At 45.4% G+C, this 72,089-nt stretch overlaps 1 protein-coding gene across 1 annotated transcript; it reads right to left on the reverse strand.

Annotated features, from left to right (window-relative positions):
• Positions 1 to 17,396: 17,396 nt before the first annotated feature.
• ubtd2 (ubiquitin domain containing 2) lies at positions 17,397 to 43,817 on the reverse strand. Its single transcript, XM_084320684.1, has 3 exons — positions 43,690 to 43,817; positions 32,275 to 32,511; positions 17,397 to 19,637 (listed from the first exon to the last, which is right to left on the reverse strand). Exons 1-3 carry the CDS (start codon positions 43,757 to 43,759, stop codon positions 19,117 to 19,119), a joined length of 828 nt encoding a protein of 275 aa, XP_084176810.1. The 5' UTR covers positions 43,760 to 43,817; the 3' UTR covers positions 17,397 to 19,116.
• Positions 43,818 to 72,089: the final 28,272 nt, after the last annotated feature.

A 72,089-nucleotide genomic window follows, 5' to 3' on the forward strand; every position in this document is an offset into this window, starting at 1 on the left:
CACTGTGACCTCATTTTCTTCTTCTAAATTCATGCTATATTATGTTATTATGTTATTTGATACTATCTTGTCTAGCACAGTCTCTGGAGCGTAACAGTAAGAAGCATTTTGTATGAAAGTATTCTGTACTTCTGTATGACAACTATTAAAGAACTTGAACTTGAAGTAGGTAAAACAAATTAAAAAGTTTTCTTTGCCCTATAGGAAAAAAACGTTTTCTTCGCCCTATTTTTTTATTTATTTTTTTAAACCTACTGTAGAGGGCCTAAACTTAACCAGTTGGAAACCAAGCGTACAGTAATAAAATTAGCAATCAATCAATCAATCAACTCAATAGGCCATGCTCACTTAGAACAGCGCAGCACCCAGCTCTCTCTCAGTCTGACCCGTGTTGCAGACAGGAGTGTGTGTGTGTGTGTGTGTGTGTGTGTGGGGGGGGGGGGGGGGCGGTGGGTGGAGACTAGAGCTAGCGCTGACAGTCAGAGAGAAGGAAAAAAAATTGAAAATAAAATGCAAATTAATCAATCAATCAAATCGCGATTTTTCTTTTGTTCTAGAATGACTCAAGACCCATCAATTACATCATCCAACATTGTTTAAAGGACTAACACATTCGCAGTGACAGAATCGCTTCATATTTAGTCGTTAGGGCGCTATCAACATATCCATTTGTTGTCCGCGATCTTGTTTTCTCCCGGAGTGAGCCGGCGGAGTGATATGTGATTCGGTTGTGGGCGGGTCCTGAGCCCAGGACCGTGGATTGTTGCCAATAAAGACGTGTAAATGGACTGTTTCAGCCAATCAGAATCGAGAAATTTGCATGCCGTTGTATAATGGTGTCTCAATCATCACTCTAGACTCACTGCTAGTGTGTGATGGTGTCTCAATCATCACTCAAGACTCACTGCTAGTGTGTGATGGTGTCTCAATCATCACTTAAGACTCACTGCTAGTGTGTGATGGTGTCTCAATCATCACTTAAGACTCACTGCTAGTGTGTGATGGTGTCTCAATCATCACTCAAGACTTACTGCTAGTGTGTGATGGTGTCTTAATCATCACTCAAGACTCACTGCTAGTGTGTGATGGTGTCTCAATCATCACTTAAGACTCACTGCTAGTGTGTGATGGTGTCTCAATCATCACTTAAGACTCACTGCTAGTGTGTGATGGTGTCTCAATAATCACTTAAGACTCACTGCTAGTGTATGATGGTGTCTCAATCATCACTTAAGACATCACCTTAAGACAGGGGACATTTCTGGGTGGCAACCTTTGGGCAGAGAGTGCTTGTTATAAGTAATTTACATATTTGAATTTATTGTACAATATACAATACATTGTAAATATATTACTTATTCAGCGTTTCAAAAATAAATCGGTGGCTCGCTTGCTTGTCAACTTCCTCTATTTCTGCCCAAAGTTAAACCTAAAATATGTTTCTGACACGTTTTTACAGTTTAGATTGATATTATGTTGCTAGATCTTGAGTCATATTTCATCTGCAATGCCTAGTTCTAAAGTGTTATCAGTCAACGTCAAACAATGACATTTCAATATACATACAGATATTGTTTTGGTGGTGCTCTAGTGATATCTAGAGGCTGAAACTAGGCAATAGATCTTTCAAGGATAAATCTCATCAACTGTGTGCATCCATCCACCCATATATATCTTAGGAGAGGAGCCTGCACTGTCTGCTTGTCTTCAAGCAGAGCAGAGCCTGGGGTCGTACAAGCGTGTCCAATCTAGCCGGTTGAGTGATGCAAACGTCTTTCGAGGAGGACGTGTCACTCAAATGAACAATGGAAAGTGATGAGGCATGGAGGAGGGTGTAATATTCATGCCTTGAATATGTCATTTACGACAGGCGCGCTAGGCGCACCCTTCTGTTTAACTACCCGCACACGGGGTCCTGATGGCCAGTTGGCTGCTAGCCTAGGATAGAGTCACACTCATGTTGCTGACGTGATTATTTATCTAAAGCATAAATACGACATGGTGTCAGAGTAGAGGATTCAACATGGACTTCAACGGACTTCAACGGAGTTCCATCGCCACGGATGAATTGGGACTCGCTGGACTTGCCGGGAGAATGGAAGAAGTTCAGACAGCACGCGGAGCTAATGTTTTCGGGGCCGTTAAAAAAGAAAGGAGAGGATGAACAATGTAGCTACCTGTTACTGTGGAGTGGAGAAAAAGGGAGAGACATTTTCAACACATGGACTCTCAGTACAGAGGAAGCAAAGGTATTGAAAAGCTACTATGACAATTTCAAAGCATACGTACTTCCAAAAAGGAACACGATTTTCGCTAGGTACAAATTCCATGGAAAAACCCAGCAACCTAGCGAGTCGTTTGAACAATTTGTCACTGCATTGAAACTGCTCGTGAAGGACTGTGCATATGCGAACAATGATGAGATGGTTAGAGACTGTATAGTGTTTGGCATACACTCAGCAAAAGTAAGAGAGAAACTTTTAAATGTCGGATCAGAGTTGTCGTTAGACAAAGCAATAGACGGACGACTCAGCCCTGCTGGTCTCTGACAAGAACAAGTTACAGGTTGAAAAAACCCTCAGCTCAGAACTAGGCAAAATCTGCATATGGCTCGCCGATAACAAACTATCATTACACATGGGCAAACAGAGTCCATTCTCTTCGGTTCAAATAACAAACTCAGCAAGACCGACGGCTTCTCAGTTACAGTGGGTGACAATATGGTCACAAGGAAAGATGAAATTACCTACCTGGGTTCCATCCTAGAGGCTAATCTTTCCTGTGACAAAATGGCATCCAATGTAATAAAAAAAGTCAACCAACAAACTCGATTCTTGTACCGGATCTCCTCTCTGGTAAACAAGAATACCCTGAAGACTGGCAGGAGCACTCATTCAAGGGTACTACGACTATGCTTGCACCTCATGGTACCAAAGCACCTCAAAGGCACTAAAAACCAAATTACAAACATCTCAAAACAAACTAGTCAGACTACTGCTTGACCTGACTCCTAGAACCCACCTCACCCCAGCCCACTTTGACAACCTAGGATGGCTTAGAGTAGACGACAGAGTACAGCAACTTGCAATGGGCCTGGTCTACAAGATACACTACACGACCAAGGTACCCATGTACATGTCAAAATACTTCCCAAAGGTCAGTGAATACCACGATCACAACACCAGAGGGAGCTCCACAAATCATGTAAAACCCAGATTCGGCTCAAACAAGGGACTAAACACGTTTCGCAATTATGCCACATCAATGTGGAACGCCCTACCCAAAGCTGTAAAGGAATGTGAATCACTACCCACTTTCAAAAACACTCTCAAAGAACACCTACGGGAGACTGCAATTCTAAACTGGCCCCTACAAATGTCCTAACCCAGTTGTACAGTAAATGACCAAGTATGGCTTTGTCAGTATTCCAATGTACAGTGTACAGTGTCCCCCACCCACCCACCCCCTACCCAACCCCCCCCCCCCCCCCCACCTCCAATGTACAGTCCCACCCCCCCACCCCCCCAACCCCACCCCACCTACCCAACCTCCTCCAATGTACAGTTTCTACGTCAAATGTATATACACTCTTTTCTGGACACTTTTTGTATCACAAACAGTACTGTATTTGCAAATCTGGTATGTCATAAATGTATAGATGTAGCAGTACTGTCTATCTGTATGTCGTGTGTGTCATATATGTTATGATGAATTGAAAATGGGGGACCCTGATGTAAACAAGACGAAAGTCTTTCTCTGGTCTGCATCCCCTTAACAATTGTATGTATTGAGCTGTACTGTACTGTACCCATTCTGCAATCTGTTAATAAACTTTTCAATCAATCAATCAATCAATCAATCAGAGCTCACGAGCTGGCACAATCTCAGATAAAAAGTTTTATTGGCGCCACGAGCAGTGCACATGAGCAGCTAGTGCACGAGGTGCACAGACATGAGCAGAAGAATGCCGCTCAGAGGTATCGCCCCAGAACAGAGTGGACAGAGAGAGCGCACAGAGCAAGTGACAGAGACACACGAAGGAACTGTGGATACTGTGGGAACAGAGCACACAAGGAAGGCGAGAACTGTTCGGCAAGAGGAAAACAATGCACGAAATGCGGAAAATGGAACCACTTTGCTAAAGTTTGCAGGGCAGGTAGCTTCCAGAAAAAGTCAGTGCACGAGGTGAGCATGCGCCCTGAGTCAGGCGAAGAGTCAGACGAACTATATGTCGACACCGTAACAGACAGACGGTTTGCTGAAACAGAACAAGCTTTTGCAGACATACAAATAGGAAAACAGGGCACAGAGCTTAAATTTAAACTAGACACAGGTGCACAGGCAAATGTAATTCCCTTGAGAGAGTATCACAGCTTGCAAGATAAATGCAAAATCCAGCCTACTTCACGCAGACTGACAGGATATGGTGGAGTGAAGCTCGCAGTAAAGGGCACATGCACGTTGAATTGTAAATACAAAGAGTGTGACATGTTATTGGACTTTTACATTGTAGACACTCAGGCACCCCCAGTTCTAGGCTTACAAGCATGCCTGAATATGGACCTTATTAAACTAGTGTTGTCAGTCACTGCATACACAGACAAACAAACCATCATGGAAGAATATCACGATGTGTTTAAAGGAATTGGACTGTTCCCGGGAGAGTGTCACATCCATATAGACCCAGATGCCATGCCAGTGGTCTGCCCACTGAGAAGGACACCGATCGCCCTGCGCAGCCGCCTGAAAAAGGAGCTACAACATATGGAAGACACACAGATCATCACCAAGGTCATTGAACCAACGGAGTGGGTCAGTACACTAGTTATCGTTGAGAAACTATGCACAGGCAAGCTCAGAATATGCTTGGACCCAAGGGAGCTAAACAAGGCTATCAAGCACGGTGGTGTAGTGGTTAACACTGTCGCCTCACAGCAAGAAGGTCCAGGGTTCGATTCCCGCTTGGGGACCAGGTTTCCATGATGCCAGTTACCCAGGTGGGGTATCTAAATTATTATTATTAAGCGCCCGCATTACCCTTTGCCGACACTAGAGGACATCACACCCAGACTAACAGGTGCACGCTATTTAAGCGTACTGGATGCAAGATCAGGATACTGGTCCATCAAGCTCTCTCAAGAATCATCAAAGCTGATGACGTTCAACACACCATTCGGACGGTACAGGTTCCTACGCTTACCGTTTGGACTTGCCTCTGCTCAGGATGAATTCCAACGGAAAATCGACGAGACATACAAGGGTTTAAATGGAGTAGCAGCTATAGTAGACGACATCCTCGTCTATGGCGCGACTAGAGAGGAGCACAACAAGAATCTCCATGCAATGCTAGAGAGATCACGGGAGAGAGGCGTCCGGCTCAATGCAGACAAATGCACCATCGGAGCCACAGAAGTGAGTTACTTCAGGCACGTTCTTTCAGCTGACGGCGTGAAGCCGGACCCAGGCAAGATAGCTGCCATCAAGGAGATGGAGGCGCCAAAGAGCCGTGCAGAGCTGGAGACCGTGCTAGGTATGGTCAACTACCTGGCCAAGTTCGCCCCGAGCCTCTCCGAGATCAACGCACCCATGAGACAGCTGCTGAAACAATCAAATGAGTTCCTGTGGGACGCACAGCACAACGCTGCATTCCAGAAAATGAAAGACATACTCACCAGTGAACCGGGGCCAGTTCTCATCTATTTTTACGCTGAAAAGGAGCTCAGCTTGCAGGTAGACGCATCGAAGTATGGGCTGGGTGCTGTGCTGATGCAGGAAGGAAGGCCCATTAGCTACGCATCCAGATCACTCACAGACAGCGAGGTCAACTACGCACAAATCGAGAAGGAGATGTACGCAGTCCTATATGGATTCAAACATTTCCATCAATATGCCTACGGTCGCCATGTTATGGTGCAATCTGACCACAAGCCCCTTGAGTCGATCATGAAGAAGCCTATCGCCGCAGCCCCACCAAGGCTACAGAGAATGATACTACAGCTACACAAGTACAACTTCACAATCGTGCATCGCCTTGGGAAGGATATCCCAGTTGCCGACACGCTATCCAGGAAATCACTCGCCTCTCACGACGACAGACTCAGTGAAGGGATGGACCTTCAGGTACACATGGTGTACAACAGCCTACCTGTACACGACGCCAGACTACAGGAGATCAGAGAAACAACAGACAATGACACACAGCTCAAGCTGCTTAGCCAGGCTATCATGGAGGGATGGCCTGAGGAAAGAAAACAATGCCCCCAGACCATCACTGAATACTGGAACCACCGAGATGAACTATCCAAAACAAATGGAATCATCTTCAAAGGGGAGAAAATAGTCATCCCTACCATCCTCAGAGGAGAGATGCTGATCAAGATCCATGCAGGCCACATGGGCATGGAAAAATGCAAACTGAGAGCACGAGACATCATGTTCTGGCCTGGAATGGATAAGCATATAGAGCAAATCGTGGAAAAGTGCTCAATATGTCAGGAGCGCCGCCCATCAAACACCAAGGAGCCCATGATGCCTCATCGCATCCCAGACCGTCCCTGGCAGGTTGTAGGGACAGACCTCTTCAACTGGAACAACCAGGACTACATTGTGACCGTCGACTACTACAGCAGGTTCTTTGAACTAGACAAACTCCACAGCACCACATCAAGCTAAAGGCAGCCTGTGCCAGGCATGGTGTCCCGGAGACAATGGACCACAATATAAGTCTAAGGAGTTCGAGGCATTCGCCAAGTCGTGGGAGTTTACACACGTCACGTCAAGCCCACATTATCCTCAGAGCAACGGACTAGCGGAGAGAACCGTAAAGACAGCAAAATCACTCATGGACAAGGCTAAAGCAGACGGAAGAGACCCTTACCTAAGTCTCCTTGAATATCGTAACACCCCAGTCGACAACTTCAAATCGCCGGCACAGCTGTTGATGACCCACAGGCTGCGCTCAACCCTCCCAAGCACCAACCAACAGCTGCAGCCAGGGGTAGTCAGCCCCAAAGAGGGACATGACAAGCGAGTGCAGAGACAACAGCACCAAAAGAGATACTATGACAAGTCAGCTAGACCACTGCCCCCACTACACAGTGGAGAGTCTGTCAGACTCCAAGAGTATGGACGCTGGAGGCCAGCAGTAGTCATCCAGCCAGCCGACACTGCGCGTTCGCACCCAAGATGGACACGAGTACCGCCATAACCGCAAGCACCTAAGAGACACAAAAGAAGAACACTTTCTGGCAAGCGACGGTCTGCCAAGCACAGAAGGCGTCGATCACTCACCTGATACCAACACCCCTGAACTGTCAGATGACTCAGAAGCGAACTCAGCTTCATACTACACCAGGTCAGGCCAAGCAGTAAAGCCTCGGGATATACTAGACCAGTGAATGTACAGGGTGTAGGCGGATCGCTGCCCTATATATATATATAAAAAAAAAAAGAAAAAAAAATGTAACTGAATACTAATGTCTACTGAAATGGATGACTTACTAATGTTTACTGAAATGGCTGACTTACTTACCTTGTTTACCTTGTTGAATATGTTCCAATATTAAGCAGGTTGTTCTGTGAATAAGATTTGCATACGGTAAGAACTGTACTATCACTGGGACAGAGTATACATTAAGCTTTGATTACATACCTTATTCACTTGTTGAAATGTTCAAATATTCAAGCAGGCTGTTCCATAATAAGAGTGCACACGGTACGAACTGTAATACCTTTGATACAAGAGTATATATTTTTTTTATGTCTAACATATTAATGCTTACCTGTTTACATTGCCTGGCCCTGACATAGTGTTAGCACACATGGTTAATGTTTACAAAGAATGTCTTACAGAGTAATGCATAATATTTTCTTTACTTTCAGTCTCTGTTAATAGCTCATAATGTTTTCTTTAAAAGAAGGAGGATGTAATATTCATGCCTTGAATATGTAATTTACGACAGGCGCGCTAGGCGCACCCTTCTGTTTAACTACCCGCACACGGGGTCCTGATGGCCAGTTGGCTGCTAGCCTAGGATAGAGTCACACTCATGTTGCTGACGTCGCAACGTACTCTCCTTGTCCCGAATGATTATTTATCTAAAGCATAAATACGACAGAGGGCACACACACACCAACATTGGCAAACACACTAAGTTGAGTATAGGTAACAGAGTTCAAAGTTCGTACAGTATGGGTAAAGGAGCCTAGGTTGTAGGCAATGGAGTCAGTTTATATGGGGGGGGGGGGGGGGGGGGGGGGGTTATTGTGGTAGAGTTCAGGGAGATGACAGCTGAGGTAAATGGAAGACAATCATTAACCCATTCCCTGCCACCACTTTGATCATCTTATACCATTCTCTGCCAGTACTGTAAGTCTATGGAGATGTTCACCTTCTTTGCAGGGCTATAACTTTTTAAATTGTATAGCTAAATTGACATTACTATGGCCCATTCAACATCGATTATCTATCGTTAAGGTTGTAGGAACGTTTTACTTTTTCATTCACACATTCATACGAAAATACCGTCTAGAGTATAAATATGTTTTTATCGTTTTCTGCAGTATTTCCTAGAACGTGAGATATAGACATAAATGCATATATTAGATTATCAAATGCCGTTTGATACCGATACACGCTATATTAAAAATTTCAACTGTACATGGTCCTAAACGTTATGACTGATCATGCGCGGGTGAACGGAGGGGGGGGGGGGGGGGGTCGTTTATAATTCCGTGACCGACGTTAAATGATTTATGTAGTATGGGTGATATATTGATCAGAGCAGTTTGTATCGAAAATGATAAACAAAAACGCTGAAACTCACGTCAGTCTCCTCGTACCGTTGGGCGATGAGAGTGGAGCAAACAGATCCCAGTTATGTGGTGGGGATCGAAGCGATCCATTTCCGGTTTGTATATTACTAATACACGCCCAAATCATGTAGATTATTGAGTTATGGCAAAGATCCATATCCACGGTGTGTGTATTGAGTCCCGCGACGATAAACGAGTGGCCGGACGGAATAGGGAGATGCACCGGGATCACAAGAGATCCACTTCCGGTTGCAACTCGCAGATCAGCCACCAGGTGGCAGTATTGAAGCGTTGCAGAGTTGTGCTGGCTCACACAGCATCCGACAAGGCTCCGTGAGTGAAATATGAATACCATGGCGAAAATATGAAATTATGATCAGAATCACGTCATACGCCGTTATTGGCAGAATTCGCATGAACTTGAAACCCGTCGTATGGCGTTATTGCCGGAGAAAGGGTTAAGAAGGTATGGTAGAAGATTAAAGGGCCATACCAATCTTTTTGACACATGGCTTCAAAGTAATTTTTGCCTTGATCAAGGTGCCCTTTTATTTTCGGATACAGGGGGAGCCCATGGCAATTGTGAATCTGCAAGAAACAACAACCAACATTTCATTAACGGTAAATGGTTATGTTAATGTTAATAATTAGCGGTTGACATCATGACAGGTGGAAACAATCAGTAATTAGCATAGGATATAGGTAAATGGTTTTGGGGGGAGGGGCATATAACAAAATTTTGTTTCACACTGTTGATAATAGTCTTACTGGTAAATAACATGGCACTGGCAGGCTTCATTGAAGCTGTCATGGCCAACTGTGTCCTGTAGGGGGAGCCAGAGGCTGCTGGTTGATTCAGTGGCTCTTTGGTTTAGTTATTAGTAGGTATTTTATGCACTGAAGGTTTTTTTTTCAGTATCATTTGTCCCCTTAGCACACAGGCCTGGTGAGGTTACTGTGGTCATTTTGTTTGGTTTGCCGTAGACAGTGGTTGTGTTAATACCCCCTAATTGATACATTGATAAGATCTTGTCCCTGGGATCCCCATCTGAGATTTTCATTAATTTAATCCACAATTCTATAACTGTATCAAGGCAAGAATGACATGTCAAAAAGAATGGTATGGTCCTTTAACTAAAACCAGGAAGAGGAGACAGTAGCGTCATGGAGGGGCGGGGCTTAACAACTTCTTTTTTCACCTAGCAATGGGCCTGGTCTACAAGATACACTACACCACTAAGATACCCATGTACATGTCAAATTACTTCCCAAAGGTCAGTGAATGCCACATCAATGTGGAACGCCCTACACAAGTACACACACACACGCACGCACGCACACACACACACACACACACACACACACACACACACACACACACACACACACACACACACACACACACACACACACACACACACACACACACACAGCAGCGCAGCAAAGTTACTTGAAAGGATGATGAACTGAAAGATGGCTGGAGAAGGTATGTGAGGAGGAGAGCAAGAACAAAGAGAGAGAAAGAGAGAGAGAGAGGGAGCAAGCAAGAGAGAAAAAAGACAAACAAGCTATGCACAGACCTCAAGAAGACACAGAATTCCAAAGATTGTTGCTAAGAGAAAGAGAGCGAAAATTAGATGGAGAGAGGAAGAGAGAGAGGCGGGGGGTGGGATTAAATGGTAGCATGTTGTTCTAGTGCCTATATCACTGTACTGGTAGAGAGCTGGATAAAAGAGCATGAACACAGCATGCAGCACACAAGTGTATGTTTGTATGTATGTATGTATGTATGTATGTATGTATGTATGTATGTATGTATGTATGTATGTATGTATGTATGTATGTATGTATGTATGTATGTATGTATGTATGTGTATGTATGTGTGTATGTATGTATGTATGTATGTATGTATGTATGTATGTATGTATGTATGTATGTATGTATGTATGTATGTATGTATGTATGTATGTATGTATGTATGTATGTATGTATGTATGTATGTATGTATGTATGTATGTTTTTGTCTGTGCATGTGTGTGGGTGGGTTTGCACGTGCATGCCTTGATATAATCCAATCATATTTTTGTGTGCAGTTGTAACGGAGGTACCGCGTGTCTATCCACAGTCACGATGGACAGTGTAGTGAACTAGAAAGAAACAGACTAAGAAATGACGTAAACTCCATGATAAAAACTGCAAAAAAGAATTTCATCAATGACAAAACTGAGGAAAACAAAAATAAACCACGCAAACTTTGGAAATTACTCAATAATCAACTAGGCTGCAGTAAAAAACTTAAAACCAGGTTCTCAAACATAAACATAAAGACGGACAACACGCTCATCACAGACAAACTGGATGTAGCCAATTACTTAAACACTTTCTTCACAAACATAGCCACAACACTGGTAAACAAACTACCCTCCCACTCAGGGCAGTATGGGGTAGAACACATAGTAGCATACTCCAAGAACCTAGGCGTCCACAAAGACGATTTCAAACTGAAAATGGTAACCACAGATGAGGTACTCAATAAACTGAGCGCCCTCCAACCGAACAAGGCCACTGGCCATGACAACATCCCCTCCAAATTCCTCAGAGACTCAGCAGCCGCCATCACCCCAGTCATCACACACATAATAAACCTCTCCATAAAACAGGGACACGTCCCCAAGGCGTGTTGCTTTCTAACAGCGGAGGAGTGCAAGAATGTGACAATTTGACCATGTGACCGCGGCAACGCGGGAGAGCGGCAGTGCGGAAATAGGCTGTCTATTGCCATTCTCTAAGACAAACGCTAACCTTAACCAGCTCCTTAACAGCGCCTAAACTTAACCGTTCTAACCTTAACCAACTCCGAAACAATGCCTAACCTTAACCTTAACCTTAACCTTAACCATGCCTAACCTTAACCTTAACCATAGAAAGAATATTGCCATTCTCTAAGACAAACTCTAACCTTAACCAGCTCCTTAACAGCGCCTAAACTTAACCGTTCTAACCTTAACCAACTCCGAAACAATGCCTAACCTTAACCTTAACCATGCCTAACCTTAACCGGCGAAAGAATACACGTTAAAAAAAAATTTGATGGGATTCGAACTTGTCAACAACGGACCGCAGGACCGCAGGACCGCTGCGCTGCCAGGTGAGCTGAGCTTCGAATGAAAATCATGGCGGATTAGGGCGGTTACATAATGCCGCAAGCTCTGCCGCTCCGCCGCGGGGCGTGTCGCAGCCAATCAGGGAAAACGCGGAAGCAACGGCAGCACTGCTCCGCTGTTATTAAGCAATAGGTGTCCCCAAGGACTTCAAAATAGCGAGAGTAACACCCCTGCACAAAAAGGGCAGCAAATTAGACCCAGGCAACTACCGCCCTGTTTCCATCCTTACATCCATCTCAAAAGTCATGGAAAAAATTGTATACGAACAGGTAGAAAAGTACCTCGCGGATAAAAATCGAATCTACGAATTCCAATCTGGCTTCAGAACATCCCACTCCACTGACACATGCCTTCTCTATTTAAACGACCACATCAAGCAAGAGGTGGACGTGGGCAAATACTGCGGCATGGTCATGCTAGACCTACAAAAGGCCTTCGACACTGTCAATCACACCATTCTGATTGACAAGCTAAAAGCAATTGGTTTTGATAGTTTATCAGTGAGCTGGATACAATCCTACCTGGAGGGGAGAGAACAGATGGTGGAGGTAAACGGTACCCTATCCCCCCCGCTCACAGTGAACTGTGGTGTTCCACAAGGAAGCATACTAGGACCACTACTGTTCCTAATTTATGCAAATGACATGTCGTCAGCTTGTGACTGCAACTTGTTCCTGTTTGCGGACGACTCAGCCCTGCTGGTCTCTGACAAGAACAAGTTACAGGTTGAAAAAACCCTCAGCTCGGAACTAGGTAAAATCTGCATATGGCTCGCTGACAACAAACTATCATTACACATGGGCAAAACAGAGTCCATTCTCTTCGGTTCAAATAACAAACTCAGCAAGACCGACGGCTTCTCAGTTACAGTGGGTGACAATATTGTCACAAGGAAAGATGAAATTACCTACCTGGGTTCCATCCTAGAGGCTAATCTTTCCTGTGACAAAATGGCATCCAATGTAATAAAAAAAGTCAACCAACGAACTCGATTCTTGTACCGGATCTCCTCTCTGGTAAACAAGAATACCCTGAAGACTCTGGCAGGAGCACTCATTCAAGGGTACTACGACTATGCTTGCACCTCATGGTACCAAAGCACCTCAAAGGCACTAAAAACCAAATTACAAACATCTCAAAACAAACTAGTCAGACTACTGCTTGACCTGACTCCTAGAACCCACCTCACCCCTGCACACTTTGACAACCTAGGATGGCTTAGAGTAGACGACAGAGTACAGCAACTTGCAATGGGCCTGGTCTACAAGATACACTACACGACCAAGGTACCCATGTACATGTCAAAATACTTCCCAAAGGTCAGTGAATACCACGATCACAACACCAGAGGGAGCTCCACAAATCATGTAAAACCCAGATTCGGCTCAAACAAGGGACTAAACACGTTTCGCAATTATGCCACATCAATGTGGAACGCCCTACCCAAAACTGTAAAGGAATGTGAATCACTACCCACCTTCAAAAACACTCTCAAAGAACACCTACGGGAGACTGCAATTCGAAACTGGCCCCTACAAATGTCCTAACCCAGTTGTACAATAAAGACCAAGCATGGCTTTGTCAGTATTCCAATGTACAGTGCCCCCCCCCTACCCAACCCCCCCCCCCCCCCCCAACTCCAATGTACAACCCCACCCCACCTACCCAACCTCCTCCAATGTACAGTTTCTATGTCAAATGTATGTCAGTATTCCAATGTACAGTGTGTGTCCCCCTACCCAACCACCCCCCCACCCCACCTCCAATGTACAGCCCCACCCCACCTACCCAACCTCCTCCAATGCACAGTTTCTATGTCAAATGTATATACACTCTTTTTCTGGATTTGTTTAGTATCACAAACAGTACTGTATTTGCAAATCTGGTATGTCATAAATGTATAGATGTAGCAGTACTGTCTATCTGTATGTCGTGTGTGTCATATGATGAATTGAAAATGGGGGACCCTGATGGAAACAAGATGAAAGTCTTTCTCAGGTCTGTATCCTCTTAACAATTGTATGTATTGAGTTGTACTGTACTGTACCCATTCTGCAATCTGTCAATAAACTTTTCAATCAATCAATCAATCAATCAATCAAAGTGGCTGTGGATGTTAAGCGGTACTGCAAGTAAACTCACTCCCCAGAAGCATCCTGACACATTACCAAGAAGTGAATTCACCTCTTGGTATAGTGGTCTGTGATGCCGCCCGCGGCATGGGAGACCGGGGTTCAACTCGCACTCAGGGCGATCCCTTAACAGGGGTCGAATCGAAACACAACGCAGAGCAATACGACACCGGTTACACAGTGCATTGTGTGTGTATTTGTGTGTGTGCATGCTTATGCATTTGGTAATGTATGCAAATTACATTTTATTTCAGTGAAATTGGGTGTCAGTCAGCATGCGTGTACTGTATGTGTGTCTGTGCGTCTGTACGTGTGCATGCACTTGTGTATGTGTGTAGCAGAGCGTTAGAAGCAGCCTGTGTGGTGTGTGACGTGAGTCTGCCCTCAGGCCAACCCTCTGGGCTCACTGTGGCAGACTGACTGCCTGGCAAGGCGTACCGTTGGACAAGAGTGTCTTATTGGCCCCCCAACCAGCAAAGAGAATACTGCCTGGTGATGAAATGCAGTATGTTTGTTGTATGAGAGAAAGTGGGTAGAGAGATAGATAGAGATAGAGAGAGTGATAGAGAGGGTAGATAGATATAGTGAGATAGATGGTAGAGAGAGGGGGAGGAGAGATGGACATAGACAGGAGAAAAAGAGGGGTTAGAGAAGGAGGGATATAGACAGATACATAGACAGACAGACAGATACAGGTGAGAATAGAGTCAGTGTTGAGAATACTCCATCCAACCATCCACCCACCCACTCATTCACACCCACTCATCCATCCACCAATCCATCCATCCATCCATCCGTACAGGAGATGGCGGAGGAGAGATGGTGGTGGAGAGAGTAAGGGAGGAGTTATTAGATGAATCACAGATAGTCTAACAATGGTGTAGATTTGTAGACAGTAAATTAATATAAGTGATGGGAAATGGACTGGTGTCTGTGGCAGTGCAACCACAAGTGGCTTTTCCAGGGTTTTCTGACACATGGACAGGGGCAGAGAAACACAGACTTTATTGAAGAGGGTGGCAAGATGTTACAAGCCAGGGCAGATGTTGTATGTGGTCTAGAGTAGACAGAGCTCTTCTCAGGTCCAGTCCACACGTACAGTATATGGATATTTTTGAAAATCTTGGATTTTCTGTGTTTTGGGGTTGTGAAATCATCAGCTTTGATTGGTCTACTTTTGTGGGGCCAGACGGACAGAAAAACAGACAGACAGATGGACGGAGGAATGGACGGAACCAACACTGTTTCAGGCCCTTGGACAATGGACCTCATTCTCGAAGTGCCTTCTTAAAATCTTCTTACGAACTTCGTAAGACCAAACCTAAGAAAGATCCCCAGTGGATTCATGAATGCGTGAATCTGATGGAATCCGCTCTTGACTGTTGTTGTTCAGTATATGGGAATTGGATGTATTGTGTGGCCAGTTGTATGAGTCCATCCATGAGTCGTTGGAGGCCGTGGCTGATGGATGGCTGTGATATGCCCACCCTGTCTTTTAGCTCCCTCTGGAATGTCCCAGACAATGGCTAAAAAGCCCAAGGTGGACAGTACCTGGACGTGTGGTGGCACAGGGTTTGAGCGTCTGGTCCGGCTCCTCAGTGCTCGCTCCAGGGTGTTGCACAGCTCCACTAGGACAGGTCTTGGTAGCCTGAAGCGTCCCACTAGGTACTCATCGCTCTCGGCTCCCTCCTCAGTGCACGATCACAGATATCTTCCAGCAGCAGTAGATGTGTGTGTAGGGTGCAGACTTGGCCCTTTTAAATAGCACGATTGATCACTGATTATTGGATGGTATGGTTCAATTTACATGATTGATGTTCAAGTCCATGTGCAAGTTCAAGGTTTTATTTGTCACACGCAAATCATACCAGTATGAGCAGTGGAATGTTTCTCCACTGGCTCTTACATTGTGCACACTAAGCAATGTAAAAAAATAAAGAAAACCAACAATAAAAAATAACAATAGAGAACAAGACGGTATGTGGACTATTAATAAAAGATTACAAATATATAGCATACATGAATGGATTGGGATGTGCTGAGAGCAGAATGTAGATGTGTCCATTCTATACCACTATAGCTATATCTGCACAATTGAGTTTAGTGCTTATTTATTTATTCACTGCCATTTTCAGTTTTTGTGTAGTGCTTTTATTTATTTTAGGACCTCACAATGCCTCGTATAATCACGACTATAAATGTAAAACGTAATTGTTAATACAAATATTGTTGTATTTATTATTATTATTATTATTATTATTATTATTATTATTATTATTATTATTATTATTATTATTATTATTATTATTATTATTATTATTATTATTATTATTATTATTATTATTATTATTATTATTATTATTATTATTATAATAATAATTTAAATCCGAGGATGTCTGTAGAATCGATGTGAACGAATCCCAGATGAGAAACCGTTCAGTAAGAAGAAATGTCTTCGTAACCTTTTGGTAAGTGCGTTCGTGAATGAGGTCCATTGTTCCTAGCATAACCATTTCAGGTGAAATTTGAATTTTAACAACTGAACATTCTAATTATGTCATCGCAACGGCTAACTGGGTTCTAGAATTCTGACAAAACACCTTGAAAGCGTTACAAGGTCTCATATTATACTCCTTTTCAAGTTACTATAGGTCTCTGAGGTCCCTGAAACATGTATGGTTTATTTAGCTGAAAATACCACTCAGATTATGTTCTCGACAGGCTGTTTCTGTATCTGTAGCTTGAAATGCAGATGAGCTGCTGCTTCCCAACGCCACGCTCCAGAACGGCGTGCGAACTCCCACGTGCCCGACTCAAAATTCAGATCAAACTGTCAAACTAGGCGTTCAAAATATGAATTGAGATCCAGTAATTGCATATCCTAAAATGTTGTCAGAAACATATTTTAGTGAACCATTTAGGTGGAAAAAGAGAAGAGAGTTTATGAGCAAGCCACCATTTTGTACATGCATATTTCACACACACACACACACACACACACACACACACACACACACACACACACACACACACACACACACACACACACACACACACACACACACACACACACACACACACACACACACACACACACACACACACACACACACACACACACACACACACACACACACACACACACACACACACACACACAGGTCAAGGACCAGCCATTGTCTATGAGCCCCCACTTGACATAGAGAGAGGCTCATCTGAATGGCTTGTTGAATCACATCACACACACTGACCTGGGCAGCCCAGAAAAATCTGACTGGGTAGTCAGTTTATCCTAGTCAGAAACCTTTGCATGAAAATAACAGGTGTTGCTTATGTGAGAGGCATTCATGGGTTCAAACATGTCCACAATGTCAAGGTTTTCTAGGAAATAAAGTGGCAGGCAGAGATCCAAGAGTATAAATGTTGGTCAATTTAATTAAAAACATTCTATTTCATCAAAATATGCAACTGTGTTTCTGAAATCCATCCGTTTGTCCCATGAATAAGTGTTGATGTGCACAATCCCATTCGCTCTAATGTGCGCACGCACGCATGCACACACACACACACACAAGCTGATTAACTACTGTAAAATAGATGATTGTTCTGATGATGTTAAGTTGAGAGAGCCATGTCTATATCCAAAAATCCAAAGAGGCTCTCTGACTATAACAAGGTTGAAACCTTGCAATGGTCGCCCCCTTGGTGTGAAGTGAACTCACTCCTTACATACTTCACCACCTGAATGGGATTCTTTGCATGTGGCTGAATGGGTAAGACCGCGGTGTTTACCACACGTGGTCACATGGTGCTGGTGAGCGGAGGGTTCCGAGGCCGTCAGAGGCCAGGTGCCTGCTAGTACCTATAGTGACCACCGTTACACAATCAGCGTCCCACTCCACGGTCCATCCAGGTCCATGACAAGGTGAAGGTTAAATCTGCTGGCTGACTAGCAAGGCCATTCTCTATATCTGTTAGCATGCTGAGCAATTCCCAAAATCAATTCTCGGGACTTTGGAGGTGGGGGTGGGCGGTGCAGCGGTGTGATTGATATATATTTTGTATTGACATGGCAAATATGAAACGTACCTTGTTGTTACATGTACGGTTCAGACATGGCCTCTGGCTGCCGCCCGTTCTCTTTAGCTCTGCCGTGTTTCATCATCTCTACTGAGGCAATGCAGGAGGGGAATATACATTTATCCAAACTAGAACATTAAAACTAGAAAATGACCCGAGTCCTATAATAATAATAATAATAATAATAATAATAATAATAATAATAATAATAATAATAAAGAAAAATGTTTGTGATTGTTGAACTACAACTGTAAGTTCCCCTCTTTCTGAATTGTCTGAATTGAACATGGAAGCGATATCAGCTCATAGCCACATCCATACAACCCTGCCGACCCAGTCCTGCCAGACAACAGCCCATGAAGAAGACCGAAACACAGAAACATTAAAAACACAAACGTCGCTAATAAAACCCTTTCCTTTTCCTTCGTCACACTCCCGACAAAGTTCTATTACCCTTTTTGCTGTTTGGTTTCCATAGAAACAGTTTTAAAAAGACATCAAAAAGGTCAAAATGTCATTGTGTAAAACCAGGGGAGAGGGTCTCGTCTCTGTCCCAGAGTCCTTTGCTCCGGCAGACAAACCCCTGCACCCCTACCAAACATGCTTTGCAAAACAATGACTTGGAGAAGAAAAGAGAAGAGAAGAATAGAGAAGAGAAGAGAGAGAAGTATTTGATTTGGACAGAACAGAGTGGAGTAGAACAAAGCAAAACAACAGAGATAAAGTCCCCTTCTCTTTCCTCCCTCACTCCATCATCTCGCTCTAACAATTTACAATTTTGTCATTTAGCTGAACGCTTTCATCCAAAGCGACTTACAGATTGTGAACAACAAGTCACCAGGAGGGGGCACATCTCTGGCAGCTGAGGGTCAGTGGCCTGTTACACCAGTCAACGTGCCTGTTCTCTAGGCCGGGGAACAACAAGCTAGTCCTCCACTGGTGTGGACTCCTGTGGCAGCGCAGGCACACCTTCCTCTGCCACGGCTTCAGTGGCCCCTGGTCCCTGTGTGGCCCCTGGTCCCTGTGTGTCTGCGGGCTGCTGCAGCGGCGGCTGGCTGAGGATGACCTGCACCACGTAGTCCCTGGAGATGTTGAGCTGGTCCAGACGCAGCCGGTCCGTCAGCGGCCGCCCGGAGAAGAACCAGCGCTGGGTCGCCGCCGCCACGCCCTCCTGACCCTGCAGCCTCCGCTTCATCATCCCCACCGTGTCCGAGGAGCGCACGGCCAGCCGGAGGTCGCGGCCCGTGGAGAGCCGCAGGCGGAGCTGACACTCGCCCCCGGAGCAGCCGCCGTCACTGCCGGCGGACGGGTCGGCGGGCCCGGAGTCCGGGTCGGAGCCGTCGGGCTCGTCGGAGCGCTCCTCTATCATGTTGACGGGAGGAGACAGGCAGTAGACCGGCAGCTGGTAGCGGTTCCCCAGCTCGTCGTAGCACTCCGTCAAGGCTCCTGGAGGGGGAGGAAGTGACACCGTTAGAAGCTTTAAGTGCATTTCTTACCATATAATCACAGATCTGCTCCAAGACCAATACCAACTCACGGAGGATAATCCTTTCCAATGCATTTGTAAAACTAGCCTCCAAAAGGCTCACGTTTTCTCATCTAACCATTAATCCTTTTACAAACACAATCCACCATTTGCTAAATGTCCGCAGGTCTCTCCTCTCCTAGATAACGTGTCGTTTGTCTCACACTTTCACCTCAAGATGACTGAATGAACATGGGCTCAATGGGACGACACATAGGTACTTTTTTGATACTTTGCAAAATGTTGTATAAAAATGTTGTGCAAGGGAGGAAACACTTCAAACCTCGCCAAGCACTTCAGTGACAGACACCAAGACCTCTCCAATGAGTACAAAACACGACAGGTTAGCGAATATTAAGATAACGTTAGCTGGGTAACATAACGTTAGCCAGCTGGTAGGATGGTGATGAGCTGCTAAATTATATGAGATTTAGGCCTATAGCATAATGTCAGGCCTACTTCATTGTAAATAGGATAACAAGCATAATGCTACAGTTAAATTAAACTGAATTTAATATTTGTTCCTTTTTAAATAATGAAAAATACAAAACTATAATAACCCTGTCTATTAGGTATTGAATCAGTATTGTTTCAGTTTCAAGTATCATTTCGGTATTGTGACACTAAACTTGGTATTGGTATCAAAGTCAACGTTTTGGTATCGTGACAACACTATTTTTGCTAAACAAAACAAGATATCGTATTAGGTATTCTGATCATAGGGTCCCTCTCCTGACTATTACCTATTCAACTTTAAACGAGGGATTGTAAACACTATGAAAAGAACATCATTAGAAATGTATAAGCATATCAATGCCAGTATCATTAATCTTTTTTATTATATTATTAGTATTTTGAAAAAGTATTTTAATGTACTCACAATTATGCAAGGTAGTTGCCATGCAATGTTGTGAAAATGCAATATGTCACTGCTGTGGAAATAAACCTTTTGATTGAGGAAACAAATACATTTCTTATTGTTTGGTAAATTTGGTATTTCTTGTTACAATTAATCGATTAATTGATCGTTAATGTTTGTTTGTAACCTTTATTTTAACTCGAAGGACATTGAGGTTTCCCTCATTTACAATGACGATGAGTTTACACACACATGAGCAACACAATGAAAATATAAAAAAAATAATAGAAGAAACTAAAAACAATTGCAATTTGACAAACAGAGATTTAACACCAGATGTTTAAAAGCAGAAGCAGATGGGAGGACCTCTAACTTTATGGTTTGTTGAAGAGCGTTCCATGTGTTGGGGGCATCAATAAAAAATGCTGTCTTGCCCAGATCCGAACGCGCTTGTGGAACCCTAAGAGTAAGCCAGCTGTTGGATCTGGTCTGATAAGCACAAAGACTCCGATCCAGCAATGATGATATATAAGGAGGGTGTTTACCACTAATGGCTTTGAAGATGAACAAGTACCAGTGGTAACTGCGCCTCTGAGAAAGAGAGGGCCAGCCCACCTTTTCATAAAGAATGCAGTGGTGAGTATCATAACTGTCACCAGTGATAAATCTAATAGCGGAATGATATACAGAGTCCAATTGCTTCAACGTAGATGCAGCTGCATGCCTATAGATAACATCACTATAGTCCAATACTGACAAGAATACAGCATCTACAACTCTCTTCCTACTGAGCAAAGGGAAGCTAGACCGGTTTCGGAATAGAAAGCCAACCTTCTGCCGAAGCTTGGAGGCGAGGCTGTCAATATGAGTTTTGAATGAGAGCTTCTCATTGAGCCATAACCCAAGATATATGTAATCGGTAACTCTCTCTATAGAAGAGCCATCAATAGTAGATATGAGAAGTTTAGTAAAGTCCACATTTCTAGCTCTTGTGAATATCATACATTTTGTTTTCCTCGAGTTAAGGACAAGCCTGAGCTGAGAAAGGGTGTCCTGCAATGAATTAAAAGCGAGCTGCAAGTTGACGGTAGCAGCCAGCGGGCTATCCGCAATACAGTAAAGAATAGTGTCATCTGCATACAAATGGGCTTGGCAACCGGTTAGTGAAGAGACTAGCTCATTAATGTAGACAGTAAAAAATACAGGCCCAAACACCGAACCCTGTGGGACACCTTTTGTAACAGTTAAGAATTCCGAATTGCCATGTGATGATTTTATACATTGACGTCGGAGAGATAGGTAGTCACGAAACCATGCAGAAGCACCCATATCCAAGCCGATATCGGACAGCTTTTTTAAAAGCAGGTGGTGATCGACTGTGTCGAATGCTTTTGAGAGGTCGACAAAGAGGGCCGCGCAGTGCTTCCTCCTATCCAAGGCAGAGACTATATTGTTGGTTACAAGAGTGATAGCAGAGATTGTACTATGGCTAGGTCTGAAACCGGATTGGTGAGGACTAAGAATAGAGTGGCTTGAAAGGAACTTGGAAGCACTTCAATTGCAAACTGACTAAGGTCTCAAGTACTTTGGCCAAGCAAGGAAGGGTGGAGATTGGACGATAGTTATCCAGATTATCTCTAACACTCCCTTGTGTAAAGGGATGAATCGTGCAGACTTCCAGTTCAGTGGGAATGAGCCAGAAGAAATTGATAGATAAAAAATATGAGTTAACGGCTCTCTAATAATTGGCGCAGCTAATTTTATGAAAAAAGAGTCCAATTGATCCTCGCCCGTCGATGATTTAGGGTCTATGGATTCTAAAACTTTGAAGACCTCCGAAGATGTAAACGGTCGAAAGGAGAAATGAGGGACATGATTCATGGGGAGAACATCATCAGAGACCTCCAGGGGAGGGAGACCTGGAAACAACCTATCAAATAGGTGACCAGCTTTAGAGAAGTGTTTATTAAAAGCAAGGCGAATGTCATTCGGATCAGAGATCACACAGTCATTTATTGTAATACTAAGGGGCAGAGTGCTAGAAGGCAGATTTTTGGTCAAATTAACTGCACCCCAGAACTTGGCAGGATTAGAATAGGAGTTGGTTACAAGATTAAAAAAGTAATCCGTTTTAGCTTTCCTTACAGCTGAAGAGCATTTATTTCTGAGCTGTCTAAATGACAGCCAGTGCTGGGGATCATGTGTGCAACGTTATCAATGATCGAGTAAGGAACGTGCTTACAATTTGCAACCCTAATTGGAACTGGACCAAATACAATGAATGAATGAATGAAAACTTTATTTAACAGATTGCAGAATGGGTACAATACAGTACGGCTCAATACATACAATTGTTAAGGGGATGCAGACCTGAGAAAGACGTTTGTCTTGTTTCCATCAGGGTCCCCCATTTTCAATTCATATAGACATTTATGACATACACAACATACATGACATTTATGGCATAGGGACATATAGGTATTTAGTACTGATACATTTGTGACATAACGGTATTCAAATATACAGTACTGTTACCCCTAGATCCTGACAGAGTATATACATATGATGGGGAGGGAACTGTACATTAGGAGGGGGTGGGTGGGTGGGAGGGAAATATACATACGGCGGGGAGGGAATATATACATGCGGTGGTGAGGAGACTGTCTATTAGGAGGTGGTGGGGGTTTTGGGCATTTACGGTGGCCAGTTTCGAATTGCAGCCTCCCGTAGGTGCTCTTTAAGAGCGGTTTTGAATGTGGGCAGGGATTCACATTCCTTTACAGCTTTGGGTAGGGCGTTCCACATTGTTGTGGCATAATTGCGAAACGTGTTTAGTCCCTTGTTTGAGCCGAATCTGGGTTTAACATGATTTGTTGAGCTTCCTCTGGTGTAGTGGTTGTGGTATTCACTGACCTTTGGGAAGTATTTTGACATGTACATGGGCACCCCGGTCGTATAGTGTATCTTGTAGACCAGGCCCATTGCAAGTTGCTGTACTCTGTCGTCTACTCTAAGCCATCCTAGGTTGGCAAAGTGGGCAGGGGTGAGGTGGGTTCTGGGGTTCAGGTCAAGTAGTAGTCTGACCAGTTTGTTTTGTGATGTTTGTAATTTTGTTTTAAGCGCCTTTGAGGTGCTTTGGTACCATGAGGTGCACGCATAGTCATAGTACCCTTGAATGAGTGCTCCTGCCAGAGTCTTCAGGGTATTCTTGTTTACCAGAGAGGAGATCCGGTACAAGAATCTAGTTCGTTGGTTGACTTTTTTTATTACATTGGATGCCATTTTGTCACAGGAAAGATTTGCCTCTAGGATGGAACCCAGGTAGGTAATTTCGTCTTTCCTTGTGACAATATTGTCACCCACTGTAACTGAGAATCCGTCGGTCTTGCTGAGTTTGTTATTTGAACCGAAGAGAATGGACTCTGTTTTGCCCATGTGTAATGATAGTTTGTTATCAGCGAGCCATATGCAGATTTTGCCTAGTTCCGTGCTGAGGGTTTTTTCAACCTGCAATTTGTTCTTGTCAGAGACCAGCAGGGCTGAGTCGTCCGCAAACAGGAACAAGTTGCAGTCACAGGCTGACGACATGTCATTTGCATAAATTAGGAACAACACATGCATTTACACCGTAACAACTCATTGTGGGGCCCAAGAAACATGTCTGAGGGCCTCCATTGGCCCACAAGCTGCACTTTGAGAATGCCTGTTGTAGTGTGTGTGTGTGTGTGTGTGTGTGTGTGTGTAATGTGTGTGTGTGTCCCTAAATTGGCCCTCTGTCATCAAACTTCTAGAACCCCTGCATTACATACACATACACACATTAGAAAACACACAGCTGTGCATAAACACACACATACAAACACCCACACACATACTGTACTGTGAGGTCTATTCCTACATGGGCTTTAAACAAAGGCTCATTATTTACAACTAGGATTAGGCCCAAGATGCAAGGTAGTCTCTTCAGGGTAGTTTCAGACTATTATGTGACAGCTAACGCTGAAGTTTTACTGCACTTTATGACTGTAAACCTTTGTTTAGTGAAATGCTTGTGAACATTGGAGTAAAACAGACCCGCTTTTGGATTTATGACGGGCTAAGAACATTTAGAAAAAGGGTATTTTCTATCTACAAGTCAAACACTTCATATAGCCTACGCAAAGGTGAGGTGGTCAAAATGTTTATGACTGAATTTAGTTTTGTATGGTTGTATGTATATTGTTGAGTGGTGTGTTGTATGGTTATATGTATATTGTTGAGTGGTATGTTGTATGGTTGAATATATATTGTTGAGTGGTATGTTGTATGGTTGTATGTATATTGTTGAGTGGTATGTTGTATGGTTGTATGTATATTGTTGAGTGGTACTGTATGTTGTATGGTTGTATGTATATTGTTGAGTGCCATGTTGTATGGTTGTATATATATTGTTGAGTGGTATGTTGTATGTATATTGTTGAGTGTCATGTTGTATGGTTGTATATTGTTGAGTGCCATGTTGTATGGTTGTATATTGTTGAGTGCCATGTTGTATGGTTGTATATATATTGTTGAGTGGTATGTTGAATGAATGAATGAATGAATGAATGAAAACTTTATTTAACAGATTGCAGAATGGGTACAATACAGTACGGCTCAATACACACAATTGTTAAGGGGATGCAGACCTGAGAAAAATGTTTGTCTTGTTTCCATCAGGGTGACCTGTTGTATGTATATTGTTGAGTGGTATGGTGTATGGTTGTATATATATATTGTTGAGTGGTATGTTGTATGTATATTGTAATGTTGAGTGGTATGTTGTATGGTTGTATATATATTGTTGAGTGGTATGTTGTATGTATATTGTAATGTTGAGTGAGTGGTATGTTGTATGGTTGAATGTATATTGTTGAGTGGTATGTTGTATTGTATGTATATTGTTGATTATATATTGCGTTGTCGCAGAGAGGGATTACAAATGAATGCATCAAAGTTCAATTAGGTCTCGAATGTCATTATTTTTTATAAAAAATGTACAAATCAATTGGATTGTCCCCTAATGGACAGTGCTAGATAAAACAGCAACATAGACGAGAATCTTTTTAACCTTTCAATATGATTTTGAGTAACGACATTAAAACGTAAGACTTTTAGACTTTCTTATCCAAAGAGAACCCAACTGTATAATCTTCCAACGTTACAAGTTAAGCAGTATTCCAGGCTATTATCTACCAACATTATGTCTGGACATATCTGCCAACCAGTCAGGGATGGATAACACAACCTGCCAATAACAAAACATTTATGAGAAACAGAGTGGAAAAGTGAAGAGAATGACTACAAAAGTACAATAGTAACAAAAGTTGAATTAACATCCTAACTCTAATCCTAACCTCCTTCAAACATTGTGCCACACAACCCCTCTAAGTAGAACTCCATTCTCGGGTTCTGACAGTGCTGTCTGCTGGAGTGCCGGGGCAGAGAGACGGTGACATCAGGCCTGAGGAATCCACAGCTGCAGCTCAGCCGGCTCTGACCTGATCTTGACAGACCAGGAGGAGTAGACGCTGGGGGCAGTCCACTCCTCTAAGTATTTTCTGGGATAAGCACAGTGTACATTTAGTGGTTGAATGAATCTACACAGACCTTATTCCATCGGGCCAGCAATCAGGACATTGTAGACTCAACCACTGAATTGCATACTTATTCCACATAATTGTACGTGATTTAAATCAAATAAATGAAATAAATCCACCCCTCTTGTCTGGCCTTTAAGACTGTGGAGGTCAAGCAGTTCTTCTGTAATTGTCATATCATCAATAGAGGCCTTGCACAGAGTGTTCTCTTTCTTCCAGGAAGGCTGTCTGTAACCAAGCAACCATTATTTAATTTTTAAAGAAAGTGTTGCGGTTGCTACACAGTAAAATTCCTAGAGTTGATCAACTGTTCTACTCTACTCTTTCGGATTCATTTGAACAAAAGTGTAAAATAACACTGAGGGCGGGATCCACAAAGAATGGATTGCACGGTGCTAATTGCACCCTTACTTACAATTCATTATGAATTGAAAACGGGGAACCCTGATGTAAACGAGACGAAAGTCTTTCTCTGGTCTGCATCCCCTTAACAATTGTGTGTATTGAGGCGTAATGTGCGGTGATTGATTGATTGAAAATTGTATTAACAGATTGCAGAATGGGTACAATACAGTATGGCTCAATACACACAATTGTTAAGGGGATGCAGACCAGGGAAAGACTTTCGTCTCGTTTGCATCAGGGTCCCCCATTTTCAATTCATAATTAATTGTAAGTAAGGGTGCAATTAGCACCGTGCAATCCATTCTTTGTGGATCCCGCCCTGTTGGTAAAGATAACTGTACAAACCAAAACAATCTAAATCTCCTTCACCTGTGTAAAAAGCCTCTGCTGGGAGACAAGGCTAGCATCGAGCTGCTGCACTTTCTCCACCTGTTTACTGCAGGACAATCGCTGGTATGAATTATACTGCCCTGTTTAGACAGAAACGCTAGCAGGTGAATCCGCAAAAATATTTTTTCGGATGTGCCTTTCGTTTATACGGAAACGCTGTTTTTATGGGGTGAACCCGTAAAAAAGTGAGACCACCTTCCAGGGTGGAATTCCTAGAAACTATAAACCTGTGCGCTATCATCTAAACCAGGGGTCAGCAACCTTTTTGACATGGAGTGCCTGTTTGAAATATAGTTGTAACTAGTGTGCCTCAACAATATTACATGCATCGTAATTTTTTTTCTGATAATCAGGTATTTTTAATGATAATCTTTACATTATTACATCATTATTGTTATTGTTATTATTAACAATATTATTATGATGGTTGTATCAACCCTAAATCTGAGTTTGGGGGGGGGGGGGGGGGAATGCAATGCAGACAAACAGCTGCATACAGTGCGACCATTTCACTCACATTTGCCCATTCATTTTTGGACACATCACACACCATCGGTGTGTGTACTGTACGTGTGCTGTCATAGCTCCACCTACAGGACTAATGGAGAACACCAGGAGAACACCAGGATGTGAATGGAGGGTGAATGTGAGGTATATCGTGTAAATAAGTTTTGATTGATCGCAAGACTACACTGTAAAAAAAATAATAATAATAAGTTACCAGAACTTAAAAATATTGAGTTCAGTTACTGTGCATTAAGGTTTTCAGTTTTCAATCCATAATAAGTTAACAGAAAAATAAGTACACAACCACATTATTTCAACCTAATAAAACTATGTTTATTGTCATTGTTTTAAGAACACAAGTTGACTTGGTAATACTCACATTTTGAGTAAAAAAAATGGCTTTTAACATGTGCAATGTTCAATGAAATAGAAAAATAAATAATAAAAATGGTTGATTAATCCCACTGGTCACAATGGTGACCGTAATAATGTTTTTGTTATAAGGCTCTGCAAATGTTACTGAATGATGTAGCAATGTATTTCCAGCTAAATTGAAATAATAAACAAATAAAGGGTCTCAATTAAATATGTGGTAGTAAAAAGAACATGTGGGAGGATTTCAACAAGATAAATGCGACAACAGTGCAAAATATTTCACTATAATATTTCAGAGCAAATTTTTATTAATTTTTTTACTGCTGCCCCCTGTGCCTATGCAAATGCCCCCGCGTGCCTATGCAGGCACGCGTGCCTAGGGTTGCCGACCCCTGATCTAAACTGTCAAACCGCATAAAACGATGACGAAAGGGTTGTCAAGGCTCTCGTCGCGCGTACTGCTTATATCACAGGCATGCGCCAGTAGCCTAGAAGCGTAAACAAAGCATGTCTGATTCTATCCATGGCGATCACCTGAAGGCTACATTGGCAGTACTTTTAAATACACAAGAATCTGTCCCGCGGCTATCACAACTATTAGTACTGGACCCACTGTCTGTGAGTGACTCTGCTTTGGTCCAATCACATTCCCCACCCACAGTCTGCGAATCAGAGGCAGAGTAGGGCGGGTCTTCACAGCACGTCATGTGACATATGCGCCAATCATGTGACAGTGGGGCTCCGTCGTCTCGAGTCGTTACAGCGTCGTCTGCACGCAGAATTCCATCCCAAAACGCTAGTCTAAACGCAAAATTAAAAGTGAGACCGTAAGACGACTTTTGCGGTTTCTGTTCAGACTCTCTCCGTCTAACGCTTTTTCATAACAGCAACAGTCTCTTGGCAAATGAGACAAACACACCTGTTTTTGGCTTTCATTTTAAAAGTATTCAACTTTCCACCGCTCCTGAGTGGCGGCCCTCGCTGTAGACTTCACATTTCTTTGCTGTGGCCGTGTGAATAATCTTTTTTAATAATTTTATTTCGAATGTTTACACATACAAATAAATAAACATAACAAACAAAAGAAAATCGAAATCTTTTACAAATAAACCAACGAAAAGGATAGGTTTGAAGCCGAAGGCTACATAGCAGGAAATGTCTGTTGCTAATTGTCCATTTGCTTGTTTACCATCTGTTCATGAAACATTAGTTCCACCTGTGTAGTTCCTACTTGGTGTATTTGGTTCCCATGATAGTGCTGCATCGTAAAGTATGGGACACATATAGTAAATTTTGAGAGACAAGCCGTGGCCCCTTTTAAAATCGGACATGCCTGATTTACAACATTAGCCACCAAATGGCTAGTGCTAATGTTGATATCCAGTGACCCTGCCTTCACCATTGTGTGTCCTTAGTTTGCTATCCTTGTGGGGACCAAATGTAAATTGACCAAATATCCCCACAAGTGAGCCATTGACCGGTCCCCATATTTTAGGGTCATGGGTGAGGTTAAGGTTAGGGCTAGTTGTGTAGTTGTTATGGTTAAGGTAAGAGGTTAGTGAATGAATGTAAGCCAACGGAATGTCCCCACAAGTGATGGAAACATGGTCAATTAATGGTTTAGATCAGGGGTGGCCAACCAGTCAGAGACTAAGAGCCACAAAAATTACTGTGGTACCACAAAGAGCCACACCATATACCAGCGTTTCTCAACCTATTTTTTCAGTCACGGCACCCTTCATGTGTTTATAGGTCTCACCCTCTGGCCTCTGAAGTTGCTAATGTCTTTTTTATTTGGGCCTCACAGGGTTAAAAGTACCCTGTGAGACCCACGGTTGCAAAATTACAAAATCACTTTTAGCCATTTAAAAAAATAATGTTTATTTAAAAAATGTTAAAGGGGAACTATTTTACTATTTCTTTCACTATTTGGGCACTTTTACACAATTCCTGTGAGTCTATGGAACACCTAGGTTTTTTTTTTAAAAAATGCATTGTTTTGTATTTCTAATCAAGTACTAAAAACCGCATTTTTCTACCTCAAGATCTTAAGCCGTTTTGAGGCTGGGCTCCAACCACTGTGTTGCCTGGTGCCAACTGCCACATCAACTGCCACATTATTATGCAGCTGAGAAATCTCTGACATCACAGATGCACATTTTCAGATGACTCAGTTCAGTGAGGGTGAATATTGTGAGAGGAGAATTGGAAGAATTCGCCAATATGAGAATTAGAGACATATATCCTATTAATATAAGTCCACATAGCTAAGAAACAATGGTAAACACTGAAAAAAGCCATTTATAAGATAGTTCCCCTTTAAGCACATGTATAGTCAATTGGTCCTGTTGTTCATCCTCACAATGCTATTTGATAGTAAATGTGTTTATATGTCCCACCCTCTGGCCTCTGAAGTTGCTAATTTCTTTTTAATTTGGGCCTCACAGGGTTAACCTCTTAAGCCCGAGATATACAGTAAAAGTGTATATTTTCAGCATTACGTTTGTTTACCAATTAGTTTCAAGTTTCAAGTTTCTTTAATAGTTGTCATACAGAAGTACAGAATACTTTCATACAAAATGCTTCTTACTGTTACGCTCCAGAGACTGTGCTAGACAAGATAGTATCAAATAACATAGTATAGCATGTAATTTAGAAGAAGAAAATGAGGTCACAGTGTTCGGTATAGACATATGTACAATGTTCTGAGTTACCATATAATATACAATACTATGCAGTGTACTAATGTACAGTACTATATAGTGCAAAGCAGAAATGGGATGAGGTACAATTTAGGTACAATTTACAGTAAGGTGTACGAGTTGTAGTGCAATCCTTCATCAATAAATATAAAGTGTGGGGAGTGGGTGCTACAGTGTGTTTGTTTAAAGTGGGTGTGTGCTATAAAGTGTGTGGAGTGGGTGCTACAGTGTGTTTGTTTAAAGTGAGTGTGTGCGTGTGGATGTGTGTGCTATGTGCGTTTGGTGGTTGTTGTTGTGTAGTGTTCATTGTTCGTTTAGCAGCCTGATGGCCTGGGGATAGAAGCTTCTTCTGAGTCTTTCTGTGCTCGCCTTGAGACTCCGGTATCGCTTGCTATTTTAACTGTTATTAGTGAAATATAAGATTATAGAAATCTCAGGGCATTGAGTCGGAAACCGGCGCATATTGACAGGAGGAAGTGGCACAGCCAAAAGTGAGTGTAGTCTTTTGAAGGAAGAGACTCAGGGCTTTCAAATTTCGAAAAACTACCCTACCCAGCTCACACCAGCCCCTGTCAATCATCTGACTTCTGGATTTACTTTTTAATTTCTCTTATTTTTTGGGATTATCTCCCACAAACCTGAACGTTATTGCCATAAAACAGAACGCAGTTAGTTTCTCTACCTTTCTGTGAACGTCTTGCAAAAAACGGTGTTGCAATATGATGAAAAATGGTGGAGAAATTTACATTATAAAAAAGATGGCAGAATTCAGTACTGTATCTACAAAACCTTCTGTTTAATCATCTTCCCTTTATTCATTTGCTTAGATTTTTCAGGTCTGGTCAATTTTAGCATGGTGTTATTTACAGTCAAAGATAAAAATGTTTTTAAATAGAATTGATATTCTCCTTTGGTTCATTACAATTTACTCAAGCCTAGTAACAGACACTATTTCTGACACTGATCCATATATGTCCCTAGATTCAGATACCAAGAACATGCAAATGGACCATTTAAAAAAAAAATGTAAATGTTTATTCTACGTCCTTATGGAATGAGTGACATAAAAAAAAAAAAAAAGTAAAAAAAAAGTAAAAAAAAATATATATATATATATATATATATATATATTTAAAAAAAAAATTTATGGATGGAAGAGCCGCACATTGACGGGCAAAGAGCCGCATGCGGCTCGCGAGCCGCGGGTTGGCCACCCCTGGTTTAGATTAATCGACTAATCGATCAAATAATCAACTGATTAATCGATAACAAAATAATCGTTAGTGACTAGGGGTGTAAAGGTACACCGTACACGTATCCGTACCGAACCGTTTCAGTACTGGACCTTAGGTTCAGTACGGCTGTGTACCGAACGAATACAACGGTATGTTAACAGTAACGACTGCCCACCGGGGGCTGTTTTTTTTCACAATCTAATATCATTATTATAAAAAAAAATTGTTTAACAAGTCGATTATTGATTTCAATATAGAATATTCGTTGACAGCCTTACAAGTACAATTAGTTACTGCACACTACATCACCCCTGAGTGGAACATGGAAAGCCAAACTTCCTCCCACTGTACCGAAAACCCGTACCGAACCGTGACTTCAAAACCGAGGTACGTACAGAACCGTGATTTTTGTGTACCGTTACACCCCTACTGGTGACAGCCCTAGTGTGTGTGCATGTGTGTTTTACCGTGCGGCAGTGTGATGCTGGCCCCGTCGAGGATGGCCTGTGCCAGCTGGTGGTCGTTGCTCTCGAAGGCACTGGCGGCAGCGCGGAGTGCGTCCCAGATCTCCTTGCGGCCCTCAAAGGCTGGAGCGGTATCCCAGAACTCATCTCTCTTGCTGCGCAGCTGGCCCTCAGTCATGGGGTAATCGCTCTTCCATTTAGGACGCTCTCTCTTCAAGGGCTGGTTCCGCCCTAGAGCCACTAGGAGGGAAGGAGAGGGAGAGGGAGGGAGAGAAGGAAATAGGGAGGCAGGAATGGAGAGCGAGAGAGAGAGAGAGAGAGAGATGGGGGAGAGAGTGAGATAGGAGAGAGAGTGAGGCTTGATCTGAAATAAAGCAACAGCCTTATCAGCTCATCAAATGTTTAACAATACTAAACCCTGACAGTTACACATGAGGAGAATGACACAGCAGTGTTCCATATGCAATCAATCACCATTTACTGGACCAACAAAAAGAAACGTCTTCTGAATTAATATACAAACACATGCAGGACAGGCACACACAACTGCAAATGCCTGCACACTTTCATATGCACGTTTACACACACAGGATCACAGAATCAATGACCCTAGGTCCTAGGAGGACTATGCCATTACAGTAGTCAGCTAGCAGGCTGCATTGGAATCAAACTGTGTTTAACTGTGTCTTCCGGTCTACAGCAGAATTACTAATGAGCAGCCCCATTATCTCTAGCACTGTTGAGGGGAAGGCAGGCACAGGACTGTGTATGTGACATGTGTGAGAGAGAGAGAGAGAGAGAGAGAGAGAGAGAGAGAGAGAGAGAGAGAGAGAGAGAGAGAGAGAGAGAGAGAGAGAGAGAGAGAGAGAGAGAGAGAGAGAGAGAGAGAGAGACAGCGAGGACAGCTGACCCAGGTGTTCAGTTACATCTGCAGTGTCCATACTCTCTGGTCATCACATGACATGGGTCCAATGACATAACGACGCCCTGACCTTCGCTGGTCAATAGATGCAATTATATACGCCCATCTCTTCACTTACTTATCGGTTTGGCTGCATTCCAAATTGACTTGTCTTGTGAGTGCATTTAGTGGCCTATTCAATCTACCCACCTGCCCATCATCTATCTGCCTGTAATGCCCATTAACATGTTTATCTACTGGTCCCCTTTGTTGGCTACTTGCCCACCTGTATGTTTGTGTTTACCCGTCTTGCCTGTCTGCCTTTTTTTATCTCACTGCCCTGCTGTCTCACTATATCAGCCAACTGTCTTTCATTTAGAAATGCTAGCCTACTTGGCTGCATGGCTTGTACTGTAGGTCCCAAGTGCTGCTAGCTGATCCCCAGGAGGGAGCAGCATGGGTGATAGAACTCATTACTAGGGCTGTCCCCGACTAAGGATTTGGATGGTCGACTATGATTGGCCAAAATTTGCCGTTAGTCGACTATTGGTCGACTAAAAAAAAAATATATATATATATATATATATATATATATATATATATATATATATATATATATATATATATATATATATATATATATATATATATATATATATATTTTTTTTTTTTTTTTTTTTTATCATTCCATTTGGGCTGTGGGGGGTGCTTAATGTCTGAAGGAGTCGACTGAAGGCTTCTTGTCCTCTGCAAAAGCATGCAATTGGTCCACTGATGGATACATCTTGATATTTGTCTAGTCTAGTGTGTTCATTAGATGGGGGAAATCCTCTTTCAGTGCCTCTGTGCCTGTTTTCGTAGGCAGTTAGCCTCTGGTATGCGTGCCATTAGCGTTAGCCACGCTTCTAGGCCTCTTTTCTTTTGGAAAGAATGATAAAAAAATAATAATAATAATAATAATAACATTAAAAACTATTTTATTTTTTTTTATTTTTTTTTACTATTCGACTAAGAGGTTGGCCAGTCGACTACGGCTCCTTTCGACCGATTAGTCGACTAATCGACTAATAGGGGTCAGCCCTACTAATTACCATGCAATACTAATGGTCAGGTATGCTAGTAGAAGTCCTCTGCATTTAACATGTCCTAACTATTCAGGAGCAGTAGGCAGACACAGTGCAGCGCCCGGTGACCAAGTCCACGTCTAATATACCAGCCTTGGTCAAGGGCACTGGCAGGAGTATTTACCAAGCATGCATGTCTCTTAGACGTAGTTGTAGCCGAGGAGAAACGAGTGTCAACAACAAGCTGTGGTGGAGTAGCCTAGTAGTAAGCCTACTGCAGTTAGTTTAAAAGCCAGGCATTTCATGTTCAGTGTCACAAGAGGTGCCCTCTAACGGAGAACTTGCTGTCCCATGAATTCAATTTGTTTTAGGTTATGGTTAGGCGTGAGGTCTCCAGTGAAGTTTAAGATTATGGTATATAATATATGTTTATGGTGGACAGTTATAAGGCCCGGGACACACCACCTACCTGATAGGGGTGGGGGGGGAAATCGATACGTAGTAGTATCGCAATACTTTGCGTGGTGATACTGTATCGATACAGGGACGCCAAGTATCGATATTTAATTTTTTATTTAAAAAAAAATATATATATATTTTTTTTGTATAAGGAAGTTGCATTGTTCATTTCAATACCTGTAATAGTACAGTAGTCCACACACACGCACACATGTGCATTCAGTTAAGTTGGAATATGACTGTAATACAAACAGTTCAGTTTGTCAGGTACATGCAACACAGATTACAGTGTTTACATCTGTCTGCTTGAGAAAATACCATGTTCTGCAATAAAAATTATTGAAGTGAGATGAACAGACTGAACTTTATTTTATTAGATAAAACATGTTGACAAAGTTTTACTTTGCAGTTGAAAAAAGGTAATATGCAATATTAATATCGCAATACTCAGCATATCGCAATATATTTAGTATCGCAATACTAGCGTATCGTGACTCAAGTATCGTGATAGTATCGTATCGTGAGGCCTCTGGTGATTCCCACCCCTACTACCTGAGCAGCGCGTGTGTGCCACGGAACCTCTTGCTTTTCATTCCGGTGCCCATGTTATCAGGTTAGCGCAGCCACACAGCCCATGTTAACAGGTTAGAGCAGCCACACAGCCCATATTAACAGGTTAGCGCAGCCAGACAGCCCATATTAACAGGTTAGCGCACACAGCCACACAGCCCATGTTAACAGGTTAGAGCAGCCACACAGCCCATGTTAACAGGTTAGAGCAGCCACACAGCCCATGTTAACAGGTTAGAGCAGCCACACAGCCCATGTTAACAGATTAGAGCAGCCACACAGCCCATGTTAACAGGTTAGAGCAGCTACACAGTGACCATGTTAACAGGTTAGCACAGCTACACAGTGACCATGCTAACAGGTTAGAGCAGCTACACAGCCCATGTTAACAGATTAGAGCAGCCACACAGTGACCATGTTAACAGGTTAGAGCAGCCACACAGCCCATGTTAACAGGTTAGAGCAGCTACACAGCCCATGTTAACAGGTTAGAGCAGCTACACAGCCCATGTTAACAGGTTAGAGCAGCTACACAGCCCATGTTAACAGGTTAGAGCAGCTACACAGCCCATGTTAACAGGTTAGAGCAGCCACACAGCCAATGTTAACAGGTTAGAGCAGCTACACAGCCCATGTTAACAGGTTAGAGCAGCTACACAGTGACCATGTTAACAGGTTAGAGCAGCTACACAGTGACCATGTTAACAGGTTAGAGCAGCTACACAGTGACCATGTTAACAGGTTAGAGCAGCTACACAGCCCATGTTAACAGGTTAGAGCAGCTACACAGTGACCATGTTAACAGGTTAGAGCAGCTAGACAGTGACCATGTTAACAGGTTAGAGCAGCTACACAGTGACCATGTTAACAGGTTAGAGCAGCTACACAGTGACCATATTAACAGGTTAGCGCAGCCAGACAGCCCACATTAACAGGTTAGCGCACACAGCCACACAGCCCATGTTAACAGGTTAGAGCAGCCACACAGCCCATGTTAACAGGTTAGAGCAGCCACACAGCCCATGTTAACAGGTTAGAGCAGCCACACAGCCCATGTTAACAGATTAGAGCAGCCACACAGCCCATGTTAACAGGTTAGAGCAGCTACACAGTGACCATGTTAACAGGTTAGCACAGCTACACAGTGACCATGCTAACAGGTTAGAGCAGCTACACAGCCCATGTTAACAGATTAGAGCAGCCACACAGTGACCATGTTAACAGGTTAGAGCAGCCACACAGCCCATGTTAACAGGTTAGAGCAGCTACACAGCCCATGTTAACAGGTTAGAGCAGCTACACAGCCCATGTTAACAGGTTAGAGCAGCTACACAGCCCATGTTAACAGGTTAGAGCAGCCACACAGCCCATGTTAACAGGTTAGAGCAGCTACACAGTGACCATGTTAACAGGTTAGAGCAGCTACACAGCCCATGTTAACAGGTTAGAGCAGCTACACAGTGACCATGTTAACAGGTTAGAGCAGCTACACAGTGACCATGTTAACAGGTTAGAGCAGCTACACAGTGACCATGTTAACAGGTTAGAGCAGCTACACAGCCCATGTTAACAGGTTAGAGCAGCTACACAGTGACCATGTTAACAGGTTAGAGCAGCTACACAGTGACCATGTTAACAGGTTAGAGCAGCTACACAGTGACCATGTTAACAGGTTAGAGCAGCTACACAGTGACCATGTTAACAGGTTAGAGCAGCTACACAGTGACCATGTTAACAGGTTAGAGCAGCTACACAGTGACCATGTTAACAGGTTAGAGCAGCCACACAGCCCATGTTAACAGGTTAGCAGTACTGTCTATCTGTATGTCATGTATGTCATATATGTTATGATGAATTGAAAATGGGGGCCCCAGATGTAAACAAGACGAAAGTCTTTCTCTGGTCTGCATCCCCTTAACAATTGTATGTATTGAGCTGTACTGTACTGTACCCATTCTGCAATCTGTTAATAAACTTTTCAATCAATCAATCAATTAGAGCAGCCACACAGCCCATGTTAACAGGTTAGAGCAGCCACACAGCCAACATTACAAACACCTTTCACTAGTAGTAGTTTCAATGTCTATATCTGTAGAATGTCACAGACATGCAATATATATATATATATAGCAGTTGCATGTTATTAACCCTTTCACTACCACACTACAGACAGTTAACCGCCTGTAGTGTGGTAGTGAAAGGTTGACCTTCTGTAGTGTGGTAGTGAAAGGGTTAACCTTCTGGAGCATGGTAGTGAAAGGGTTAAAGGAGAGGAAGAAGTGGAGGCTACATGTGTTCTATATAGTCATAGCAGAAACCCCATGTAGGCTATCAATATATTACCTTAATAAGTTAACAGAACATTCAGAAGGACAGTAGTTTTCTGTGTTTCTCTAGTTATCTCTCTGGTTACAACTCTTCACCTCTGACCACTCATCATCAAGTATGGAGCTGCAGCATTTCAGCAAGGCAGCCGTCACACAGGTAAAGGTGAGCTGTGTGGACATATAGCGTTAGAGGCCACCCATTATGGCGCTACACATGAGATGCCTGGCTTTCACGCTATCAACGGCGGTATCTTCCTCCGAGACAGGACAGAGACACAGGCAGACAGACAGAGAGGAGATAAGCAGGTCGGCCCGACGATCGTGTAGACAGAGTCAGACTGAGATCGATGATCGTAAGTCATTTAAAATGTTTTGATAAGAATCATCCAATCATCATAGCAATTGGCCCACATGTTATCTGGAAATCAAAATGCCACAAATAGCCTATATGGTGGACCAAATGTCAGAAATTTGGTATGGAAATAGTAATTAGCCAAAATGGTGAATACCACTCAATTTATGAAATCCTATTTTATTCCACATGTTAATCCATGTGATAGGACAGTCCAATAAATATTTGCGAACATGAACAACTCCAGAGATCAGGGAGCTGACATTACTAATTGTTATGTCATCATCAGGTATATACATCCATAGACAGTGAATGGGAGACTGATTTTGTGGACCCCTAAAATGTAAGGGGTCTGTCTGAGTTTTATCCTACTGTAGTGTTATTTGGGAATCAGTTTCTCAGGAACTTAGCATGTCTTTTTTTTTTACCATGCATATCTTGTGTCTTACCTATTTTATTTTTTCTATGCCTAGGCTATTTTATTATTGTATTTTGCACAATCAATGCGGGCATGACCACCCACATTTCACTGTATGCCCTGGTATGTATGTGACAAATAAACCTATTGATTCTTGATTCTAGTGCTATCAAGTCTGAACCAGAAGATCCTCCTGGGTGCTCTTCACATGTACTATCTCTCCTAATGCATTCTCTATGGAGCAGCCCCATTCAGTCATACCCGATGATAGGGCTGCGCGATTAATCGTTTTTTAATCGAAATCGCGATTTGGAATGATGCAATTATCAAATCGCCAAGCCTGCAATTATTATTATTATTATTATTATTATTATTATTATTATTATTATTATTATTATTATTATTATTATTATTATTATTGTAACTGAGGGGTACAATTCCCTGACTGTATTACTAGATATGATACTTACTACCACTACCTTTGTACTTAATATTCGGCCACCCAGTACTCGGCATAAATATATTATGATGAACACTGTCACGTAGATGAAACGGATCCAACACAAATGTACGAATTAGAAATAGGTCTTTATTTCTACACAGCGATGGTGTGTAGAGCAAGCACTTAATCAAATCAATCACATTTATGAATGGGAATTAGTATGCACTTTTATGGCAAGAGTATTCGTCGGTATATCAATAGAGAATGTCCAATCTCTGAAGGCGCAGGTGGTACATATACGACCTGGAATAGTTTAAGGAATAACAGCAATGATACTTTAATGATTATAGACTGGATACACTAGGGGGGGTTAATCCGGTCGCTTGTAAGCCGACAGGAGTAGGAAGGGGGGGGGGTAGAATCCGGCTGCCTCATCCGGCCAAGGGTATCCCAGGTGAACCCACTGTAGTGCCGTTCAATGCGCCGGCGATCCTTGGACCACAGATGAAAGCAGGTGGACTCTTTGTGGGCCGGCGTCCTCCGGTCCACGGAGGAGAGACGTGAAGCGACCTCGTCTTGCAGAGCGTCTCCTCACCTTGCGTCCTCTCCAGGGGGGGGGGTTCCAACACACGGCAGTGTCGGGGGTCTTTATCCATGGAATAATCAACGTATACAAAGCATAATCCGTGCCGGGGAAGGCGGGCTGTCGTCGGTAGAATAATCCGGTATACAGGTCCACTCGCTCGTCGGCTCTGGGGCTCCTCGGGTGCAGCTTCACGTGGGGTCAACCACCCTGGATAAGCAGCCAGTTCTCTGCCCGAAACGATGGGGTACTGACTACGGTAGTATTCTCACCGCACGAAGCACTATATATTAACAGACTATTATTAGCTTAATAGACTACGTCCAACTCGACGATATAGTGCCAAATATGACTATTCAAATATTAATATACACGATGTCTCAATACCGATGGTAAGCCGAACTTGGCCTTACTCCCACACGTGGCGTCGCGGGGAGGCTTTACGTCTGTGACTCTATTGGAGGGTAAGAAACTGGACTGAAAAGGAAGTCCTACTTTAGTAGCGCAGTATATATACGCACTATGAACAAATAGTCCCATTAGTGGTGCGGTAGCCAGATTCCTACGCGGAACTAGGACTTGTTCGTACATGTTGAGCGGTACGTTTGAACTGGGTCTGAGGGGTATGGCAGCCTGGCACCAAGGTCTCGACCAATAGTAGAATGGAGACTATTATGGGATGTTCAGTAGGCTAGAATGGATATTCAATGCATATTGTACAAGGAATATACAAGGGATATCAGGGAATATTAGAGAATATACAAATACAATTAAATATATATATAAATAAATATATATATTCGGTTTAATCTGGCCCTTCACAACAATTATTATTATTATTATTATTATTATTATTATTATTATTATTATTATTATTATTATTATTATTATTATTATTATTATTATTATTATTATTATTATTATTATTATTATTATTATTTTTATTAATTTTTTTATTTAACCAGGAAGTCCCATTGAGATACAATATCTCCTTTGCAAGGTAGACCTGGCCAAGATGACAGCAATAACATTTGTAATACATCACACAGCAATAAAATGTGCGATACATCACACAAGAACATAATAAATGTGCATGTATACAATACATCACATGTAAACACAAAGCAGAATAGTCTACATGATAGTGAAAGTGTATAATACAGGATAATACAGTAATTTTGCAGTTGGGACCCGACTACAGAAAGCAGCAACATGCTTCTTGTAAAAAAAATTCAAAATATGTTATAATCGCATCGCAAATCGCAATATCTGTCAGAATAATCGCAATTAGATTATTTCCCAAAATCGTGCAGCCCTACCCGATGACATCACAAATTTGAGTATTGGCTCTCTGGTTTCTGGCTTTGGGTCAGAGTTGCTCATGCTCACAGATATTGATTGTAATTTCCTAGGCCATATGGAAGAACAGTTTAATGTATTCTTAAAAAGGAACACACCAACATTAAGCTCACGTCTTCTCCAGAGTCAGACAATAAGAGAGATACCGATTTCCTCTCTGTGCGTTCACTCAGTAGAAAGCTATCCGGCTGCGAGATAGCCTAGCTTAGCACAAATGAATGGAAGCGAATATGGACCACTAGCCTAGCTTAAAACTCTGGAAGAGGTGTTTTTGGCCAACAGTATGCATGGGCAAAACTCCCAAAATTGCGATAGTCACTGTGAACTATTCAAATACTAATCAATATTTTTTTTTTAGACAAAACGATATTCGCATTAACTTTCTTTTTTAATCATTTTAATATTCAAAAATCTATGCCCATGCCTAGCCAGCAACAAGGCTAGCTGGTCCGTATCCTCTTCCATTAACGTTGTGCTAAGCTAGGCTAGCTTGAAGCCAGATAGCTTTCTACTGAATGCACAGAGAAGAAATGGGTAACTTTCTTCTTGTCTTGACTCTGGAGAAGATGGTAAGCGCATGTCCCATAATGTTGGCGGGTTCCTTTAAGTTTGGTTGTGATCGGTGTGTTCCTACAGCCCGATCTCACTTACAATATGTAAATAAAGTACTAATCAACATAAGATACATATTATAGGGGAGCTCCAGTAGCTCACTGCGTACCTCGAGCGCTATTTCGGCGCCGGGGACAACCGTGCTCGTCACGGATCTGGGGTAGCAAGTTCGATTCCCGGACAAAGCCGTAACTTTCTCAGAGTGTCTTCCCCCCATCTGTACCCCCATTCAACCTGTTTCTGTCGATCATTCTTGACCAGAGAAAAAGCGATAAACGCAAGAAGAGCCAGCGGAATGGCCAAAGTTAAAAAAAAAAACTAAAAAAAATACATATTATACATTATGTTATAGCCATAAGTAATATATTTACGAATTGTATCGAAAATGTAACATGTGTATGTATTACAAATAAGTATATTACATATTATAATTTAAAAGAAAAAGTCATTGTAACTGTACTGAAAGTAGTTTATTGTTTATTGTAACGGTACTGGAAGTTGAAATACTGTCTATTGTATCTGTGTCTTGTAATCCCATAATGGGATGGCATGATTAATTCATTAATTTGATACCTGATGTTTGGTGCCTGTCTGGCGGCGGCAGACCAGTCTGCTCTGAAATTAAATTATGTTGGGCCTTCCAGGCAGTCAGATATTAGTGGGTATAGCTTCCAGACAGCTTAACTGTAACAGTAACATTCGATTTTGGTGTCCTCGATCCACCCCCTCAATATCCTGTATTGCTGCACTGCCTGTGAGGCAGCCCCTATTACACAGCATTATTTTGGCTGTCTGTAAGATATCTATTAATACTTGGCTGCCAGGAAGGCTCAACGTCATTTTGCTGGCTGGCAATAAATCAATACATCATTGGCAGGAGAACACTGCTCATCATTGGTCTGAGCAGAGAATGGGGTGGAACCATATAGCTGCCTTCCAGTCATTAGTCGGGGGAACAAAAGTCACCTCTGCAGATTTTAAGGTAAAGGTTAATATTTCTGCATGTATGTAGCTCTTTAGGCCGTAGTTGGACATATTTATTCCCATTGATCATATAGTGCCAAGCATCTCATTCCCCTGTCTTCTTTATGAAAACGCGTTGATTGATTGAAAAGTTTATTAACAGATTGCAGAATGGGTACAGTACAGTACAGCTCAATACATACAATTGTTAAGGGGATGCAGACCAGAGAAAGACTTTCGTCTTGTTTACATCAGGGCCCCCCATTTTCAATTCATCATATCTCTCATCACATCTCAATCTCTATTCTCACTAAATGTCAAGGAAGGATATCAGATGTGGTGGGTTTAGTGTTTTGGCATAGTCATTTCATTAGACGGGCATCAATGTCACTGAATAAATGAGCCTGCCCTTGGCTCTATCACTATGAAACTTGCTGTGAGTCAACTCAAGCTTTGCAAATCCCCTTATATACCATTTATTCTCAATGCATCCATCACGATATTAACATTAGGCCTAACCTACATGCTGCCCTTTGATAATGGCATTTGTGTGGCACTGTCCCATGAATAAAACGTATATTCTCGGTGGATGATGCACGGACGTCATGTTATGGATGCTCTATAATATGGCTACTACTGTACCACTTGTCTAGCTAAATGCCAAAGCTCATCCATGAACATGTCCATAGTCCTTGGCCCCCTAGAGTCTTTATCATCTACAGTTGAGTATTTAATGTTCATATTAAATCAAAATGAGCTTGAACACTTGCGATTACTCCTAGTGTGTACCTTGTGCTTTGACACACAACCATAACGCAAATTAGTTTGCACCAGCTTCAAACGCCAGACACGCTCCAGTAATAGCACTCAATTTACCAATCGATAAAACATATAGGTTAACGTACGTTTACAGCTGAATATGCATAATCGTGAACACCATCTACCAAGCAGCATTAAGTGAAAAGTGATTATAAGAGCTGTACACTATTTATTGTGTTCTTCAGCTCTGCATGATGCCATTGCGGTCTGTGACCCACATTTGTCTGCAGCAGCGTTAGCAGGCTATACAGCTCAACACACGCCCTCATCACAATGGAAAGAACAAAGGCTGCGACCAGCAGCACTAACAGACAATAATAAATAACAACTCCGTTATAAAGTAAAGTGGGTAGACGGTGCGTCAGATCAGAAGGCCCCGCGGAGGAGAAGAGGACGACCGGGGCTGCTATTCGTGTCCTGCCTGCCTGATCGGTGTGTGAGAGGGAGAGGGAGAGAGAGAGAGAGGCTTGACATAACGGGGAGACCAGGGGAGCAGAGACACGGACAAACCCAACAACACCGTTCTGTCTGTTCCACTAGAACTCCTACCTCCGGTGCCGTCTGAGTTCTCGTTTAGGCTGCCTGAAGAATCGTGGTGGCTCCCGACACAGCCGCCCATGGATGTTTCAGCTGCTGCAGCCCTGGCTATATTATAGCTACCCCCCCCGCCGGTCCCACAGGCTATAGCCCCTCTCTTGTTTTTCCTCCTCCTCCTCTCTTTCCCCCTTCCTCCTTCTTTCCTTCCTTACTTCCTCCACTCCTCTCGGAATGGACGGGGCGTGAGCATCATCTCTGCGAGAGGCGGAGTGAGCTGCTGAGATCACATCATCATCACAAGGTGACCGAGAGAGAGAGGGGGGGGGGGGGTGGACGAGCAGATCCCGATGAGAGTCAGAACAAAGGAGAAAGCAGGGACTTCTCTTTTTAGTGGTCAGTCAGTGGGCAGACACAGCGGTGGTGGGCACAGGACGGGAGTACGGGACATTTATCATCATTCCTTTGTAATTCGTTTTTTCAGAGTTGATGGCTTGCAGATCGTATTTTATACAGATTCTTTACTTCAAATCAAAACTGAAAGTACTTATTTCTATTCTATTCTACTCTACACACACACACACACACACACGCACACGCACGCACACACACGTTGCTGCTGCTGCTGCAAATAAGGGGTACTTTTACTTTTACTGTTTTACAACGTTGCTGTCTGGAATTACAATCTTAGTTGACGTTGGTAGGAGCTAAAAAATAACACTCTGAAATGCATTGTTTCACAGCATCTTCTGTGTTTCAATAATATGTATATTTATTCACCACAGAAAAACGCATAATGCCAATCAATAATAGAAACATGTAATGTTCAGGTCAGGATATCTGAGCTGTGTGAGAAATAGCAGAACAATTGATGTCCACATGGAGGTTCAAACCTTTATTTTTTCTTGAAAGGACTGATTGATTGATTGATTGATTGAAAAGTTTATTAACAGATTGCAGAATGGGTACAGTACAGTACAGCTCAATACATACAATTGTTAAGGGGATGCAGACCAGAGAAAGACTTTCGTCTTGTTTACATCAGGGTCCCCCATTTTGAATTCATCATAACATGACATACATGACATACAGATAGACAGTACTGCTACATCTATACATTTATGACATATCAGATTTGCAAATACAGTACTGTTTGTGATACAAAAAGTGTCCAGAAAAAGAGTGTATATACATTTGACGTAGAAACTGTACATTGGAGGAGGTTGGGTGGGTGGGGTGCGGTTGGTGGGTGGGGGTTGTACATTGAAGGGGGGGGGGGGGGGGGGGGGGGGACACTGTACACTGTACATTGGAATACTGACAAAGCCATACTTGGTAATTTACTGTACAACTGGGTTAAGACATTTGTAGGGGCCAGTTTCGAATTGCAGTCTCCCGTAGGTGTTCTTTGAGAGTGTTTTTGAAAGTGGGTAGTGATTCACATTCCTTTACAGCTTTGGGTAGGGCGTTCCACATTGATGTGGTATAATTGCGAAACGTGTTTAGTCCCTTGTTTGAGCCGAATCTGGGTTTAACATGATTTGTGGAGCTCCCTCTGGTGTTGTGATCGTGGTATTCACTGACCTTTGGGAAGTATTTTGACATGTACATGGGTACCTTGGTCGCGTAGTGTATCTTGTAGACCAGGCCCATTTAGGGTGACCAGGTGTCCCCCTTTTGGTTGTACTGTCCCACCATTTGACCAAATGTCCTGCGTCCCTCATATTGAGAGGATGTCCCTCTTTTCGAAGCCAAAAAAAACATGCGTCTAAAAGCCCCTCCCTACAGACAGTAAACGTAGCAACCCGCCTCTTGTCCACACACATTGCTCTGATTGGTTATAGTACTTTAGCGTGCTGCTTGCCTGCTTGTGACGTGACGACTGAGTCGTGACGCTACCTCATATCGCAAATCTGATTGGTCAAAAAAAACACAACAACATTACAAGCGAACTAGTTCAAGATGGAAAGCAGTAAAAAGAAACGAACCTGCAGTTACAACCAAGACTGGCAAACGACACATGACTGGGTGAGGCAGATGGCAGGCAATCCGCAGCAGGCTTTCTGTGTTTTGTGTCATAGTTCGTTTTCAATTGCGCATGGAGGAGAATACAACTTGAAGCGCCACAGTGGACGTGAGTCTCACTTGAAAGTGGCTCACCAAAAAGAAACATCCAGATCTATGGATACGTTTCTTTTTAAACCAAACAATGATAGCCAGACGGACAAGGTCACTGCAGCTGAGATAACAAGTGTCTATCACACAGTACAACACTCCCATTCATACAGGTCAGCCGACTGTGGTAACCTTTAACCTTTGATTTAAATCTATTCGGTGAAGACCATGGCAGTTATTCTAATATAGAAACACAATTTATTTGTATTATTATTTTTGTATTATACTACACTGTTTTCCCTAGTTCTGTGTTAACAGGGAATATCAAACACAAGACATTCCTGTCAAGTGATGACGTTTGAATATTTAAAACAGATGTTAGGTGGTATTTAATTTGTATTTATTTTGATTTAACCTTTAACCTTTGATTTAAATCTATTCAGTGAAGACCATGGCAGTTATTCTAATAAAAAAAATGACATTATCTATCTGTCCCACTTTGTCCCACTTTGTCCCACCAAAATCGTACTGTTGTCCCACTTTGTCCCACCAAAATCTTACTGTTGTCCCACTTTTGGACTTTTTGCATCTGGTCACCCTAGGCCCATTGCAAGTTGCTGTACTCTGTCGTCTACTCTAAGCCATCCTAGGTTGTCAAAGTGGGCCGGGGTGAGGTGGGTTCTAGGAGTCAGGTCAAGCAGTAGTCTGACTAGCTTGTTTTGAGGTGCTTTGGTACCATGAGGTGCAAGCATAGTCGTAGTACCCTTGAATGAGTGCTCCTGCCAGAGTCTTCAGGGTATTCTTGTTTACCAGAGAGGAGATCCGGTACAAGAATCGAGTTCGTTGGTTGACTTTTTTTTATTACATTGGATGCCATTTTGTCACAGGAAAGATTAGCCTCTAGGATGGAACCCAGGTAGGTAATTTCCTCTTTCCTTGTGACAATATTGTCACCCACTGTAACCGAGAATTCGTCGGTCTTGCTGAGTTTGTTATTTGAACCGAAGAGTATGGACTCTGTTTTGCCCATGTGTAATGATAGTTTGTTGTCGGCGAGCCATATGCAGATTTTGCCTAGTTCATTTTCAATGTCGTCGAGACTTTACAGACATTTCAATGCATAACTTTTTACAATATAATAATAATAAATATGAATAACTATCTATATAGCACTTTTCACACATGGGCTGCAGTCCACAGTGCCCCACAGTAATTAGTATAAAATGAACATAGGCATAAAATCAGCACACAATTGACGGAATAAAAAACAATGCATAAATTGCAGACATATAGGTATAAAAGACAATAAAAGTAGTGCAATGTAAACGTGCAGACATAAGAATAGGCATAAAATAAGTACAATAGTACAATGTTGCTCGAAGGCATGTGAACACCCCCAGAACAGCCAGTCCCCCAAACACCCCACACATCGATCCCCACCACATCCCCATCCAAGACACCCCCCCCTGATAAAGCACATCATGACCGAAGGAAAACACAAACAGCCCGCTCGCCACTCACACCGCCATAACGGTGACGGGAATGTCCCACCTCCCCCAGTCCCGGCGCCCCCGCCACCACGAGGACAACCAGCGAATCCCACACCCCCACCCCCACCCCCAAACTCCACAGAGGAATGACAGGTCACGCGCCCCAGGACCCGCAGCCACGCCAAAGGAGCCACGACTCCAAACCATGACACGCCCCACCGGAACTGTGTCCCAGATGAAGACCAACAAAGACCAATGTGTGAAACACCTGAAAGACAAAAATGGTAAATGGCTGCATTTATATAGCACTTTTATCCAAAGCGCTTTACAATTTGTTCCTCACATTTTACCCATTCACTCATACATTCACACACCGATGGCAGAGGCAGCGATGCAAGGTGCCAACCTGCACATCAGGAGCAATTAGGGGTTAAGTGTCTTGCTCAAGGACACTTCGACACGCTGCCCGGGAGGAGCGGGAATCAAACCGGGAACCTCCGGATTACCAGACGACTGCTCTACCTCCTGAGCCACAGACTACTGCTTTAAACTAATATAAGTATAGGCTAAATCAAAAACAGTTACAGACTGTTGCAGGCAGGCCTGCAAGTAAGCCTCTAAACTTCCCCTGCGTTATACTGTAGGTAGTTTAATCTTCAGCGAGAGCTGGAGAGAGTTCCATGTATAGGCCGGGCACTATAATGAAAGGCTCATTTTCCAAGTTGGGTCTTTATATGGGGAACCTCCAGTGTAAGCCAATCTTTTGAGCGTGTCATGTAGGGTCTAGAGTTACAAACTAGTAGTGATAAGGAGATAAGGAGGTAATTTCCTGTTAATGGCCTTAAGGATAAATAAATACTAGTGTTGATTTCGCCTATCTGCCAGAGAAGACCAACCCACTTTCTCATATAAGATGCAGTGGTGTGTAATGTATCATATCTGTCACCAGTGATACATCTAAGAGCAGAATGATGAGCAGAATCTAGTGGTTTAAAAGTCGAAGGGGCAGCACATTTCTGTAAATCACATCTCCATAATCCAAGACAGACAGACTGCTTCAATAACCCTCTTTCTACACATCATTGGGAAACTAGATCTATTCCTGTACAGGAAACAAGTTTTTTGCCTCAATTTACTGGTAAGGTTGTTTATATGATATTTAAACAAAAATGTATCATGGAGCTAGATTCCAAGATATTTATATTCAGTTACCCTTTCTATATCATATCGAATCTAAATGTTTACTGTATACTGAGCGATTTAGTGCCAAATTTCCCTCTGGATGATTAAAGTATATATTTTTTTTCATATTTAAAGTTTTTTATTTTTCACAAGCAGGACAATACATACATGACAAGACAAACTAAGACAAAAATAATAATAATAATAATAATAATAATAATAATAATAATAATAATAATAATAATAATAATAATAATAATAATAATAATAATAATAATAATAATAATAATAATAATAACAACAAGGGGGTGAGGGGGGGGGGGTTGCAGAGTGTTACAAAGGTGTTAGGGTTTGAAACCGACCTCAAACGCACGGCACAGACAGGTAGTTCAGAGTTAGCCAAATACTAGGGCGTATTTATTTTCAGAGTCAAAAAGGAGCAAGTAACAATCTTGAAACAAAGGGAGACTGCCTTCAGCAGAGTTATCTGCGGCTCTGCAGATCCTCTTGGTGTTCGAGGTGGGGAAACGGTATTGACGCTGAAGCGGCTCTGCAGATACTCCCAGCTTCAACTCGAGGTGGAAAAGAGAGAGAGAGAGAGAGGTAAATAACAGTCCACATCACACAGAGGCAGTGCGGTCTCCTCCTCCCTTAGCTGAGTCAGAACAAACAAAACGATATCTTCAGTGTTCACCACAACACACAATTTAGCTGAGGGTCAGTGCAAAACAAAAACGATAAACTTCTGTGTCTCTTCTAAACACACACCCCAGCTGAGTCCAGTGCAAGCAAATGATAATCTTCAGTGTCTCCTTTAACACACAACTTAGCTGAGTCAAGTGTAAGCAAAAATAGAACTCTTCAGTGTTCTTCAAAACACACAAAACAGAATCGTCCAAAAAAGGGTTTGGTTCAAACTCACCAAAGCGCAAGAGTAAAGCGGGTAAACGAGGCGCAGCTCAAAACGGGGGACAAGGTCTTCACCAGCGGCAATCCACAGATGTCCTGGAGGGAGAGTAGACGAGGCACAGCAACGGGGAACAACAGGCAGAAACAGAAGTATTCAAAACGACCCGACATCGATTGAAGGGAAGTCCCAGTATAAAAAGCCTCTGGGGCGCTAATCAAAAACTATGACAGGTGCGCGCTGGAATTGATACTTGCTCCAAAAGCGTGTGGCGGGGAATGCACCAATCAACACAGCACCTTAAAGGAGCGGAGCGTGTGGCGGGGAATGCATCAATCAACACAGTACCTTAAAGGAGCGGAGCATGTGGCGGGGACTGAACCAATCCTCACAGTACCCCCCCCTCCACGGGAGCCACCCGGCGACCAGCCCGACCCGGCTCGTCCGGGTGAGCCCGATGGAAGTCGGTGATCAGGCCGGGGTCCATGATGAGCTGGCGGGAGACCCAGCTCCGTTCCTCCGGGCCGTATCCCTCCCAGTCCACCAGGTACTGGAACCCCCGACCCCGCCGTCGAACGCCCATCAACCGGCGGACCTGCCACTGGGGGTGTCCGTCCACCATCTCGGGAGGAGGCGGGTCCGGAGCAGGAGGCATCAGGGGACTGAGAGAGACAGGCTTAACCCGGGATACATGAAAAATGGGGTGAATGTGCATGGACGCAGGAAGCTTAAGACTCACCGCCGCCGGACTGAGCACCTTCAGAACCTCAAAAGGACAGACGAACCGGGGGTTGAGCTTCTTGGCCGAGGACCGAAGCGGAAGGTCCTTTGCGGACAGCCACACCCTCTGCCCAGGGTGGTACGTCGGCGCAGGGACCCGGCGCCGGTCGGCCCCACCACTGGCGCGCTCCGATGACCGGAGTAGCGCAGTCCTGGCGATCTCCCAGACCCGACGGCACCGGTCGAGATGCTCCTGTACGGAGGGAACTGCCACTTCCGACTCCTGTGCAGGGAAAAGAGGGGGTTGGTAGCCCAGGGATACTTCAAAAGGTGAGAGGCCGGTGGCGGAACTGACCATGGAGTTGATGGAGTACTCAACCCAGGGAAGGAAACGGCTCCAAGAAGCAGGCTTCTCGGCAGCCACACACCGAAGAGCAGACTCCACGCTCTGGTTCATCCTCTCCGTTTGTCCGTTAGTCTGGGGATGATAACCAGAGGAAAGACTGACCGTTGCCCCCAATCCCTTGCAGAAAGCCCGCCATACCTGGGAAGTGAACTGGGGCCCCCGGTCCGAGACGACGTCCTGGGGAAACCCATGGAGGCGGAACACGTGGCGTGTCAGGCGGTCCGCCGTCTCGGCCGCCGAGGGAAGCTTGGGAAGGGCCACGAGGTGAACCCCCTTGCTGAACCGATCCACTACAGTCAGCAGGCACGTGTTCCCCTGGGAAGAAGGAAGTCCCGTGACGAAGTCCAACGCCACATGGGACCAAGGGCGGCTCGGAATGGGAAGCGGCTGCAGAAGCCCGGAGGGCGCCTGGTGGGAGGCCTTGCTGCGGGCGCAGACTGCGCAGGCCAGTACGAACTCCTTGACGTCGTTCCTCATGGTGGGCCACCAGAATCGCTGAGCCAGGAAGGAGAACGTGCGATGAACGCCTGGGTGGCAGGCGAACCGGCTGGTATGGCCCCACTGGAGGACCCGGGACCGGACTGAGTCGGGGACGAAGAGGCGATGAACCGGTACCTTGCCTGGAGCGCGATGGAAGCGTAGGGCATGCCTTACCACCCCCTCGATGCCCAAGGTGACCACTCCCACCACCCTGCCCTCTGAGAGGATGGGAGTCGGGTCCTCAGTGGTTGGGGCTCCCTTGGAGTGTAACCGGGACAGGGAGTCGGCCTTCGTGTTGCGGGAACCAGGGCGAAACGTCAGCGAGAAGTCGAAACGACTGAGGAAACTGGCCCATCTTGCCTGCCGGCCATTGAGGCGCTTGGAAGCACGGATATACGTCAAGTTCTTGTGGTCCGTCCAAATGGTGAATGGCTCCTCGGCCCCCTCTAGCCAATGACGCCACTCCTCCAAGGCAGCCACAACCGCCAGCAGCTCCCGATTGCCGATGTCGTAGTTCCTCTCGGCAGGGAGGAAACGACGTGAGTAGAATGCGCACGGATGTACCTTCTGGTCCGTTGCCGACCGCTGAGATAAGATAGCCCCAAGTCCGGTATCCGAGGCGTCCACCTCTACGATGAACTGTCTCTTGGGGTCTGGATGGAGCAAGACTGGGGCGGTAGTGAACCTCTTCTTGAGGGAGTGGAACGCAGCACTCGCCGCTGGGGACCAGTCGAACGGCAGGGCGGGAGAGGTTAGCTTGGTCAGTGGTTCCGCCACCTGGCTGTAGTTCCGGATGAATCTTCGGTAGAAGTTGGCGAACCCGAGGAAGCTCTGTAACTCCTTCCGAGAGGTGGGTTCCGGCCACTCCTCCACGGCCCGGATCTTGCGAGGGTCAGCCCGGGTCAAGCCTCTCTCCACGATGAAGCCCAGGTAATCGACGGAGTCGGAGTGAAAACGGCACTTCTCTGCCTTGACAAAGAGCCGATTGTGGAGGAGGCGCTCCAGCACACGTCGGACATGCTGGATGTGTTCCTCGAGGGTCTTAGAGAAGATGAGGATGTCATCTAGGTATACCACCACAAACTCCTCCAGCATGTCACGAAGGACGTCGTTCATGAGCGCCTGGAATACCGCCGGAGCGTTGGTGAGGCCGAACGGCATTACCAGGTACTCGTAGTGGCCCCTGGGAGTCTTGAAGGCGGTCTTCCACTCATCGCCCTCTCGGATACGGACCAGGTGGTAGGCACTCCGGAGGTCCAGCTTGGTAAAGACGGTAGCCTGGGTGAGAGGTTCGAAGGTGGAGTTCATGAGAGGAAGAGGGTACTTGTTCTTAATGGTGATCTCGTTGAGCTGGCGATAGTCGATGCAGGGTCGAAGGTCTCCATCCTTCTTCCCAACAAAGAAGAAACCGGCCGCCACAGGGGAGGAGGAAGGCCGAATGAGACCTGCTTCCAAGGACTCAGAGATATAACGATCCATCGCTGCCTTCTCAGGGACGGTCAGACTGTAGAGGCGGCTGCCGGGAAGGGGAGCCCCTGAGCGAAGGTCGATGGCACAGTCGTAAGGCCGGTGAGGCGGAAGGGCCTGAGCCCGGGACTTACTGAAAACCTCCTCGAGGTCGTGGTACTCGGGGGGTATCGTCGAGAGGTCCGGAGGCGGCTCACAAAGAGGGCTCCGGGGCGAGGGACAGGACGCCGCCTGAAGACACTGGGCATGACAGTCGGAGCTCCACCCTCTGATGGTACCGGAGGACCAGGCGATGTGTGGCTCATGCAGCGCGAGCCAAGGCCTGCCCAGGACCACAGGGACAAGAGGAGAGCTGGTGATGAAAAACTGGAGTCTCTCAACGTGGTTACCAGCAATGGTGAGAAGGACTGGGACGGTGCATTGAGTGATGTCAGCCAGGCAGTGTTGGTCCAACGCGAACACCTCCAAGGGTCTCACGAGGTCCTCTAGCGGAATGTTGGCCTGGGTAGCAAACTCGAAATCCAGGAAGCTCTCGTCAGCACCCGAGTCGATGAGTGCCTCCACCGTCGCCCGTTGGTCCGCCCAGGTCAGGGTGACGCTCATCAGACGACTAGGTGGTGCACAGTTCTGGGAATGAGAAAAACGGCTCACCAGGATCTCCCGGGGTCCCGGCGAGCCTGGTCTTTTGGCCGGGTCGGGCAGTTGGAGATACGGTGCCCCTCCCGGCCGCAGTAGAGGCAAAGGCCGGACCTGAACCTGGCCTCTCGTTCAGCCGGACTAAGGTGAGAGCGTCCCAGCTGCATGGGTTCCTCCTCGGGCGCCGAACGGGAGGGGAAGGGACCACCAGTCGTGGTGGAAGCAGGACGGGCCGCAGTACCGTCACGAGTGCGGGAGGTCTGGGTCACCTCTGGAGGTACCAGTCAGGCTCTCTCACGCCTTCTCTCCCGGAGGCATCCGTCGATGCGAATGGCGAGGCTGAATAGGTCCTCGAGGGACTCCGGTTCCTCACGGGTCGTGAGCTGGTCCCTTCCAGCGTCGTTGAGCCCCCTCATGAAGGTGAGACGAAGCGCTTGGTCGTTCCACCCGCTCTCCGTTGCCGCCAGTCTGAACTCCAGCACGTAGTCGGTGACCCCGCTACTGCCCTGCCGGAAGGTGCCCAACCGAGCTCCTGGGTCCTGGCCATGGGCTGGGTGGTGGAAAACCCTGCGGAGCTCTGCCACGAAGTCTGGGTAGGAAAAACAGAAATCAGCCCCCATTGCCCAGGAGGCAGTAACCCACTGTGCTGCCCGGCCTGAGAGCAGGTTAGTCATGTACGCCACTCGGGCTCCCTCTGAAGTGAATCGGCTGGATTGATGACGAAAAACCAACTCACATTGCATGATGAATGTGGCACAATCCTCGAAGTTACCGTTGAACAACCGGGGCTCCCGAGGTGCGGGATCGGGAGGCGCGGGGCCTGCCACGGCTGCGGGTGGTGCTCTGGCCGAGACTCCTGAAGCAGGTGGGGTTACAAGCAAGGCGTTAAATGCGTCACTCAGAGTTCATAATTGGTGAAGAATATCAGCCTGCTGATTACCCTGGGCTGTCTGTAGGGTAGCCAGAGAGCCAAGGGACTCCTGAATAGGCAGGACCTGGGCTCGGAGCTCCTGTACAGCAGCCGCAGCCGCAGCCGCAGCCGCACCTAGCTGTAGGCTGTGGTCGTTGGTTAATTCAATCTGGACCGCCAACGCGGTTCTGACTCTGTCTGTGTCGGCTGAGGTCGACATGGTCGGGTCGTAATGTTAGGGTTTGAAACCGACCTCAAACGCACGGCACAGACAGGTAGTTCAGAGTTAGCCAAATACTAGGGCGTATTTATTTTCAGAGTCAAAAAGGAGCAAGTAACAATCTTGAAACAAAGGGAGACTGCCTTCAGCAGAGTTATCTGCGGCTCTGCAGATCCTCTTGGTGTTCGAGGTGGGGAAACGGTATTGACGCTGAAGCGGCTCTGCAGATACTCCCAGCTTCAACTCGAGGTGGAAAAGAGAGAGAGAGAGAGAGAGAGAGGTAAATAACAGTCCACATCACACAGAGGCAGTGCGGTCTCCTCCTCCCTTAGCTGAGTCAGAACAAACAAAACGATATATTCAGTGTTCACCACAACACACAATTTAGCTGAGGGTCAGTGCAAAACAAAAACGATAAACTTCTGTGTCTCTTCTAAACACACACCCCAGCTGAGTCCAGTGCAAGCAAATGATAATCTTCAGTGTCTCCTTTAACACACAACTTAGCTGAGTCAAATGTAAGCAAAAATAGAACTCTTCAGTGTTCTTCAAAACACACAAAACAGAATCGTCCAAAAAAGGGTTTGGTTCAAACTCACCAAAGCGCAAGAGTAAAGCGGGTAAACGAGGCGCAGCTCAAAACGGGGGACAAGGTCTTCACCAGCGGCAATCCACAGATGTCCTGGAGGGAGAGTAGACGAGGCACAGCAACGGGGAACAACAGGCAGAAACAGAAGTATTCAAAATGACCCGACATCGATTGAAGGGAAGTCCCAGTATAAAAAGCCTCTGGGGCGCTAATCAAAAACGATGACAGGTGCGCGCTGGAATTGATACTTGCTCCAAAAGCGTGTGGTGGGGAATGCACCAATCAACACAGCACCTTAAAGGAGCGGAGCGTGTGGCGGGGAATGCATCAATCAACACAGTACCTTAAAGGAGCGGAGCGTGTGGCGGGGACTGAACCAATCCTCACAAAAGGTTCAGTACACAAACATATTCCAGATAGTGATCTAATAAAGTTCAGGGGACCTTGAAGGCCATCGGGCCTATCACTCTCTTGAAGAGATAGAGCAGCCTGTTCCATTGATAACAAGTCCATGAAGTCCTTGCGCCAGTTCTCCAAACTGAAGCAGTTAGGTTTGTGTTCTTTCCAGTTCATTAAAATAATCCGTTTGCATGCTAGAAAAGCCAGTGCTACAATATTATTTACAATATTTGCTTGAGCAGTGTCCATTTTTACACCCAATATACACGTTATAGGGCAAGGATTAATGTCAATTTGGAGAGTAACTGACAGGTCCTCAGCAATGTCCAACCAAAATGTCCTAACAAGCGGGCAGTGCCACAGCAAGTGCATGAGCGTACCCTCTACTCCACACCCATGCCAGCACAATTTGGGTAGGGTGTGATTCATTTTATTCAGTGTACAGGGTGTTATATAGGCCCTGTGTAGTATCTTTAATTGTATAATTTTATATCTAACACATTTAGATATTTTAGTACTATTCCTAAGTGCTGCTTCCCATTGTGTTTCAGATATGGGTATACCCATGTCTCGCTCCCATTGGACTTTAGTTTGGGTATTGGTATCAGGGGTGGTTGAACATGATAGTTTATACATTGCAGATACAATGCCTTTCCTGCCTGTAATTCCCCTTAATGTCTCTTCCAAGACTCTGTTTGTTCCTATAGCTATGCCTTTAGACAACAATGATTTAATAACTGATTGTATTTGTACAGTAAATAAGATACAAATTCTGTGTCTTTCAGCCCAAACTGTGTTTTAAGTTAATTAAAAGGTATCATATTTCCCCTTTCGATCACTTGCCCCACCTGTGTTATATTATGTTGTTGCCATACATTATTTTTAAGGGATTAAAGTATTTCTATTCTATTCTGCGTATTGCTGCCACACTAGAAACAGAAAACCAACTTATCACGTTATAACATGAAACGTTTTATGTTAAAACAATAGGTTATCACGTTATAACGTGAAACGTTTTATGTTAAAACAATAAGTTATCACGTTATAACGTGATACTGATTTTTTTTTTCTGTTTCTGGTGTGGCAGCAATATGCTTCCGTAATATCAGACCCATTTCTAGTCGTTATAAGCAAACTGTTGTGATCAATATTTCTGGCCGGAGAGAACACCATGAATCTAGTTTGGCTTGCATTTAGTACAGTTATCAAGCAGTCATTATATTTTACAGGGAAATGGTAGCCTTGGTTTTATTAGAATTTACTGCTTTCCAACATTTGGTTGGGTCTGAGTATGAACTTAAATCTATTTTGATTTAGAATTTTTGACAGATGATGTACATTTGTTTCTAATCTATCTAAAAGATAATCAATGGATCCCCAGTCAGAGCGTCTGGCTATAGAGTCCAGGCTCTATTCCTTTCTTTGAATAGCAATGATAGCTCAGGTGTAGACCAAGGGGTTGACCTATCCTTCATTCAGAATTTCGTGAATGGTGCGTGTTTATCAATGATTGATAGGAGAGTTTTAATGAAGAAGTCTAAGGCCAATTCTACATCCGGAATTTGAAAACCCTGGATGGTCTGGCCGTCTATAGGTGAGGAAAGTGGACTCATTTCATTTTTCAGAGCTCTATAGTGACCTCTGGTGATACACAACTGGTCAAAGTCAGATATATACTCTCATTTATGTGTTATACAACACAACATGATAATGTTATGATAAAATACTTTCATTAAAGCACAAGTTCATAATTTTTTTTTTTTTTTTTATACTTTTCCTGGTATTTATTTCAGGGCTTGTACAAACTGGAGCCTGGCCCCATTGACTTTGCATTTTTTGTGGTTAACTAGCTGGAGCTGCATTGCTTTACCAAGGCAGTTTGTCAGAGGTGTACAGATATACAGTATATCAGGCTCCTCATTCACTTCCATAAATGTTGAGGACCAAGTCTAAATATAATCAGTGGTAAGTGATGCTCTCTTATACACCCTGCTGAATACTGACAAAAGGAACCTCCCGCGTAGCCATAACCATCACTGGTGGTGATAAATCTAATGACAGAGTGATATATGAAGTCTAAGGGCTTAAGAGTGGAAGCCGCCACATGTCTATAAATTACATCTCCGTAGGCCAACACAGACAGGAAAACTGCTTCAACAACTCTCCTTCTGCTATAGGGAAGCTGGCTCTATTCATATACAAGAAGCCAATCTTTTGCAACAATTTACTGGCAAGAATGCCCCCATGATTATTTAAATGTAAATCTTTTATCAAGCCAAATACCAAGGTATTTATATTCTGAGACTCTCTCAATGTCAGACCCATTCACAGTAGATATATGCAAGTCATTGTGAACAACATCTTTGGCTTTAGAAAACAACATACATTTAGTCTTACTATAGCATTAAGCACCAATTTGCGACTAAGTGCATCTTGCAAAGCATTAAAAAAGAGAGTTGCAGATTCTCAGTGGCCAGTTTTACAGAATAAGTGATACGATAGTGTCATCTACGTTAAGATTAACTTGACAACTGCTCAGAGATTAAACAATATTATTAATATAATATATATTATTATATGGTAAATAAGACAGGGCCCAGGTCTACAAACAGGGAAGCACAGTGTTTTCTTTAATTAAGGGCAGATACTATGTAATTTAAACTAAATCAATATCTGAACAAATAAAAAGAATAATAAAAATAACCTTACTGTCATCCACTTGTCCTAATATATTAACCTACACTGTATATAGCACTCAACACTTTGATGAACATTGTTACTCAGCTGATAGAGGTGTACCCTTCCTGCTGACTTGTCATACAAAACTTTGGATTAAACTCATCAGCTAAATGACAAAATGTAAATGTAAAGAAGTGGCTGGAATTGTGCTATGCTTTTCTCTAAAACCTGATTGGTGTGGGCTCAATACTTTGAGAGAACTGATTTAAGTTTAATTTTTTTTACCAATGATTCCAGGATCTTTGCTACATAACTTTAATATAGCTAAATAGTTATTTAGGTCACTTCTATCTCCACCTTTATGCAACAGGGTTATATGGGCCGTTTTCCAGGCATTAGGGAGTTCTATTTCATTATGGCTGCCGCTCAGCGTCATCTGCACGCACTTCACTTCGTGCACGAGCACTGAATAAAAAATTCCACAATGTACCTTTACATCCCAACATTCGTCTGGCCACACCCCTATCCGCTTACCTTCATAAGCAGGTGTGTGGTCACCTACTCGCCTCCTTCTTCACTTTCACCACAAGGAAGTGCCTTCGGTAGATCCCACACTTGACGAGGTTGTTAGCTGAAGAAAATTGAGACGTGTTTAAATTTTTTTCTTGCTTTTTTCTTCTCTCATATATTTCGAAAGAAAAAAGCTAAGTCATAATGTCTACTTCGGAGGGTCGCGCTCGCAACGCTACTCTTCACCAGCGGTTCTCTGTCGTGCATCTTGGAGCGGGGTTGAGGCCTCTCTCGTGGTCGGCAGCCACGCCCGGTAGGCGTCCGATGGGTAGTTTGCCTCTCCAAGGAGCTGGTGCACCAGTGCCGTCTCCTGTGCGATGGCCTGGTTCCGGCTCTGGTTCCTCTGCTTCCGGGGAGTTGTCCGCTGTTGGGCGGCCGGCTCCTTTGGTTGCGGGGGATTTGAGACGCAAACTTTTTGCGTCAGCTCGCTCCCGTCGCAAGATGGTGGCTTGCAGACGCGAACGGCCTGGTTTTGGTGAGTTGCTGGAGCCAGATGAGGATGCGTCGGTCTCTACATGCCCGATGGAGACAGAGGACTACATGATAGAGGCGGAGGGGTTCTTGTTTGAAGGCCCGGTGGAGACATGTCCCCTGCCTGTCCAGGTAACACTGGAGGGGGGTGAGATGTCTCCTTGGGGTTCCTCGTCCGCAGATGTTGGGTTAGAACCTCCGACTCGGCGGCGGGATGCCCTGCTATCAGCCACATCAGAATGTGGCTCCTTGACCAGTAGTCTGCTGTATGTGAGGGACGCGGGCTCGGAGGAGGAAAGTATGCAGGGGGAACTGGGTGCTTTGTTTCCCGAGCTCATGGCGGCGGCGGCAGTTGCAAACGGCGTGCCGCTGCCGCAGCCACTGCCTGTTCCTGTCCCTGATGATCTCATAGGTCATCTATGGCAACGTCGCCCGGTGAGAGGGGTGGACGTTGTCTACCCATTTTTCCCCTCAATGGCGGCCTATGTCCGTCAGGGCCAGGTGGTCTCCCACATCATGGGCCTTACTCCCGCCTACGTGCAAGTCACGCGGGTGGCGGGTTTGGTAGACGGCATGAAGGAGGGCGTGCCACGGCTTGATAGGCCGATGGCGGCGCTCCTTTGTCCTGAGGTGGTGTGGGAGCCGTTACGGAAGCCGGTTCCCCAAGGGAAATCGGCAAGGCGGTTGGCATTTTGGAGCGACCAGTCATTTATCTCCGGAACACAATCTCTAGCTGCCACTTCTAACATTGCGCAGCTGGCGAGATTCATGTCCGGGATATTGACGGGCGGCACGGAGCTGACTGATTTACAGCATGATCAGCTCGCCCAGTCGGCAGGAGCCATCCTGCATCTGATTCAGCCGCAGGCTATAGCCGCTGGGAAAGTGTGCGCCCTGGCCACTCTGATCCAGCGCCACCTTTGGCTGGAGCAGGCGCATGTGCCGGAGAAGAAGAGGACTCCCCTTCTGACGGCACCCCTCTCCGAGGCTGGACTATTCGGGTCGGCACTGCAGCTGATGACCTCAACCTGCAGGGAGATGCAGGAGGAGCGCTCCGTGCTCCAGCCTCATTTCCCCCCGCCCGATGTTGCCGGTGGAGTCAGACGGCCGCCGCGTCGTCGAGGTTCCTCCGCCGTGGCCGCCGCTGCTACCACCGCCACTGCTGGACCTTCAGCGAAGAAGGCCAGGAGGAGAAAGGGCGCCTCCGCCACTGCAGCCGGCCAATCTACGCCCGGAGGTGACGGTAGGGATCGTCGAGACCAGCCGCCGATCGTTTACCGTCCCTCCGGGGCTCCACGGGGTGGGAAGCCCCGAGTGGCTCGTGGCAGGCGTCGCTAAGACTTCAGTGACTTTTTCCCTCTGTGGTCCCCCCCTGTTTCCCTTCCCGGCCCCTCTATGATTTTTTGTTGAAAAATAAAGAGTCCCTCCTAAAGGGGGACTGTATTTTTTGTTAACAAACTGTGTGTTTATTCACCAAACATATGATGGGGATGCATTGTGTGACTCTTTCACTAGTATGGGTTTGATAGGAGGGCTAGACGTTATTTTCATGTTAGAGCTTAAGCAAGGCCTGCAGCCTACACTCGGTTGAAAAAGGTTTTTTTCTGCCTCGACTTGAATCTCCACATAACAGTAGAGGTTAGTTGTGTGCGCTGTTGCTTAAACAGTGATATTGAGCTGCAACACTATTGTGTTGGTTTGCAGTAATGCTCATATGAAAACGTACCGCGGCTCAGCCGCTCTCTCTCTCTATCAGATTTTCTGTGTCTTACAACATAGATACGGGTGTCGGGTTCACACACACACAACTTGGTCTTGCTATAAACCCTGTTCACAGATGTGTCTGTGGTTAGCGTGCAGTGATTTAGCTTGCGCTATTCATTACCATTGCTACTGAAGGTATCATATGGCTATTGTTGTTGTCGTATGCAAGGGTTGGGCTTGTGATGGGGTACCGGATAAACCCCTCCTTCCCTCTTCTGATTGGTCAGGGGGTTATTGGAATCTCTTTTCATTCGATCAGGCTCACGTGGGAACTCTCGCTGAGGAGTTCCGTCTCTCCACTGTAGTGAGGATTGGGGATTCATGTCAGTCGGTGTTTCTTTCTTTTTTAATAAAAAAGAGTGGAGAATATGAAGCACGACAACCTTCTTGTCGTTCTGCCAGGCGCCTTGAAGGATCAATGTGGGGTCTGGTTAGACTGTCCGTTGATATGTTTTGGGTCCCGACGCATACATAGTGCTGGCTCGGGGTGTTTCTGTTAAGAATCATGCAGGAGGCTAGTACGCCTTGGTTGCTTGTTATTAAAACAGCGTTTTTATAGGGCAACTGGGATGGGTTTTTTTCCCTCTTCCGAGAGCCTGTTACTGGGTCTCGACGGATTCTCGTTCATATCTGGGGGATGTTAACGGAATAGATCAGAACATAGGTAGAGGGGTCTCACGCCCTTGGGGTGGGCCAATGAGCGCGGTATAAATAGGACCGTCTGGGTGGCACCCTCTTTTCATGTTTTAGATCAACACGCATTCCTGCCCCCTCTCCTGGAGTGGGCATGTCGGCGTGGTTAGGGCACAGGACTGGTTCTGGTCACGCTGGTCCAGGTCAGTTAACCCGTTGTCCGCCGGGGATGCGGATCTACTGTTCTGGTACCCTGAGGGACTTGTGCTTTTTTCAGGGGGAAAAATGCCGGGTCGGCCCGGGTGTCACGGGGTTAGGCGTTATGGAGACCCTTTGTTGGGTACACTTTGTACCTGGCACTATTATAAGGGGCTGGTTCTCCTTTCTTTCGCTCCTCTCTCACGCATGGCGAAGAGGGGGCTGTTGGGGTGGTCTTCTGGACCTCCTCTGGTAACCCTGTGTGCTTCCTGAGCCGCCGGGCCCGGTCCGAAGTAATGTTTCGTTGTAACCGTAGGCCTGGGATAACCCTTTTTTGGAAACGGAAACACTTGTACTGCGGTATAGCTGGTGTATGCCCGCAGGTGTGTTTTGGAGTTTTTCTTGAGGGGTTATAGGAACAGCCACCGTCTGTGTACCGAGAGGGTGGTTGATTCCCTGGTGTGTTGGAGCAGAGTCAACTCCCGTGTTACCCGGTTGAGTGTGCCCCTGCACGTTCATGACATCTGCCAATCGTGTCAGCCTTCTCTGCCTCGACCCCTCTGGGTGTTTTTTTTTTTATGGAGCTCAACAACGCCAGCATACGCCCCTTCCGCCAGGGGGGCTGTTTTCAGTTGACCCCTTTGGCGCCTGTCTCGTCCGCAGTGCTCCAGGCTCAGGTCTACAGCCTGCTGCCTGGTTTCCCCGGTGCGCTGCCTGCTTCCGTTGGTTAACCTTTTTTGAGTGCTTTACGGCCATGCTGACTGCCTGTGTTGCAGGGTCAGTGTGCCAGGCGGTGTATTATTGGGGGGAAAGGGCCCGCTCCTGGAGGGGCCCTATCCGAATACGCTGGCGATGTGGGGGGCGGTGTCACTAAGTGACCGCCTGGTGGGGTCTTGATGCCTGGCGTCATTGACCTCTCCGGGCCCCCCTTTTTTCCAGGGGATCCAGTCCCTTCAGTGGGTCTGGGTCTTCTTTCGCGCTCCGCTGCTATGGCCTTGCCACAGGGTTGAGTTTGCACTTGACTCTGTGATTTTGGGGGCAGTAACGAGGGTTGTTCCTTCCGTTCGTTCCCTGGTAGCATGCGGGTTGTGCATGTGCGTAGTCGTGGGGTCAAGCCACGATCTGCTCACCCTGTGCGTTGAGTTGCTTGAGTTCCTCTTCGCACGGTCGGATCCGTCTCTCTCCCGTCCTCCAATAGGGAGGGTATCCTCCATTAGGGAGGGTCGGGGGGCTCGGTCCTCCCCGGTCTGATGGTTGTGGGGGGCCTCAATGGGGTACATTTGTCGAGCTTCAGGCTCCCGCTCAGCTCCTGTAGTGCAGATGACGCTGAGCGGCAGCCATAATGAAATAGAACGTAAGGTTATGTATATAACCAAGTTCTATGAATTATGGTGACGCTCAGCGTCAGGACGCCACTGCTGCTCTTGATCTCACCTTGTGGTGAAAGTTTGGGAAGGAGGCGAGTAGGTGACCACACACCTGCTTATGAAGGTAAGCGGATAGGGGTGTGGCCAGACGAATGTTGGGATGTAAAGGTACATTGTGGAATTTTTTATTCAGTGCTTGTGCACGAAGTGAAGTGCGTGCAGATGACGCTGAGCGTCACCATAATTCATAGAACTTGGTTATATACATAACCTTACGTTAATAGGGACTATACCCATTAACAAGGAGAGATTACATATAATGTGTTATTTGTTCTGAAATTAAAGGTGCAGCTAATCTGAGGAAAAAAGGATCCAGTTTATCCTATCCTGTTGATTTCCTGGTATCAATGGATTGTAGTGTTTCTAGAACAACATTATTGGGGAAGGGTTGAAAATGGAATTGGATTTAGGGATCATGACTTCCAGCCTGTATGTTACGAAGGATCAGATTAAACCGAATATATATATTTATTTATTGATATATATTGCATAGTATTTGTATATCGTTTGATATCCCTTGTATATTCCTTGTACATATACACGGAATATCCCTTTAGCCCAGACCATAATATTTCATTCTCCTATTGGACAGCGGTCCACCGGCGCCAGGGACCGGCCTCCGGAGTCAGGTTCAAAGTCACCATCAAGACATGTCTGGACATGCCCGGACTTGCCCAGGGATACGCGACAGAGGTGGGATTGGCACTAGTTTGTTCACCGTGCATATAAATACGGCGCAGGTGAATACAGAAGTATGTTACCCAATAAGTTGAAGCCTCACCCACGATACAACGTGCGGTGAAGTATGGCCTGTTTGGCCCCAGAATAGAGCATTGAGACCGCGTGCGAATTAATAACTGAATTGTCAGAGTTTGGCGCTATACCGTCGAGTGCGACATATTTCTATTAAGTCAATAATAGTCTATTTGTGTATAGTGTATCGTGCGGCTAAAGTTCTACAGTGACCAGCATCTCCAACGCTTCCTCGTATTAGCTAGAGTTCTTATCCAGGCTGGGCTGCTTTCATTGCGCTTTCACCCGAGGAGACCTAGACGAGAACCGTGTGGACATGTACACTGGATTAATCTACCCGACGACTACATAGCCCTTTGCGGCTGGAATATATTTGCTTTGGTCCTGTGATTTATGGAGCGGAGAATCGCCGACGCCTGCACGTGTTGGATTTACCCCCGCTAGGAGCCAAGTCGAGTCGGCGCCTCAGAGAGCCTGAGGCCGGCTAGCTTTCTTCACTGTGGAGCTACAGTCTACGGAGAACAGCTGTATTCGTCTGTGGATCAAGAGGCTATTGCACCGGCTCCTGTACCTGGAGTCTCCTTAGTCATCGTTGACCAGACTCTCTACTACCGACAGATCTTCTACCCCTGCTGGCTTACAACCAGGGGGACCCTTCCAGTATCTCCCGCTATATTACTAGTGTACCATAGATATAATTCCCTAAGATTCAGGTTGTATAATTACCTCCTGCGTAACCAGAGAATGGACATTCATTGTTGATTTGCCTACGCACATTCCTTTGCCTTACAAGTGCATTCAAAGTCTAATAGAAAGTATTATGTACCTTTTGCTCCATTAAATACTTGATTATACCTTTGTGTGGAACCGATTTCATTGTGGGAAGTGTTCATCATATTCATATATCATGTACTGTATGGCCAGTAATTAACGTACATAAAGCGGTAGTGGTTTAATGATACCATACTTATCAATACAGTCAGGGAATTGTACCCCTCAGTTACAATTGGTCCTTCGAGCCGGATGGTAACTAGTGTAATATTAATATAGTGGTATTAATATTGACATGGCCTATGATGAACACTCCACAAAACGGTTCTCCTAAAGTAGATCGCCCGCAGCGTAGACGGCAGACACCTCAGTACTTAGAGGATTATGTTGCCAATATACTACCTAGCCTTCTACAGACGGTAAACGCGGAAAAAGTAGATAGTAAAATTATGTCCGACCCTATCGCCCAGGCTACCCCGCCAATAGAGGCCCTAGTGGATTCTAACGTAACTGACCAAGCTCACGGTAGGGACCAGGAGGGACCTGACACGACTTTACCCCCCGCCAAGACCGAAGAAGTAGTCCCCGGAGAGCTCCAGGATAAAGACAGCTCTCCAGGGATGGAACTCTACCCGCTACAAGAAGAGGAGAGCACCCCGGAGATGGATCTCCAGGACTCGCCACAGGAGAACAGATCTCCAACGAGTACTGCCAGGAGCGGATCACCTCAACCAGCGTCTTCCCCCAGCGAGGCGGACAAGATGCTGGCACAGGCATTCCTCGCCAGCCTAGCAGCCTCAACAGAGCGCGATCGACTCCAAGCACTGACGCTTAGTGAGCGCGAACATTCTTCCATGGAAAGAGAACGCCTTCAGGCGCAGCAACGGAGCGACGAAGATCGTATACGTCTAGAGATTAGACGCCTTCAGACGGAAGAGAATATGGTAAGAGACCGGGCCGAAGCAGAGCGCGCCGCCGCCGAAGCCCAGCGCGCCGCTGCCGGTGCCCAAAGAGAAGCAGAGCGCGCCGCCGCCGAAGCCCAGCGCGCCGCTGCCGGTGCCCAAAGAGAAGCAGAGCGCGACCTCACTCTCACCAAGCGCAAAGCCGAGCGCGACCGATTACAAGCGCAGATAATGGAGCAGCTGATCGCCAGGGCGACACCCCCTCCCTCCGCACGGGGTTCCAGGGCCTCGTCAAGACAAGGGTCAAGGGCACCCTCCCCTACCCGATCAAGCGACCCTGAGCCCAACCACCAGAGAGAGCCTATACCCCCCTCCGAACGCCTTCCCCGACCGGTCCACGCGAGGACCAGCTACAAGGAAGAAACGGTCTACACCGCGGAGAGGCTAAATAGACGACTACAGGATCTAGAGGACCTGCCAGAGGAAGAAGAAGAGGGAGAGGAGGAGAGTCAAGCCCGACAGCAGCACAGTACTCCACAGGACCAGGAGGTCCAGTACAGCCCAGGCTCTACTCCCGCGGCTCTGCGCTACAGACCCCCGACTCAATTCACGGGTGAGCTTGACGCACGACCAGCCCCGAGGAATAGCACCTGGATACGCGGGCCATGGTACCCAGCAGGTACCAGCCCACCAAGAGGCGTAAGAGGAGACTCGCCTAGGAGGCCTCTCTTCCAACGCTCACCGATGTGCCAGCCATCCATGGCATCATACATTGGCACACCGACGTTTCCGGACTTCACCCACGAGAACAGAGCACAGTACACGGAGCTACGAATGTGCTTAGAGACAATGATGTCCGATGTAGCTGATGAACCGTACAAGTATGCTATCCTACTGAAGCACCTCAAGGTGCCCCGAGCGCACAATATAGCGCTGGCCTATGCCACCTCTACTACCCCATACACAGCGGCTCTAGCAGCACTCGACCAAAGATATGGACGCATATGGGACTACGTAATATAAGAGATAAGGCATATTGACCGCCTACCCCCAGCCACAGACAATCGCTCACTAGATGACCTGTCTATCAAGGTACAATCCCTGGTAGGGATGCTGGGGGCGCAAAGAGAAAAGGGTATGCACGAACTGTACGCGAACTCTAATGTCGAGAGGATTTTAGAGAAGCTTCCGCCCGCCCGACAAGAGCGCTTCAGGCGGCAAAGAGACCACCGTGATCCTAACGGTCCCGAGCCATCCCTCCTAGACCTAGCCGACTTCCTGGCGAGAGAAGTCAACAGCCTACGGTTGGATACGTTCATGCGGAGCACCCCAAGATCCAGAGAGGGACCTAGGAGAGCAAACGATGGCCGAAGATTGGTGACCGTCATGCACCAATCAGAATCAGTACCGAGCAGCAAGAACCACAGTACCCCCTCGATGAAAGAGAAGTGGAAGATGATGTGCCCGTACTGCGAAAAGGAACACTGGTTGTCACAATGTGACACGTTCAAGAAGATGACCGCCGACGAGGTGAGTCAATGGATAAAGTCCAACCGACGCTGTTACCGATGTGCGCGCAGTCACATGGCAGCCGATTGCCGCTTAAAGAAGAGGTGTAGTCGGTGTGACGGAGCCCACCTAGATGTCCTACACGACAGTAACAGAAGAAAGCCTGCACCCTCAAGCAGCACAAAGGCAAGTGTTATGTACATTGACCCCGCCAGCAGCGGGGGCGCCCGGGTGCTCTTAAAGGTGGTCCGCGTAACACTGAGTTACCAAGACAAGGTCATGGACACTTACGCCGTCCTTGACGACGGGTCAGAGAAGACCCTTCTCCTCGCGTCCGCTGCGGCCCAGCTGGGGCTGCGGGGGAGCGAAAACCAGATGACGATTCGGACAATAAGAAGAGATCTAAAGACGATAAAGGGCGAGAATGTCTCCTTCATTATCGCAGCAAGCGGGCAGCCAGAGAGACGGTATAGGATTACTAATGCTTTCACCAGCCAAGAAATAGGCCTGTCGCAGTACACCTACCCCATCGCCAAGCTGATGGATAAATATGTGCACCTGCGTCAACTACCTATCCCGCTCATAGACGGTGCCACCCCGACCCTGCTGATAGGCTCCGACCATGCAGACCTCATAGTCCCGATAGACCGGGTCCACACAGGGCCCAGAGGCTGTCCTGCAGCAGTCGAGACCCGCCTAGGATGGACATTACAAGGCCCCCTCGCTAAGTCTCTTAACCGAACAGCAGCCACTAGCTGCCTCCACTCCAGAGTGACAGAAGAAGACACCACCCTCCTACAGCATGTCGAGAGGCTATGGACACTAGAGACAATGCCCTTTAAGAACGAAAAGAAAGACATTCGTTCCAAGGAAGACATTTACGCTATAGCCCTCCTCGAGCAAGGGACAAAGAGAGTCAAAGTCAACGGAGTGATGAGATACGCAACTCCACTCCTGAGGCGAGAGGGTATGCCTACCTTCCACGCCCCAAAAGAAGCGACGGAGCGGTATCTATTGAACACAGAGCGGCGCCTAGCCAGAGACCCCGCTCAAGAGACTGTGTACCGCGCTGAGATTAACAAGCTAATCACAGCGGGACACATAAAGAAAATTGACTGGCGACGTCGTGCGCTGCTCCGCGCCTCCCTGATCAAAGACGGCTTTGATCTCCGGCAGCGGGCCAGCAGCGACCCCCCAGTATTGCGCAGCCTCTCCCCAGAGGACAAGCCCCTGCTGCGGTTCCTATGGAGAGAGAGGATCGGGGATGAGCAACCAGCCATCTATCAATGGGAAGTCCTCCCTTTCGGAACCACATGCAGCCCATGCTGTGCCACGTTTGCACTGCAAAAACACGTCGCAGAGGACCCAGCAGCTGATGAAGAGGTCCGACAAAGTGTAGGAAATAGTTTCTACGTGGACAACTGTCTGCAAAGCGTCTCGACGCCAGAAGAAGCCGAGGCCCTTCTACTCAAGCTCCGCGCCTCCCTGATCAAAGGCGGCTTTGATCTCAGGCAGTGGGCCAGCAGCGACCCGCAAGTATTGCGCAGCCTCTCCCCCGAGGACAAGGCAGCAAGCAGCGAGACCTGGATGGCGACCATCCCAGGAGAAGCCCAAGAAATGACATTAGGACTAGTCTGGCGCTTCAAAACAGACTCGCTCCATTATAAACACACACCCCTGACCAAGGAGCAGGGAAGGTCGACTGCACTACCGACCACCAGACGGAGTGTATACAGAACACTCGCCAGACAATATGACCCGTTGGGATGTATTCTACCTTACACCACCAGGGCAAAGATGATTGTAAGAGCGTTATGGGACAAGGACCAGGGCTGGGACGACCCCATACCCAAACACCTTGCATCCACATGGAGAGAGTGGGAGACGGAACTCAGCTCACTCCCAGGTGTCAACATACGCCGCAGCTACTTCCCACCCACAGTGAGGCCGGAGACGTGCCAGATGGACCTGCACGTCTTCAGCGACGCCTCCGAAGTAGCCTACGGTTCGGTGGCCTACTTGCGTGCCCGAGAGGAGGGAGGATAAATACATACTGCTTTCATCCTGGCTCGCTCAAGAATAGCCCCACGAAAGCAACAATCTATCCCGCGTCTAGAGCTCGTCACTGGAGAGCTGAGAGAGAGCTTCCAAGCTATGTGCCCAGAACTTAAGACCCACCTCGCTCCATCCCAGATTGACTTCCAGTTTAATCCCCCGAATGCACCTCACTTCGGTGGAACTTGGGAACGAGAAGTACGTTCAATAAAGACAGCCCTGTACGCCGTGCTTGGGGCCCAGACCGTGGCGGAAGAAGCCCTAATGACAGTCCTCACGGAGATCGAGGGAGTATTGAACTCAAAGCCCCTCGGTTACGTCTCAAGTACTCCACTATCTACCGTCTCTACAGACCCGCCAGAAATGGGTGAAAGAGAGAGACAATTTGACAGAAGGAACAGTCGTCATGATTATCGACCAGTCACTACCCCGAGCTATGTGGCCGGCTGGCCGCGTAAGCAAAGTGATCACCGGTGCCGACGGAAGCGTCCGAGCAGCCAAAGTGCTCGTCCAAGGGCGGATCTACACCCGACCCGTGGCGAGGCTAATAGAACTGCCAAGGCTCCCCGATACCATCGATGACGACCATGACCCCATGACTTTGTGAACTGACCGACCCCTCACAACAGACATTGAGTAGTGGACAGTGCGGTTAATCTGTCTCTGCTTAGCTAATTAGGTGGGACTAATTAGGGGGCGGCTGTTACGAAGGATCAGATTAAACCGAATATATATATTTATTTATTGATATATATTGCATAGTATTTGTATATCGTTTGATATCCCTTGTATATTCCTTGTACATATACACGGAATATCCCTTTAGCCCAGACCATAATATTTCATTCTCCTATTGGACAGCGGTCCACCGGCGCCAGGGACCGGCCTCCGGAGTCAGGTTCAAAGTCACCGTCAAGACATGTCTGGACATGCCCGGCCTTGCCCAGGGATACGCGACAGAGGTGGGATTGGCACTAGTTTGTTCACCGTGCATATAAATACGGCGCAGGTGAATACAGAAGTATGTTACCCAATAAGTTGAAGCCTCACCCACGATACAACGTGCGACATATTTCTATTAAGTCAATAATAGTCTATTTGTGTATAGTGTATCGTGCGGCTAAAGTTCTACAGTGACCAGCATCTCCAACGCTTCCTCGTATATTAGCTAGAGTTCTTATCCAGGCTGGGCTGCTTTCATTGCGCTTTCACCCGAGGAGACCTAGACGAGAACCGTGTGGACATGTACACTGGATTAATCTACCCGACGACTACATAGCCCTTTGCGGCTGGAATATATTTGCTTTGGTCCTGTGATTTATGGAGCGGAGAATCGCCGACGCCTGCACGTGTTGGATTTACCCCTGCTAGGAGCCAAGTCGAGTCGGCGCCTCAGAGAGCCTGAGGCCGGCTAGCTTTCTTCACTGTGGAGCTACAGTCTACGGAGAACAGCTGTATTCGTCTGTGGATCAAGAGGCTATTGCACCGGCTCCTGTACCTGGAGTCTCCTTAGTCATCGTTGACCAGACTCTCTACTACCGACAGATCTTCTACCCCTGCTGGCTTACAACCAGGGGGACCCTTCCAGTATCTCCCGCTATATTACTAGTGTACCATAGATATAATTCCCTAAGATTCAGGTTGTATAATTACCTCCTGCGTAACCAGAGAATGGACATTCATTGTTGATTTGCCTACGCACATTCCTTTGCCTTACAAGTGCATTCAAAGTCTAATAGAAAGTATTATGTACCTTTTGCTCCATTAAATACTTGATTATACCTTTGTGTGGAACCGATTTCATTGTGGGAAGTGTTCATCATATTCATATATCATGTACTGTATGGCCAGTAATTAAAGTACATAAAGCGGTAGTGGTTTAATGATACCATACTTATCAATACAGTCAGGGAATTGTACCCCTCAGTTACACTGTACATGTTCATTTCTACCAGGAGGGGGCCCTGCATAATTGTTTTCAATAAACGATCATTGTTCGAGAAAGGATATTAAATGTGTGGGTAAAGAGAATGCTTACGTTTAGCATTTACTGCTTAACATAATTTTGATGGATCCGAATAAGAACTGGTGACCAAATCTAAGAAATAATATTTTTTTTACATCTTTGACAATCCGGAGGTTCCCGGTTCAATTCCCGCTCCTCTCCGGCAGCGTGTCGAAATCTCCTTGAGCAAGACACTTAACCCCTAATTGCTCCTGATGAGCAGGTTGGCACCTTGCATGGTTGCCTCCGCCATGTTCAGATTCAGATTCCTTTATTGTCACAGCTTTTAAAATGTACATACATTCCGAAAACGTGAAATGCTTGTTTTCCTTGGCTCCTCAATCGTAGTAGTGTGAGTGAATGGGTAAAATGTGAGGAACAAATTGTAAAGCGCTTTGGATAAAAACGCTATATACAGTAAATGCAGCCATTTACCATTTACATTATTTCTAATTTGGGAGGGATCACCCGAGCGTCTTGCAGATGACCAGCCTTGATTCCTTTTTGTATAATAGAGTTTGATAGTCCTCCCTAGCAGAGAGGCGAGAGATGCATTGGCATCGGTTTCTATATAAAGCCATAATTGCAGATTGCTCAATTTATCTCACTTCTCTATTGGAGTGGACATCTGGGGCCCTCATTCATCAACGTGGCGTAGAAAATGTTCTATTTCCACACGTAAGCACAGAATTTAGAATCAGTGCACGCACAAAAAAAACGGGATTCACCACACGTGCGTATGCAGGTTCTACGCACACCTGTCTTGATAAATATGACTTTGATCCTACGTTTGAGCTCGTGCACTGTTTTAAGTATTTGCATACCAGAACCGCCCCGATTAACCATATACGGTAATGGAATACCCCCATGAAATGTGGAAAAATGGACTAAGCCGAGGGAAGCGTGTTATGTGACAGGCTGACAGACGTGTACACGTAGATGTCGGATATGATATCTATTAACCATTGCTGCCTGGGCAGCGCAAACACTAATAAAGACCGTGCTGGAATATGACTGCCTTTTCCCGTTTTGTTTGATTAATACCCAGGGATTAAAGTTCTCCTCAATTTTATTCCAAATCGCGACGGATTTTCCGTCAATTTTCTACCTGCTGCATATGATTTCTAGAGTCATACAATCTATTTTGATGTCAGTAT

The sequence above is a fragment of the Notolepis coatsorum genome (assembly GCF_963971535.1).
Source record: "Notolepis coatsorum genome assembly, chromosome: 8".
In the NCBI taxonomy this organism is placed as follows: domain Eukaryota; kingdom Metazoa; phylum Chordata; class Actinopteri; order Aulopiformes; family Paralepididae; genus Notolepis; species Notolepis coatsorum.

Excerpts from the sequence above, each read along its gene's own strand:
- ubtd2 (XM_084320684.1), bottom strand. The coding sequence starts at position 43,759 with ATGGGCGGCTGTGTCGGGAGCCACCACGATTCTTCAGGCAGCCTAAAC. Across the intron at positions 32,512-43,689 it reads GAACTCAGACGGCACCGGAG|TGGCTCTAGGGCGGAACCAG; the intron begins GTAGGAGTTCTA and ends CTTCCCTCCTAG. Across the intron at positions 19,638-32,274 it reads CAGCATCACACTGCCGCACG|GAGCCTTGACGGAGTGCTAC; the intron begins GTAAAACACACA and ends CTCCCCCTCCAG.